This window comes from Pristiophorus japonicus, chromosome 4 (assembly GCF_044704955.1).
Source record: "Pristiophorus japonicus isolate sPriJap1 chromosome 4, sPriJap1.hap1, whole genome shotgun sequence".
NCBI lineage: Eukaryota > Metazoa > Chordata > Chondrichthyes > Pristiophoridae > Pristiophorus > Pristiophorus japonicus.
This window is the reverse complement of record NC_091980.1, coordinates 3,241,144-3,303,562: the sequence shown is the minus strand read 5'-3', so window position 1 is coordinate 3,303,562 and position 62,419 is coordinate 3,241,144. Positions and strand designations below refer to the sequence as shown.

Sequence of the window (62,419 nt, the reverse complement as noted above, 5' to 3'; positions counted from 1 at the left end):
CTCCTCCCCCATACCCCCCTCACTCCTCCCCCATTCCCCCTCACTCCCCCATACCCCCTCACTCCCCCCATACCCCCTCACTCCCCCATATCCCATTCCCCCCTCACTCCTCCCCCATTCCCCCCTCACTCCCCCATACCCCCCTCACTCCCCCCATACCCCATTCCCCCCTCACTCCTCCCCCCATATCCCATTCCCCCTCACTCCTCCCCCATTTCCCCCTCACTCCCCCATACCCCCCTCACTCCCCCATACCCCCCTCACTCCCCCATACCCCATTCCCCCTCACTCCCCAGACCCCATTCCTCCCCCATTCCCCCTCACTCCCCCATACCCCATTCCCCCCTCACCCACCGTAGTGGAAGTTGCCCACATCTGGGTCATAGAAGTACGAGACCTTCCTGGCCATGGCGCGCGGCCCGGCTCCCGGTCCCGGCTCCCCGCTCCCGCCCGCGCACTGCGTCCGCGTCACCACGCACACTCGCGGCGCGTTGACGTCACGGAGCGCCGCGGTCCCTGCCCCGCCCCCCGGGGGAGGGGCGGAGCTACGGATGACGCACCGTTTCCCTGGTTACGGCGACCGAGAGGCGGCTGGCTGTCACTCAGCAACAACAACAAGCTGTGTTTACATAGCGCCTGAAGCGGAGTGAGGCGCCCCACGGCGGGGTGACAGGCCCACAGTGATACATTGGTCACCGAGCCACACCACCACACAGCGGGCGGGGGGGGCGGGGGGGGTCCAGAGCTTGGGGCCCAGGCAGCTGATGGTGGAGCGATTATAATCAGGGATGGTCAGGGGGGCAGAATTAGAGGGGTGCAGACATCTCGGGGAGTTGTGGGGCTGGAGGAGGTTACAGAGATAGGGAGGGGCGAGGGCCATGGAGGGATTTGTAAACAAGGAGGAGAATTTTGAAATCGAGGAGTTGCTTAACCGGGAGCCAATGTAGGTCAGTGAGCACAGTGGGTGATGGGTGAGTGGGACTTGGTGTGAGTTAGGACACGGGGCAGTGAGCACAGGGGGTGATGGGTGAGTGGGACTGGGTGTGAGTTAGGACACGGGGCAGTGAGTACAGGGGCTGATGGGTGAGTGGGACTTGGTGCGAGTTAGGACACGGGGCAGTGAGCACAGGGGGTGATGGGTGAGTGGGACTGGGTGTGAGTTAGGACACGGGGCAGTGAGTACAGGGGCTGATGGGTGAGTGGGACTTGGTGCGAGTTAGGACACGGGGCAGTGAGCACAGGGGGTGATGGGTGAGTGGGACTGGGTGTGAGTTAGGACACGGGGCAGTGAGTACAGGGGCTGATGGGTGAGTGGGACTTGGTGCGAGTTAGGACACGGGGCACAGGGGGTGATGGGTGAGCGGGACTGGGTGTGAGTTAGGACACGGGCAGTGAGCACAGGGGGTGATGGGTGAGCGGGACTGGGTGTGAGTTAGGACACGGGGCAGTGAGTACAGGGGCTGATGGGTGAGCGGGACTTGATTCGAGTTAGGACACGGGGTCAGCGAGCACAGGGGGTGATGGGTGAGTGGGACTCGGTGCGAGTTAGGACACGGGTCAGTGAGCACAGGGGGTGATGGGTGAGCGGGACTTGGTGCGAGTTAGGACACGGGGCAGTGAGTACAGGGGGTGATGGGTGAGTGGGACTTGGTGCGAGTTAGGACACGGGGCACAGGGGGTGATGGGTGAGCGGGACTCGGTGCGAGTTAGGACACGGGTCAGTGAGCACAGGGGGTGATGGGTGAGCGGGACTCGGTGCGAGTTAGGACACGGGGCAGTGAGCACAGGGGGTGATGGGTGAGTGGGACTGGGTGTGAGTTAGGACACAGGGGCAGCCGAGTTTTGGATCACCTCTAGTTTACTTTGGGTAGATTGTGGTAGGCCAGTCAGGAGAGTGTTGGAATAGTTAAGTCTGGAGGTAACAAAGACATGGACGAGAGTTTCAGCAGCGGATGAGCTGAGGCGGGGGCGGAGACGGGCGATGTTACGGAGGTGGAAATAGGCGGTTTTAGTTATGCCGGGGATATGTGGCCAGTTAATATGGCTCATTTTAGGGTCAAATATGACACCTAGGTTGCGAACAGTCTGGTTCAGCCTCAGACAGATGCAAGGGAGATGTGATGGAGTCAGTGGCTCGGGAATGCAGTTTGTGGCGGGGACCGAAAACAAGAGGGGGGGGAAATTGCTGTCGGAGGTTTCCTTCATATGAACGCATCTAACCGAAAAAAATCAGCAAAAGTACCTGGTGGTCCCAGAGCAACCTACGATTCCAGTCGGAGGTCTAGAATCGCTATGCAGGGCATGGGAAGACATCTTTCAGGTATGTACGTACATGCTGGAGTCACATGGGCCTGGACCACCAATCACTATGTTGGATTCTCATTGATAAAAATGGGAACTCCGTTTATACGAGTTCCCATTGCGATCAATGAGAATAACCCCCTAAAACACCGAAACACAGCATAATCAATAAATAAAACACCTCACATATTTAAAATTAATTGAAATTGAATGTGATTAAATGTTTTAGAAAAGGAAAACATTTTTGGGATTGTATTTAATGTATTTTAATAGTGTTAAAAATAATCTTATCTTAATGGACAGGGTTTTTAACATAAAAATGAATGTTTAAATTTATTTTTTATATGTATTAAAACTCTTACACTGGTAAAAGTAAGCTATGAAGGAGATTCTCTGGGCAAGTGTTGGGCAAATAGCCCAATCTCTGCCGCGCGAATGTCCTGGCTGCGGGAATGCAGAGGATCTGTCCCGAGAAATCTTGACAGATCGGAAAAGGCAGTTTTCGGTTGCGCTCTGAAAACCGGCTTTTGCGAGGCCTCGCTGGGTCCGTGCACACTTCATACACACCCGGCAAGGCCAGAATTTTTGGCCCAATGGCTTCGGTTTTCCCAATAATTAATTGGAGAACATTTCTGCTCATCCAGAACTGGATGTCAGACAAGCAGTCTGACAATTTAGAGACCGAGGAGGGGTCGAGAGAAGCGGTTGTGAGGTAGAGCTGGGTGTCGTCAGCGTACATGTGGAAACTGACGCTGTGTTTCCAGATGATGTCGCCGAGGGGCAGCATATAGATGAGAAATAGGAGGGGGCCAAGGATAGATCCTTGGGGGTCACCAGAGGTAACGATGCGGGCTCAGGTGAGGGGAAATTGAAAAAGTCAAAGAGAAAGGAGAAGGCAATAGAGCAGGGTAGTGATAGAGATAATGATAACCCCTAGAGTGTGACAGGAAGGGACAAAGCGTATAAACATAAGAGTGCACCAGAAAGTAGAGTCAGAGTAAGGAAAATTGGTAAAAAGACAAAATTAAAAGCTCTTTATCTGAATGCACGCAGCATTCGTAACAAGATAGATGAGTTGGCAGTAGAAATAGAAGTAAATGAGTCTGATCTGATAGCCATTACAGAGACGTGGTTGCAAGGTGAGCAAGGCTGGGAACTGAATATTCAGGGGTGTTTGACATTTTGGAAGGATAGGCAGAAAGGAAAAGGAGGTGGAGTAGCTCTGTTAATAAAGGATGGGATCACTGTAATAGTGAGAAATGATATTGGCTCAGAAGATCAAGATATAGAATCAGTTTGGGTGGAGATAAGGAATAATAAGGGGAAGAAGTCACTAGTGGACGTAGTCTCATCATCATCATAGGCAATCCATCGGAATCGAGGAAGACTTGCTTCCACTCTCAAAGTGAGTTCTCAGGTGACTGAACAGTCTAATACGGGAATTACAGTCTCTGTCACTGGTGGGACAGACAGTGGTTGAAGGAAAGGGTGGGTGGGGAGTCTGGTTTGCCGCACGCTCCTTCTGCTGCCTGCGCTTGGTTTCTGCATGCTCTCGGCGACGAGACTCGAGGTGCTCAGCGCCCTCCCAGATGCTCTTCCTCCACTTAGGGCGGTCTTTGGCCAGGGACTCCCAGGTGTCGGTGGGGATGTTGCATTTTATCAGGGAGGCTTTGAGGGTGTCCTTGTAATGTTTCCTCTGCCCACCTGGGGCTCGCTTGCCATGTGGGAGGTCCGAGTAGAGCGCTTGCTTTGGGAGTCTCATGTCTGGCCTGTGAACAATGTGGCCCGCCCAACGGAGCTGGTCGTGTGTGATCAGTGCTTTAATGCTGAGGGTGTTGGCCTGATCGAGGACGCTAACGTTGGTGCGTCTGTCCTCCCAGGGGATTTGCAGGATCTTGTGGAGACATCGTTGGTGTCTCCTAGGCCCCCTAACAGTAGCTACACTATAGGACAGAGTATAAATCATGAAATAATGGAGGCTTGTGAGAAAGGTACGGTAATGATCATGGGTGATTTTAATCTTCATATAGATCAGACAAATCAAATTGGCAAAGGTAGCCTTGAGGACGATCTCATAGAATGTATTCGGGATAGTTTCTTCGAATAATATGTTGTGAAAGTAAACGAGCAATAAATAGAAAAACAGACAGTAAGAGCTTCTACAGGTATATAAAAAGGAAGTGTGCAGCTAAAGTAAACGTTGGTCCCTTAGAGGATGAGACTGGGGAATTAATAATGGGGAACAGGGAAATGGCAGAGACTGTGAACAAATATTTTGTATCAGTCTTCACTGTAGAAGACACTAAAAGCATCCCAATAACAATCGATAATCAAGGGGCCATAGGCAGGGGGGAATTTAAAACAATCACTATCACTAGAGAAAAAATACTAGGCAAACTAATGGGACTAAGAGCCAGACTTTCCATAAAGACCCTCAACGCCCGATTGCCCGCTGAGAAGGATGCTAACGCTCGGCGAAAAAAGCTGGTGAGAATTTCCATTTTGAAGGTATAGGTAAGTAGAACTGATCGCCCGGTGAGAAAATGGGCATTGCACACTCATTCCCAGCAGTTTTCTCGGCGGGTAAGTGCAAAGTTAGCCAAATGGGCGGTCGTTACCTGAGTGGACGATAAGTAGAAAAATTTAGGCTGGGCTTATGGAGGTGAGAAAACCTAAAGAAAAAACTATCATTAAAAAAAAACACATACAATGCATTCCCAAGTCAGTTTTAACCCTAATCGCCGTGGTAACATTAAAAAAAAATAATTAAAGAACCTTTCACTTCCCTCTCTTTGCAGGGCATCCCCTTACCGCCCTGTTTAAGCAGCTTTTACTGGGCGGGTCTCTCGGTGATCTGGCCGCAGGCGGTTGAGGCCAAACTTATGTCCTGGCGGTTGTTCTCGCCATTGCACGTGAGCGGTCTGGTCCCGGCGGGCGAATTCAGATGTGGGCGATAACGTTCAAAAACTTACCAGCTGAAACGCCGAGAAAATCGCCGACAATGAAGACTAACGTCTAGCCCAAATGTGGACAAGTCCCCTGGACCTGATGGCCTGCATCCTTGGGTCTTAAAGGAAGTGGCTGCAGAGATAGTGGATGCATTGTTGTGGATCAGTTTTGGTCTCCGTATTTACGGAAGGATATACCTGCATTGGAGGCAGTTCAGAGAAGGTTCACTCGGTTGATTCCTGAGATGATGGGGTTGTCTTATGAAGAAAGGTTGAGTAGGTTGGGCCTATACTCATTGAAGTTTAGAAGAATGAGAGGTGATCTTATTGAAACATATAAGATTCTGAGGGAGCTCAACAAGGTTGATGCAGAGAAGATGTTTCCCCTTGTGGGGAATCTAGAACTAGGGGGCATAGTTTAAGAATAAAGACGTCGCCCTTTTAAAACTGAGATGAGGAGGAATTTCTTCTCTCAGAGGGTCATGAATCTGTGGAATTCTCTGCAACACAGAGCTGTGGAGGCTGGGTCATTGAATATATTTAAGGCAGAGATAGACAGATTTTTGAGCGATAAGGAAGTGAAGGGTTATGGGGAGTTGGCAGGGAAGTGGAGCTGAGTCCATGATCAGATCAGCCATGATCTTATTAAATGGTGGAGCAGGCTCGAGGGGCCAAATGGCCTACTCCTGCTCCTATGTCTTGTGTTAATATACCAAAATTCCCTGGATTCTGGAGAGGTCCCAGCGGATTGGAAAACTGCAAATATAACGCCCCTATTCAAGAAAGGATGCAAACAGAAAGCAGGAAACTATAGACCAGTTAGCCTAACATCTGTCATTGAGAAAATGCTGGAGTCCATTATTAAGGAAGTAATAGCAGGACATTTAGAAAATCATCATACAATCAAGCAGAGTCAGCATGGTTTTATGAAAGGGAAATCATGTTTGACAAATTTGCTGGAGTTCTTTGAGGATGTAACGAGCAGGGTGGATAAGGGGGAACCAGTAGATGTGGTGTATTTGGATTTCCAGAAAGCATTTGATAAGGTGCCATTAAAATATTACTAAACCCTACCCTTCATGATCCAGGACCGACGTGTGTGCTTGGGCCAAATGCACCCAGGTACACAGTTATACTGCAGCAGGTGAGTGAGTGACAGATCCCAGCTATACTGCAGCAGCTGAGTGAGTGACAGATCCCAGCTATACTTCAGCAGATCAGTGAGTGACATAGAAACATAGAAAATAGGTGCACGAGTAGGTCATTCGACCCTTCGAGCCTGCACCACCATTCAATAAGATCCTGGCTGATCATTCAACCTCAGTAACCCTTTCCTGCTTTCTCTCCATACCCCTTGACCCCTTTAGCCGTAAGGGCCATATCTAACTCCCTCTTGAATATATCCAATGAACTGGCATCAACAACTCTCTGCGGCAGGGAATTCCACAGGTTAACCACTCTCTGAGTGAAGAAGTTTCTCCTCATCTCAGTCCGAAATGGCTTACCTCTTATCTTTAGACTGTGTCCCCTGGTTCTGGACTTCCCCAACATCGGGAACATTCTTCCTGCATCTAACCTGTCCAGTCCTGTCAGAATTTTATATGTTTCTATGAGATCCCCTCTCATCCTTCTAAACTCCAATGAATACAGGCCAGTTGATCCAGTCTCTCCTCGCGTGTCAGTCTTGCCATCCCGGGAATCAGTCTGGTGAACCTTCGCTGCACTCCCTCAATAGCAAGAATGTCCTTCCTCAGATTAGGAGACCAAAACTGAACACAATATTCCAGGTGAGGCCTCACCAAGGCCCTGTACAACTGCAGTAAGACCTCCCTGCTCCTATACTCAAATCCCCTAACTATGAAGGCCAACATACCATTTGCCTTCTTCACTGCCTGCTGTATCTGTGTGCCAACTTTTAATGACTGATGTACCATGACACCCAGGTCTCGTTGCACCTCCCCTTTTCCTAATCTGCCGCCATTCAGATAATATTCTGCCTTCACATTTTTGCCTCCAAAATGGATAACCTCACATTTATCTACATTATACTGCATTTGCCCACTTACCTAACCTGTCCAAGTTACCCTGCAGCCTCTTAGCATTCTCCTCACAGCTCACACCGCCACCCAGCTTAGTGTCATCTCAAACTTGGAGATATTACACTCGATTCCTTCATCTAAATCATTGATGTATATTGTAAATAGCTGGGGTCCCAGCACTGAGCCCTGTGGCACCCCACTAGTCACTGCCTGCCATTCTGAAAAGGACCCGTTTATCCCGACTCTCTGCTTCCTGTCTGCCAATCAGTTCTCTATCCACGTCAGTACATTACCCCCAATACCATGTGCTTTAATTTTGCACAACAATCTCTTGTGTGGGACCTTGTCAAAAGCTTTTTGAAAGTCCAAATACACCTCATCCACTGGTTCTCACTTGTCCACTCTACTAGTTACATCCTCAAAAGATTCCAGAAGATTTGTCAAGCATGATTTCCCTTTCATAAATCCATGCTGACTTGGACCGATCCTGTCACTGCTTTCCAAATGCGCTGCTTTTTCATCGTTAATAATTGATTCCAACATTTTCCCTACTACTGATGTCAGACTAACCAGTCTATAATTCCCCGTTTTCTCTCTCCCTCCTTTTTTAAAAAGTAGTTTTACATTAGCTACCCTCCAGTCCATGGGAACTGATCCAGAGTCGATAGACTGTTGGAAAATGATCACCAATGCATCCACTATTTCTAGGGCCACTTCCTTAAGTACTCTGGGATGCAGACTATCAGGCCCTGGGGATTTATCGGCCTTCAATCCCATCAGTTCCCAGTTATACTGCAGCAGGTGAGTGAGAGGCGCATCCCAGCTATACTGCAGCAAGTGAGTGAGTGAGTGACAGGTCCCAACTATACTGCAGCAGGTGAGTGAGTGAGTGACAGGTCCCAGCTATACTGCAGCAGGTGAATGAGTGAAGGATCCCAGCTATACTGCAGCAGGTGAGTGAGTGAAGGATCCCTGCTATACTGTTGCAGGTGAGTGAGAGGTGGGTCCCAGCTATACTGCAGCAGGTGAGTGAGTGAAGGATCCCAGCTATACTGCAGCAGGTGAGTGAGTGAGTGACAGGTCCCAGCTATACTGCAGCAGGTGAGTGAGTGAAGGATCCCAGCTATACTGCAGCAGGTGAGTGAGTGAAGGATCCCAGCTATACTGCAGCAGGTGAGTGAGAGGTGGGTCCCAGCTATACTGCAGCAGGTGAGTGAGTGAAGGATCCCAGCTATACTGCAGCAGGTGAGTGAGTGAGTGACAGGTCCCAGCTATACTGCAGCAGGTGAGTGAGTGAAGGATCCCAGCTATACTGCAGCAGGTGAGTGAGTGAAGGATCCCAGCTATACTGCAGCAGGTGAGTGAGAGGTGGGTCCCAGCTATACTGCAGCAGGTGAGTGAGTGAGTGACAGATCCCAGCTATACTGCAGCAGGTGAGTGAGTGAAGGATCCCAGCTATACTGCAGCAGGTGAGTGAGAGGTGGGTCCCAGCTATACTGCAGCAGGTGAGTGAGAGGTGGGTCCCAGCTATACTGCAGCAGGTGAGTGAGAGGTGGGTCCCAGCTATAATGCATCGACAGCAGACCAGGCAAATAATGAGTGAACGATAAAAGCTGAGAGCTGGAATTGTGGAAGCGAATGCCGATGGAGGAAGAGGCAGTGAGTGTGAGGTGAATGGGCCGGATGGATGATCCAGAGGCTTGCAATGTCCCGCACTCTCTGTTTCATGCCCCTCTCTGCTACCTGACCCCTGCAGAGGACAGCCAGTGTCCTTCAGTGTGAGCTCGGGCAGTCTCTCAACAGCTGAGATGATGCAGACACAGCAAACACAGCGACTCACTGCAGTCTAGCCCACTGAGGGGCAAGCTTACCTCAGACGTGGTGAGTAGGGGGGACATCGAGTTTGGGATTTGGACACTTGGAGCTTGCAGGAGGGAGCAGGACCAGCAGAGTAAGGAGATTGTCATTTTTAGGATCCCAGGATGAATGAGATGCGGTGAGTTTTGACGTCCACACTGAGGGGAAACAGTAAATACGACAGGATTCAGTCCTCCAAAACCCAGTCAAGGTTGGTGTTATGTAAAGAGATATTTAGCGAGCTGAGATGCCGCAATAGATGCTGAATCTGATTTCTTTGCGTGTTGCAGTGAGCAGTCTGTGTGTGTGAGATATTTAAAATGCTGATGACTCACCGAGACCTCGAAGTGTCCAGCTTATCCCGGCAGGATTTTCCTGCTCTCAGATAAGTTGCAATCAAAATGTCACAGTCCCTCCTCGCCACACTTAAACAGACTGGCACACAACCTGCTCAGCCAGGTGAGGGATACCAGTGTTCGGAGAGGAACAGCATCACAGTCCAAAGGGTCGATAGCAAGCATTCCCAGGTCAGGCACAGCGCCCATTGCAACCCTTGCCCACAACGGAGGGCAGCCGGGGATCACTTTGTAAATGACCTTCGTGACCTTGCACAATTACCGCCGTCTTTTCACAAGCGACAGCACTATTCACGGCCTCGGGGCGACCCAAAGCACTTTACAGCCAATGAAGTACTTTTGTAGTCACTGTTGTAATGTAGGAAATGTGCCAAACAAATTTGCGCACAGCAAGCTCCCACAAACAGCAATGTGATAATGACCCAGATAACCTGCGATATTGCTGATGGCTGAGGGATAAATATTAGCCCAGGACACCAGGGAGAACTGCCCTGCTCTTCAAAATTGAGGCTGTGGGATTCTTTACGTCCACCTGAGAGAGCAGACGGGGCCTCGGTTTAGTGTCTCACTCTAAATCCTGCACCTCCGACAGTGCAGCACTCCCTCAGTACTGCCCCTCTGACAGTGCAGCACTCCCTCAGTACTGCCCCTCCGACAGAGCAGCGCTCCCTCAGTACTGCGCCTCCGACAGTGCGGCACTCCCTCAATACTGCCCCTCCGACAGTGCAACGCTCCCTCAGTACTGCCCCTCTGACAGTGCAGCACTCCCTCAGTACTGCCCCTCCGACAGTGCAACACTCCCTCAGTACTGCCCCTCCGACAGTGCAACACTCCCTCAGTACTGCCCCTCCGACAGTGCGGCACTCCCTCAGTACTGCCCCTCCGACAATTCAACACTCCCTCAATACTGCCCCTCCGACAGTGCGGCACTCCCTCAGTACTGCCCCTCCGACAATTCAACACTCCCTCAGTACTGCCCCTCCGACAATGCAGACTTCCTCAATACTGACCCTCGAGTGTTCTACAGAGCTACAGAGAAGTTTTTAATGGTGAGGAGTAAAAACAGAAAAAGTTAATAAATAACGAACTAACTCACATCTTTTCATCACTCTGCCTTCAGTTCTGGGCCCCGTCCCTCAGGGAGGGTATATCAGCCTCGGAGGGGGGGCAGTGCAGGTTCACCAGAATGATACGGGGGCTGAAAGGGTTAAATTATGAGGACAGGTGGCACAGACTGGGCTTGTATTCCCTCGCGTGTAGGAGGTTAGGGGGTGATCTAATTGAGGTGTTTAAGATGATTAAAGAAGTTTAGGGAGTCCAGAACTAGGGGCCATCGCCTTAAAATTAGAGCCCTGCCGTTCAGGGTGATGTCAGGAAGCACTTCTTCACACAAAGGGTGCTGGGAATCTGGAACTCTCTCCCCCAAAAACTGTGGATGCTGGGGGTCAACTGGAGCTTTGAAGATTCAGATCGCTAGATTTGTATTGGGTAAAAGTTCAAGGGATGCGGAGCAAAGGTGGGGAAATGGAGTCGAGGTAAAGATCAGCCATGATTGAATTGTATGGTGGGACAGGCGAGAGGGACTGAATGACCTCCTCCTGTTCAGAAAGCCCCATTAATATATTTTCACAGACTGTTTGCATCACATGATCTCGTGTGATCTTGCTTAAGTTTGGAATGAAAACTTCACTGGACTGTTCCTTAGGCTAGAACTGCTGCCAAACAGATTTAATACACAGTAAATGGCTATTTGAATAGAATCTGTGAGATACTGTAGATTTACAGGATTCACTAACCTCCCCTTGAATGATGTTCCGAGCGTAAGTGTGTGTGTGTAAGTGATTGTGTGGAAGTGCATTTATGTGTACGTGTGTAAGTGTACGTGTGTAAGTGTGTGTAAGTGTGAGTCTGTGTCTGTATGAGTGTCAGTGTGTGTCTGTGTAAATGTATGCAAATGTGTAAGTATCTGCCTGTGAGTGAGTGTGTCTGTGTGTAAGTGTGTGTGTATGTGTGTGTTTTTGTCTGTGTGTAAGTGAGTGTGTGTGTCGGAGTGAGTGTGTGTCTGTGTATGAGTGTATATGTGTAAATGTGTGTGAGTTTGTGTAAGTGTGTGTAAATGTGTAAGTATGTATCTGTATGTGAGTGTGTGTGTAAGTTTGCATGTGTGAATTTGTGTAAGTGTATGCAAATGTGTAAGTATATGTCTATGTGTATGTGTGAGTGTGTGTCTGTGTAACTGTACGTGTCAGTGAGTGTGTGTGAGTGTGTCAGTGAGTGTGTGTGTCAGTGAGTGTGTGTGTCAGTGAGTGTGTGTGTGAGTGTGTGTCTGCGAATGTGTGTGTGTCAGTGAGTGTCTGTCTGTGTGAGTGTGTTTGTGTCAGTGAGTGTGTGTCAGTGTAAGTATGTGTGTGTGTCCATGTGCATGTGTGTGTGTGTGTGTGTGTGTGAGAGCAGTGTGTATATGTGTGTGTGTGTGAGTGAGTGTGTGTGTCAGTGCAAGTATGTGTGTGTGTCTGTGTGTAAGTGTGTGTCTGTGTGAGTGAGTGTGAGTAGTGTGTATATGTGTGTGTGTGAGAGTAGTATGTATGTGTGTGAGTTGTGTGAGTAGTGTGTATGTGTGTGAACAGTGTTTATGTGTGTGTGTGAGCAGTATGTATGTGTGTGAGTAGTGTGTATGTGTGTTCGTGTGTGAGTAGTGTGTATGTGTGTGAGTGTGAGAGTAGTGTGAGTAGTGTGTATGTGTGTGAGTGTGTGTGAGTAGTGTGTATGTGTGTGAGTAGTGTATATGTGTGTGAGTGTGAGTAGTGTGAGTGTGTGTGAGTAGGAGTGTGTGTGTGTGTGTGAGTGTGAGTAGTGTGTGTGTGAATGTGTGTGAGTAGTGTGTATATGAGTGAGTAGTGTGCGTGTGTGTGTGAGTAGTGTGAGTGTGTGTGAGTAGTGTGTATATGAGTGAGTGTGTGAGTAGTGTGTATGTGTGAGTGTGTGAGTAGTGTGTATATGAGTGAGTGTGTGAATAGTGTGTATGTGTGTGAGTGTGTGAGTAGTGTGTATGTGTGAGTGTGTGAGTAGTGTGTGTGTGTGAATGTGTGTGAGCAGTGTGTATATGAGTGAGTGTGTGAGTAGTGTGTGTGTGTGTGAGTAGTGTGTGTGTGAGTAGTGTGTATGTGTGTGAGTGTGTGAGTAGTGTGTATATGAGTGAGTGTGTGAGTAGTGTGTATGTGTGAGTGTGTGAGTAGTGTGTATATGAGTGAGTGTGTGAATAGTGTGTATGTGTGTGAGTGTGTGAGTAGTGTGTATGTGTGTGAGTGTGTGTGAGTAGTGTGTGTGTGTGAATGTGTGTGAGCAGTGTGTATATGAGTGAGTGTGTGAGTAGTGTGTGTGTGTGTGAGTAGTGTGTGTGTGTGAGTAGTGTGTATATGAGGGAGTGTGTGAGTAGTGTGTATGTGTATGTGTGTGAGTGTGTGAGTAGTGTGTATATGAGTGAGTGTGTGTGTGTGAGTGTGTGTGAGTAGTGTGTGTGTGTGTGAGCAGTATGTATGTGTGTGAGTGTGTGTAGGCAGTGTGTATGTGTGTGAGTGTGTGAGTATTGTGTATGTGTGTGAGTGTGTGTAAGCAGTGTGTATGTGTGAGTGTGTGAGTATTGTGTATGTGTGTGAGTGTGTGAGTAGTGTGTATGTGTGTGAGTAGTGTGTATATGAGTGAGTGTGTGTGTGTGTCTGTGTGTGTGAAAAGAGTGTGAGCAGCCAATCCCAGTGCGTGTACTGCATGCATAGTGAGCAGTGTGTCTGTGTGAATGTTTGTGAGTAGTGTGTATATGTGTGTGTGTGTGTGAGCAATATGTATGTGTGTGAGTGTGTGTAAGCAGTGCCTCGTCAGGCTGGGAAACGGCCGTGATATAAAAATGCTGTGAGCTACAAATCAAACCAGGACTCTGAACTTATTCGCTGCACTTTAAAGAATCTCAATAAATTGTCATGAAAAGTGTATTTTCCTTTCTCGGGGCGAGTGTAGGAGATGGAGAATCACGGGGGAGTTGAAGAGGAGACACCTCGCCCTCAGAACCTCTACACCATCTTCCTGCTGGTTCTGGTATTCATTGTGACGGGGCTGATGGGCATCCTGCTCTGCCACATCTTGCAGGAGAAGGGCTATCGCTGCCGGACATCCAGGGAGCGGGAGAACAGGCTGGATGCTGCACCAGACGGTGAGTACAGAGTAGTCTAGTTAGTTTTCTCCCTCCCTTTCCTGAAGATGCTGATCCAGGGTGGGGTAGGAGTTGTATGTGTTATGTCTTGGATACTGCGAGCTCAAAGTAAGTGTGACCGTAGACCTTTATTGCAGATCTCAGAGTGCCTCTCCAGCCTGTGAGGCCTCCTTATATACAGGTGCTCCCAATGGATTGTGGGATCCCTTGGGACTCCAGGGGATAAGCCTTCTGGTGGTTAGACATGATAGTTGCAGGTTTACATACATAACAACACTTCCTCCCCCCCCCCCCCCCCCAAAGTCAATAGTGTAACTATTTACAATGTGAGTCGATCTGGGGCCTTCCTTTCCCTGGTTGATCGTCTCGGTGCAAATGCTGGTGTCGGTGAGTCGTTTGTTGGGCCCTCGCTGGGCTGCTGCACAGCTGGTCTTGCTGGGCTGTCTGGGTGTGGTGAGCCTTGCTGGGCTGCTGGGGGTGGTGAGCCTTGCTGGGCTGCTGTGGGTGATGGGTTCTGCTTCGTGGTCAACCGCTGTGTCGGTTGCCACTTGTGTGTGTGTTGGAGGGTCGATAAAGGTAGATTCTATTGTGGGTTGTTCGGGATAGTCCGTAAATTTAAGTTTGGTTTGTTCCAAGTGTTTCCTGCAGGTGAGTCCATTTGCGAGTTTGATCACAACACCCTACTCCCCTCTTTGGCCAAAACAATGCCAGCAATCCACATGGGACCTTGTCCATAGTTCAACACAAGTACAGGATCATTTACTTCAATTTCGCGTGACACATTTGCGCGAATATGATATGTATTCTGTTGAAGTCGTCTGCCCTCTAGCTGTTCGTGTAGATCAGGGTGGACTAATGAGAACCTTGTCTTAAGTGCCCTTTTCATGAGCAGTTCAGCGGGAGAGACCCCAGTGAGTGAGTGGGGTCTTGTGCGGTTTCGGGATAAGCGAGTCTGCAGTGAGCCTTCAGTTACCCTTTTCAAGCTCTGCTTGATTGTTTGAACTGCTCGTTCTGCCTGACCGTTGGATGTGACATGTTTGACCCCATTGCGGGTCATGAATTCCTTGAATTAGGCACTGGTAAAGCACGGCCCATTGTCACTTACAAGGACATCTGGCAGGCCGTGCGTGGCAATGGTGGCAGCGGACATTATCACACATTCAATCCATTTGGAGTACGCATCTACAACCACGAAAATTTTTTTTCCCAAGAATGGGCCTGCATAGTCGACATGAACCCTCGACCACGGTTTGCAGGGCCAAGACCATAAAATTAGTGACACCTCCCTGGGTGCATTGCTTAACTGGGAACATTTGTGCACACAGGACTCTAAGTTTGCATCGATACCAGGCCACCACACGTGGGATCTGGCTATCGTTTTCATCATTACAATGCCTGGGTGGGTACTGTGGAGATCACTAATGAAAGTATCCCTGCCCTTTTTTGGCACAACTACCCGATTACCCCATAGGAGGCAGTCTGCCTGTATAGACATTTCATCTTTGCGCCGCTGGTACGGCTTTATTTCTTCCTGCATCTCTAACGGGACACTAGACCAACTCCCGTGGAGCACACAGTTTTTTAAGGACAGTAAGGGGTCCTGGCTAATCTGTCGGGCGGTAACAGATGATTGCTCACTCTCGAATGCTTCCATTACCATAACTAAGTCTGCAGGCTGTGCCATCTCCACCCCGGTATTGGGCAACGGTAGCCTACTGAGAGCATCGGCACAGTTTTCTGTGGCGGATGTCGTAGTTGTATGCGGACAACGTGAGCGCCCATCTCTGGATGCGGCCGATGCATTCGTATTTCTCCCCTTATTTTCAGAAAAGAGGGATATAAGCAGCTTATGGTCAGTTTCCAATTCAAATTTGAGCCCGAACAGATATTGATGCATTTTCTTTCCCCTGTAAACACACGCTAATGCTTCTTTTTTGATTATACTGTAGGCCCTCTCAGCCGTGGACAGATTTCTGGATACATAAGCAACCGGTTGCAATTTCCCAAATTCATTAACTTGTTGCAATACACACCCGATCCCGTATGACGACGCATCACATGCCAGTGCCAAACGTTTACATGGATCGTACAACACAAGCAATTTATTTGAGCATAACAGCTTCCTAGCTTTCTCAAAGGCATTTTCTTGGCTTTTACCCCATACCCATTCATCTCCCTTTATGCAGTAAAGAGTGCAGGGGTTCTAACAATGTGCTAAGACCCGGTAAGAAGTTACCAAAATAGTTCAGGAGTCCTAGAAATGACCGCAGCTCCGTCACGATCTGTGGTCTCCGTGCGTTCTTGATTGCCTCCATCTTCAAATCGGTGGGCCTGATGCCATCCGCCGCGATTCTTCTCACCAGGAACTCCACTTCAGGCGCCAGGAAAATGCACTTCGAGCATTTTAGCCTGAGCCCCACACGATTAAGCTGACTAAGAACCTCCTCCAGGTTCTGCAGGTGCTTGACGGTGTCCCGACCTGTAACCAAGCTGTCGTCCTGGAAGATCACGGTGCGCGAGACCGACTTCAGCAAGCTTTCCATCTGGAATATCGCCACGGCTGATCAAATCCCAAACGGGCATCTGTTGTAAATGAAAAGACCTTTGTGCGTGTTGATGCAGGTGAGGCCCTTCGATGATTCCTCCAGCTCCTGCGTCATGTAGGCCGAGGTCAAGTCCAGCTTTGTGAACGTCTTTCCTCCCGTCAGCGTCGCAAATAGGTCGTCTGCCTTTGGTAGCGGGTATTGATCCTGCAGCGAGAAATGATTGATTGTTACTTTGTAATCACCACAGGTTCTAACGGTGCTGGTTCCCTTGAGGACTAGAACGATCGGACTGGCCCACTCATTGAATTCGATCGGCGAAATGATGCCCTCTCGTTGCAGCCTGTCCAGCTCGATCTCCACCCTCTCTCTCATCATGTAAGGTACCGCTCTCGCCTTGTGATGGATGGGTCGCGCCCCCAGAATCAAATGGATCTGCACTTTTGCTCGTAGGAACTTCCCGATGCCTAGTTCGAACAGCGAAGAGGAACTTGCTTAGGACCTGGGCACATGAGGTGTCTTCGACGGCTGAAAGCGCTCGGACGTTGTCCCAGTTCCAGCGTATCTTTCCCAGTCAGCTCCTGCCGAACAGCATAGGGCCATCACCCGGTACCACCCAGAGTGGTAAATCATGCACCGCTCCATCGTAGGATACCTTTACGGTAGCACTGCCAATTACTGGAATCAGTTCCTTTGTGTACGTTCTGAATTTGGTACGAATGGGAGTCAGGACTGGCCTTGAAGCCTTGTTGCACCACAACTTATCGAAAGTCTTTTTATTCATTATGGACTGGCGTGCGCCCGTGTCCAGCACCATGGACACCAGGAGTCCATTTAATCAACCTTCAGCATTATCGGGGGACACTTTGTGGTAATTGTGTGCACCCCATATACCTCTGCCTCCTTGGTCTGAGGCTCTGGTTCATCATGATCCACCGTGGATCTATCCTCCTCTACAACATGGTGGTTTGCAGGATTAGCAGGGTTTGCAGCTCGCCTGTACATGCGTTGGAGATGTCCCATTGCTCCACAGCCCTTGCAAACGGTGTCCTTTGAAGCAGCATGAATGGAATCGATGATCACACCCGCAGCACCAACAAGGTTAATTATGGCCTTGTATTCACCATCCCTGATGGTGAACTCTGAGTCATCCGTGGATGTGCAGCTACAGGCGTGTAAGTCCTGCCATGTACATTTCGATTCGAAAACAACGTTACTTTGTTCACAGTACTTGCAGCAGCACTAGTATGCTGGGAAATTTGTTTGGTATTGTCACTGGTGGAGATAAACGCCTGGGCTATCGCTATGGCTTTACTCAAGGTTGGGGTCTCTACAGTCAAAAGTTTGCGAAGTATTACTTCATGGCCAATGCCAAGTACAAAGAAGTCCCTGAGCATGTGCTCCAAGTGTCCTTCAAATTTGCAATGTCCTGCAAGGCGCCTTAGCTCGGCGACGTAGCTCGCCACTTCCTGGCCTTCAGACCTCTTAGAAACATAGAACCATAGAAAATAGGTGCAGGCCCTTCGAGCCTGCACCACCATTCAATAAGATCATGGCTGATCATTCACCTCAGTATCCCTTTCCTCCTTTCTCTCCATACCCTTTGATCCCTTTAGCCGTAAGGGCCATAGCTAACTCCCTCTTGAATATATCCAATGAACTGGCCTCAACAACTCTCTGCGGTAGGGAATTCCACAGGTTAACAACTCTCTGAGTGAAGAAGTTTCTCCTCATCTCAGTCCTAAATGGCTTACCCCTTATCCTAAGACTATATCCCCTGGTTCTGGACTTCCTCAACATCGGGAACATTCTACCCACATCTAACCTGTCCAGTCCCGTCAGAATCTTACATGTTTCTACGAGATCCCCTCTCATCCGTCTAAACTCCAGTGTAGAAAGGCCCAGTTGATCCAGTCTCTCCTCATATGTCAGTCCAGCCATCCCGGGAATCAGTCTGGTGAACCTTCGCTGCACTCCCTCAATAGCAAGAATGTCCTTCCTCAGATTAGGAGACCAAAACTGAACACAATATTCCAGGTGAGGTCTCACCAAGGCCCTGTAGAACTGCAGTAAGACCTTCCTGCTCCTATACTCAAATCCCCTAGCTATGAAGGCCAACATACCATTTGCCTTCTTCACCGCCTGCTGTACCTGCATGCCAACTTTTATGACTGATGTACCATGACACCCAGGTCTCGTTGCACCTCCCCTTTTCCTAATCTGCCGCCATTCAGATAATATTCTGTCTTCGCGTTTTTGCCCCCAAAATGGATAACCTCACATTTATCCACATTATACTGCATCTGTCATGCATTTGCCCACTCACCTAACCTGTCCAAGTCACCCTGCAGCCTCTTAGCGTCCCCCTCATAGCTCACACCGCCACCCAGTTTAGTGTCATCTGCAAACTTGGAGATATTACACTCAATTCCTTCATCTAAATCATTAATGTATATTGTACGTGTAGAACCGATACCTCGCCATCAGAACGCTTTCCCGGATTAGTGTGCACAACTCATCGAACGACTTGTTTGTGGGTTTTGCTGGAGCAAGCAGGTTTTTCATGAAGCCACACGTTGATGCCCCGCAAGCGGTGAGGAGGATCGCCTTTCGTTTGGCAGTGTTCGCTTGTCCTTCCAGCTCGTTGGCCACGAAGTATTGGTCAAGTCGCTCCACGAAGGTTTCCCAATCATCTTCCTCCGAAAATTTCGACAGCATGCCCACAGTTCTCTGCATTGTTGCATTGGAGTTCGTTATCTGTATCTCGTCGCCAGTTGTTATGTCTTGGATAAAGTGTCAGACTAGATACTGCACGCTCAAAGTAAGTGTGACCGTAGACAGTAGATTGTGGGATCCCTTGGGACTCCAGGGGATAAGCCCTCTGGTGCTTAGACTTGGTAATTACAGGTTTACATGCATAACAGTATGGGTGCTAGGGTAGGAGATGTATGGGTGTTGGTGTAGGGGATATATGGGTCCTGGGTAGGGGTTGTATGGGTGCTGGGGTAGGGATTGTATGGGTGTTGGGGAAGGTGTCATATGTGACCCCGAGATGAGCTTCCAACCACATATTTCCGCCATAACGAAAACCGCCTATTTCCACGTGCGTAACATCACCCGTCTCCGCCCCTTCCTCAGCTCATCCGCTGCTGAAACCCTCACCGAGGCCTTTGTTACCTCTGGACGTGACTATTCCAACGCACTCCTGGCCGACCTCACATTTTCCAGCCTCCGTAAACTTCAGCTTATCCAAAACTTGGCTATCTGTGTCCTAACTTGCACCGAGTCCCGCTCACCCATTACCCCCTGTGCTCGCTGCCTCGTGTCCTAACTCGCACCGAGACCCGCTCACCCATCACCCCCTGTGCTCGCTGCCCCGTGTCCTAACTCGCACCGAGTCCCGCTCACCCATCACCCCCTGTGCTCGCTGCCTCGTGTCCTAACTCGCACCAAGTCCCGCTCACCCATCACCCCCTGTGCTCGCTGCCCCGTGTCCTAACTCGCACCGAGTCCCGCTCACCCATCACCCCCTGTGCTCACTACCCCGTGTCCTAACTTGCACCCAGTCCCGCTCACCCATCACCCCCTGTGCTCACTGTCCCGTGTCCTAACTCACACCAAGTCCCGCTCACTCATCACCCCCTGTGCTCACTGCCTCGTGTCCTAACTCGCACCAAGTCCCGCTCACCCATCACCCACTGTGCTCGCTGACCGACATTGGCTCCCAGTCCAGCAATGTCTCAATTTAAAAATTCTCATCCTTGTTTTCAAATCCCTCCATGGCCCTCGCCCCTCCCTATCTCTGTAATCTCCTCCAGCCCCACAACCCCCCCGAGATGTCTGCACCCCTCTAATTCTGCCCTCTTGAGCATCCCTGATTATAATCACTCCACCATCGGTGGCCGTGCCTTCTGTTGCCTGGGCCCCAAGCTCTGGAACTCCCTCCCTAAACCTCTCCGCCTCTCTACCTCTCCTCCTTTAAGACGCTCCCTAAAACCTACCTCTTGGACCAAGCGTTTGGTCACCTGCGCGAATATCTCCTTCTGTGGTTTGGTGTCAAATTTTGTTTTTTCTGTGTAACGCTCCCGTGAAATGCCTGGGGATGGTTTACTACGTTGATGGCACTATACAATTGCAAGTTGTTGTTGTTAATGTGTCCTATGGGTGCTGGGGTAGAGGTCCCATGGGTGCCGGATTGGGGTCCCATGGGTGCTAGGGTTAGAGTCCCATGGGTGCTGGGATTGGGTCCCATGGATGCTGGGATTGGGTCCCATGGGTGCCGGGATTGGGGTCCCATGGGTGCTGGGATTGTGGGCCCATGGTGCTGGGGTAGAGATCCCATGGGTGCTGGTGTTGGTGTCCCATGGGTGCTGGGATTGTGGGCCCATGGATGCTGGGATTGTGGTCCCATGGGTGCTGGTGTTGGGGTCTCACGGGTGCTGGGATTGTGGGCACATGGGTGTTGGTGTTGGGCTCTCACGGGTGCTGGGATTGTGGGCACATGGGTGTTGGTGTTGGGCTCTCACGGGTGCTAGGATTGTGGGCACATGGGTGTTGGTGTTGGAGTCTCACGGGTGCTGGGATTGTGGGCACATGGGTGCTGGTGTTGGGGTCTCACGGGTGCTGGGATTGTGGGCACATGGGTGCTGGTGTCAGAGTCCCATGGGTGCTGGGATTGTGGGCACATGGGTGCTGGTGTTGGAGTCTCACAGGTGCTGGGATTGTGGGCACATGGGTGCTGGTGTTGGAGTCTCACGGATGCTGGGATTGTGGTCCCATGGGTGCTGGTGTTAGAGTCCCATGAGTGCTGGGGACGGGGTCACATGGGTGCTGTAAGTGGTAAATGTATAAATGGTTACAGCAGAATCTCAGAATCATGAAAAGCGGTTCCCCAATCACATCTTGCAATGGTGAAAGGTTATTGAGCTGAAACATTAACCGACCTTCCTCTCCCATAGACGCTGTCTGACCTGCTGAGTCTTTCCATCTTTTTCACTTTTTGTTTCAGATTACCAGCGTACACTGTATTTTGCTTTTTGTTCTATTTGTTAAATAAAGCCAGAGTCACAAGATGCACAAAGTTCTCTCCAGGTGTTGCAAGCTCAGAGACCGTCCTCTCCATCATCGTTCCCTCTTTTACTGACCGACTGGTGCGAACATTCGCAGACTTTAAGGTCCTGATAAAATCCCTGGAGTGGGGCTCGGGCCGGTGTCACTGCGGATTGCTGTACGCACTGGCAGCAGATTAACCGTGGCTCAGTGGGGCGTATGCTCTCTCGTCTCTGTCAGAAGTCATGGGTTCGAGTGACTCTCCACAGACTTCAGTACAAAATCTAGGCTCACACAGAGTACTGAGTGAGCGCTGCACTGTCGGAGGCGCAGTACTGAGGGAGTGCTGCACTGTCGGAGGGACAGTACTGAGTGAGCGCTGCACTGTCGGAGGGTCAGTACTGAGGGAGCGCTGCACTGTTGGAGGGTCAGTACTGAGGGAGTGCCGCACTGTTGGAGGGGCAGTACTGAGGGAGCGCTGCACTGTCGGAGGGGCAGTACTGAGGGAGTGCCGCACTGTTGGAGGATCAGTACTGAGTGAGCGCTGCACTGTCGGAGGGGCAGTACTGAGGGAGTGCCGCACTGTCGGAGGGGCAGTACTGAGGGAGTGCCGCACTGTTGGAGGGTCAGTACTGAGGTAGTGCCGCACTGTCGGAGGGGCAGTACTGAGTGAGCGCTGCACTGTCGGAGGGTCAGTACTGAGGGAGTGGCGCACTGTTGGAGGGTCAGTACTGAGTGAGCGCTGCACTGTCGGAGGGGCAGTACTGAGGGAGCGCTGCAATGTCAGAGGGGCAGTACTGAGGGAGTGCTACACTGTTGGAGGGGCAGTACTGAGGGAGTGCTGCACTGTTGGAGGGGCAGTACTGAGGGAGTGCTGCACAGTCGGAGAGACAGTACTGAGGGAGTGCTGCACTGTTGGAGGGACAGTACTGTGGGAGTGCTGCACTGTTGGAGGGGCAGTACTGAGGGAGTGCTGCACTGTTGGAGGGGCAGTACTGAGGGAGTACTGCACTGTCGGAGGGGCAGTACTGAGAAAGTGCTGCACTGTTGGAGGGGCAGTACTGAGGGAGTGCTGCACTGTTGGAGGGCAGTACTGAGGGAGTGCTGCACTGTTGGGAGGGCAGTACTGAGGGAGTGCTGCACTGTCAAAGGGGCAGTACTGAGGGAGCACTCCCTAAATCAACATCACTAAAAAGCAGATTATCTGGTCATTCTCACATTTCTGTTTGTGGGAGCTTGCTGTGTGCAAATTGGCTGCCGCGTTTCTCACATTACAACAGTGACTTTAGAAGTTACGTATTTGGCTGTGAAGCGCTTGGCTGGTTCTCAGTTGGTGAATCGTGGTGTAGAAATGCGAGTCTTTCTTTTATTAAACACTTCCTTCTGCGGTCGCTTGTGTTCACAGATGTTCAGGAAACGCATGAATCAAACCAGGACACCGTGGGGCAAATTGTGCAGTGCATCATAGGAAATGAAGGTGAGCTCATTCGAGGGAGTGCAGGCTGTGCTCTGAAATAAGTCCTTGTCTCAGCTTCCCGTTAGAACTTAGCCTCCACTCAATGTATTATGTCTGTGATGTACTTATGAATGACTTCATGAGGCAATGTGTTGTACTCAAACTGTAGTGACCTTGGTCCTTAATCGCAACTCCAGAGTGAGGCAGTGGCATGGTGGGCAGCCTTTCATACTGGGCCCTGCCACCAGGGCAGGAAACCCCGGTCTCCACCAGTTGCACCCTCTAGTGGTGCCAGCATAGTATATACACAGTGTAAACCTTATTGATAGTACATCAGGTAACAAGTCTCCATCTTATGCAACTATACAGTGACTACACAGAGAGTATATCCATAGAGTGTATATATAACATCACTCTCCCCCAAGTCCTTTGTGCCAATTACCTTTGCACTATGTGCTCTGCCTTAGCTCCCCTCAGACTTAAGTGCCAATAGCCCTTGCACCTTGGCTGTACTTTGGCTTGGCTCTCTCCCTGTTAACCCCCAAGTCCTTTTGCCACAACGTTGGGTAGTGGTTACTGTTATGTTTCAAATAAAATAAAGTAACTGAGTACTGTAGACGTGAGTAAGTGTGACCTTAGTTCCTTTATTCTGACTCCAGAGCGCTGGTACAGCATGGGAGGCCTGCTTATATACAGTGCTCCCAAGGGATGCTGGGATACCTTGGGACTCCAACAGGTACGCCCTCTGGTGGCGGTATAATACTGGTTACATAGGGTTACATACATAACATCACTCCCTCCCAAAGTCAATGGTACACTTATTTAAAGGGTGAGACGATCTGGGGCCTTTCGTCCCCTAGTCGATCGTCTCGGTACAAATGCAGGTGTAGGTGAGTTGGTTGGGCCTTCGCTGGGCTGCTGCGCAGCTGGCCTTCGCTGGGCTGCTTGGGATGGTGAGTTCAGGTTCGTGGGCAACTGTGATGTCGGTTGCCACTTGTGTGTGTGTCGGAGGGTCGAAGTTGGTGGTGTCCTCGTCGGGTTGCTCGTGGCTGTCTGTGAATCGCAGTTTGGTTTGGTTCAAAATGCTTTCTGCAAGTTAGTCCATTTGCGAGTTTGACCTGAAACACCCTACTTCCTTCTGACAATGCCAGCAAACCATTTGGGACCATGTCCATGTCCCTAACCCTAACCCATACCCTATACAGGGTCATTGACTCCAATATCGCGTGACAAATTTGCGCGATCACGGTGCATGCTTTGTTGATACCGCCTGTCCTCGCGTGATCATGGAGATCAGGGTGGACAAGAGAGAGCATTGTTTTGAGTGCCCTTTTCATGAGCAGCTCGGCTGGGGGAACCCCGGTGAGCGAGTGGGGTGTTGTGCGGTAGCTGAGCAGGACTCGGGACAAGCGGGTCTGCAGGGAGCCTTCAAACACACGTTTCAAGCTTTGCTTGATGGTTTGGACTGCTCGTTCTGCCTGGCCGTTGGATGCGGGCTTGAACAGAGCAGATGTGACGTGCTTCTTCCCATTGCGTGTCATGAATTCCTTGAATTCAGCGCTGGTGAAGCACGGCCCGTTGTCGCTGACAAGGACATCAGGCAGGCCGTGCGTGGCATACATGGCTCGTAGGCTTTCGATGGTGGCAGTGGACGTGCTTACAGACATTATTGCACACTCAATCCATTTTGAATAAGCATCCACAACAACCAAAAACATTTTGCTTAGAGATGGGCCGGCAAAGTCAACATGGATCCTAGACCACGGTTTGGAGGGCCACGACCACAAACTTAGTTGAGAGCAAGTGTTGCATTGGCACACGCATGACTCCAAATCTGAGTCGATGCCAGGCCACTACACATGGGATCTGGCTATAGCTTTCATCATTACTATGCCTGGGTGGGTACTGTGTAGGTCGCATATGAACGTTTCCCTGCCTTTCTTAGGCAAAACCATGTGACTACCCCACAAAAGACAGGCCGCCTGTATGGACATTTCGTCTTTGCGCCACTGGAACGGTTTGATCTCTTCATGCATCTCCGCAGGGACACTGGACCAGCTCCCATGGAGGATACAGTTTTTTTTTACAAGGGACAGTAAAGGATCCTGGCTGGTCTGGGACCTGATCTGGCGGGCCGTAACGGGTGACTTTTCATTTTCAAATGCATCCATCATCAGGAGCAAGTCTGCAGGCTGTGCCAGACTGAGAGCATCAGCGCAGTTCTCTATGCCTGGTCTGTGGCGGATTATATAGGTATTTCCAGACAGCGTTGAGCGCCCAACTTTGGATGCGAGCAGAGGCATTGATATTAATATCTTTCTCTCTGAAATAGCGATATGAGCGGCTCATGGTCAGTTTCTAACTCGAAATTAAGCCCAAACAGAAAATGGTGCATTTTTTTTACCCCGTAAACGCATGCCAGAGCTTCTTTTTTAATCAGAGCTGTAGGCCCTTTCGACCTTGGACAAACTCCTGGAAGCATAGGCGATCGGTTGCAATGTTCCCGATTCATTTGCTTGTTGTAACACACACCTGACCCCGCACGAAGACGCATCGCAAGCTAGCACTAAATGTTTACATGGGTCATACAGAACAAGCAGTTGTTGGAACGTAACAAATTTCTGGCTTTCTCAAAAACAGCCTCTTGTGATTTCCCCCATACCCAGTAATCTCTCTTGCGTAAACCTAGAAACATAGAAACATAGAAAATAGGTGCAGGAGTCGGCCATTCGGCCCTTCGAGCCTGCACCACCATTCAAAAGATCATGGCTGATCATTCCCTCAGTACCCCTTTCCTGCTTTCTCTCCATACCCCTTGATCCCTTTAGCCGTAAGGGCCACATCTAACTCCCTCTTGAATATATCGAATGAACTGGCCTCAACAACTTTCTGCGGCAGAGAATTCCACAGGTTAACAACTCTCTGAGTGAAGAAGTTTCTCCTCATCTCGGACCTAAATGGCTTACCCCTTATCCTTAGACTGTGACCCCTGGTTCTGGACTTCCCCAACATCGGGAACATTCTTCCCGCATCTAACCTGTCCAATCCCGTCAGAATCTTATACGTTTCTATGAGATCCCCTCTCATTCTTCTAAACTCCAATGGATACAAGCCCAGTTGATCCAGTCTCTCCTCATGTGTCAGTCCTGCCATCCTGGGAATCAATCTGGTGAACCTTCGCTGTACTCCCTCAATAGCAAGAACGTCCTTCCTCAGATTAGGAGACCAAAACTGAACACAATATTCCAGATGAGGCCTCACCAAGGCCCTGTACAACTGCAGTAAGACCTCCCTGCTCCTATACTCAAATCCTCTCGCAATGAAGATCAACATACCATTCTTTACCGTCTGCTGTACCTGCATGCCAACTTTCAATGACTGATGTACCATGACACCCAGGTCTCGTTGCACCTCCCCTTTTCCTAATCTGTCACCATTCAGATAATATTCTGTCTTCCTGTTTTTGCCACCAAAGTGGATAACCTCACATTTATCCACATTATACTTCATCTGCCATGCATTTGCCCACTCACCTAACCTGTCCAAGTCACCCTGCAGCCTCTTAGCATCCTCCTCACAGCTCACACCGCCACCCAGCTTAGTATCATCTGCAAACTTGGAGATATTACATTCAATTCCTTCATCTAAATCATTGATGTATATTGTAAATAGCTGGGGTCCCATCACTGAACCCTGTGGCACCCCACTAGTCACTGCCTGCCATTCTGAAAAGAACCTGTTTATCCCGACTCTCTGCTTCCTGTCTGCCAACCAGTTCTCTATCCACGTCAATACATTACCCCCAATACCACGTGCTTTAATTTTGCACATTAATCTCTTGTGTGGGACCTTGTCAAAAGTATTTTGAAAGTCCAAATATACCTCATCCACTGGTTTTCCCTTGTCCACTCTGCTAGTTACATCCTTAAAAAATTCTAGGAGATTTGACAAGCATGATTTCCCTTTCATAAATCCATGCTGACTTAGACCAATCCTGTCACTGCTTTCCAAATGCGCTGCTATTTCATCTTTAATAATTGATTCCAACATTTTCCTGATGTCAGGCTAACCGGTCTATAATTCCCTGTTTTCTCTCTCGCTCCATTTTTAAAAAGTGGTGTTACATTAGCTACCCTCCAGTCCATAGGAACTGATCCAGAGTCAATAGAATGTTGGAAAATGATCCCCAAGGCATCCACTATTTCTAGGGCCACTTCCTTAAGTACTCGGGATGCCAACAGTTCTCTGCATTTTCGCGTGGTGGTTCGTTATTTCGTCGCCAGTTGTTATGTCTCAAATAAAGTAAAGTAACTGAGTACTGTAGACGTGAGTAAGTGTGACCTTAGTTCCTTTATTCTAACTCCAGAGCGCTGGTACAGCATGGGAGGCCTGCTTATATACAGTGCTCCCAAGGGATGCTGGGATCCCTTGGAACTCCAACAGGTACGCCCTCTGGTGGCGGTATAATACTGGTTACATAGGGTTGCGTACATAACAGTTACCAGATTGGATGGTTCGATGATGCAGTGGAGGTTCCAGTGGGCTCTGGGTGTGATCCATGTGTGTGTCCATGGCTACGTACATCCATTCCGCCCCCCCCCCCCCCCCCCCCGACACAGTGAGATCATGCAACTGGCCCGTTACATTAACGTACAGGATCAGACACAATACAAGTACAAAGAAAGGAAGAAAACATTTTTTTTTACAGTTTGTATCGTGACAGCTTGGTTCAGTGACTTACATGCGTTACACTTTACAGTCGTGCACCAGGATTGGGTAGATTGCATTCATGGTTCAGTCACGGTCAGTACTGAGGTAGCAGTACAGGTTTGCGCGAGGACACTGGTTCCAGAGCAACCGGACAGGGTCCTAGTCGTCTGATGGCGGTGCTGTGCCCCCTGCCAGCGGGGGGGGGGCTTGGTTCGCTCACCTTGTCAGGACTCAGGGCCTTTGCCGTTGCCTAGTGGTGGGCAGAGCCACCAATGTGTGTGGTCTCCCTGTCCTCCTTTGAGGGCTGCAGAATCTTCTGCCTGCTCTCTAACGGTGCTGGGAACCTGGCTGTTCCAGGTCCCGTTTGGGGAACTCGGTTCTGACCTTTCGCTCCCGGACATGGCCGAGGTAGTGACTGGGTCTGGGGGCTGCTCCTTCTCCACCCAGGTGGTGGGCAACGGCGGCCGACTGCGCGTATTGGCACTGGGTCCGTGGCGAATAGTGCCATCGGGTGCCTGCAGCATGGGATAGACCTGGGGCAGGGTATCAGGATCAGTGCCTTCACCCTCCTGAGGTCACTGACCTATAACTTGTGGGGACACCTGGGGCAGGGCATCAGGATCAGCACCTTCATCCTTCTGAGATCACTCGCTTGCTACTTTTGGGGACACTCTATTCCCGACATCTCACAACAACATTTTGTTCACAATCTTAATCAGTTCGTTACATTGATTGCCATGCATACAATGTCCCTTGAAGTTTAGTTGGTTGCAGGTCTCCTTTAAGAGAACCCTGCTGACTTTACCCCAATCAGATCCTTTGTTGGACACCACGTGTTGGTCCCTCAGCGTTGCACCTCATGGTCTGGCCGCGGACATCTTTTTTTTCAGCCACACTGCCCCTTGCTGCAGCAGGGACGCCATCTTGCCTCTGTCCTCGAGGTCGACTGCCTTGATCCTTCTCTCCCGTGATTGTGCCACAAAAGTTGGAAGAGTGCCTGTGAATTCGATCTTCCTCCCCAGGAGTCCTGCCACTGGAGCCGGGAAGGCACTTTTAGGTCGTTCCGGTCGGATCATTGCCACGCAGTCGTGATGGACGGTCTGTGCCTCAGGTGCTGCGCTGGGCTGTTCTCTGGTGCCTGGCCCAAGCGAAGGTGAGGTTTTGCTCTGCCTCTGAGCACGGGGGACATCGATTGCTGGAGTGAGGAGGTCTTCCCATTTCCACTGGATCTTCCCCATCCACCTTCTTCCGAGTAGCATTGGACCATCACCTGCAACAATCCACAGAGGTAACTTGTGCACCACGCCATTATGGATTACACTTACATCCGCACTACCGAGGACTGGGATCAGCTCCTTGGTGTAGGTGCACAACTTTTCCTGTACTGGGACCAGCTCGGGTCGTTTTTCATTCCATAATCTCTCAAAGGCATCCTGGCTCATCACTGACTGGCTCACTCCCGTGTCCACTTCCATGAAGACTGGAACGCCGTTAATCTCGATTTCCATCTTCACTGGAGGACAATCGGTGGTGCAGGTATACACTCCATACACTTCTTCTTGGGGCTGAGCTGCCTCTCTGGCCAAATCATCATACTCCCCGCTGGATTCAAAGTCATCTACCGACTCCTCTACTAGACGGTGAGTCGTATTTCCTTTACACATACACTGGAGGTGGCCCTTCGTGTTACAGGCTTTGCATACGTACTCAGCAAACTGACACTGGTGAGCCCTATGGTTTCCTCCGCAACGCCAGCATGGTGCTACTCGATTAGCACCCCTCGGCAGACTCTGAGTTCTGGAACCCTGAGGCCTGTGCTCTCTGCCCTGGGCAGAACCACGTTCTACAGCCTTGCCTGTGAAAGGCACCATTCTGTGTACAGTACTTGCCGGGTTTGAGTCCACAGGATGAATGATTTGCTTGGTGCTGCAGGTCAAGGGTCATGAACGCCTGACTGATGCTGATGGGCTTCTGCAGGTTGACTGTGGTGTCGGCAGATAATAGCTTGTGAGGGAGGCCCTCGTGGTCAATTCCTATAACGAAAATGTCTCGCAATGCAAGGAGCATGCCGAAATCACACGGTGCCACAAGTCTCCTGAGGTCGGCAGCATATTTTACAATCTCCTGGCCCTCAGGTCTGCGGTGAGTGTAGAATCTGTGCCTGGCTGTGAGGATGCTCTCTTTTGCTTTTAGTTGGTCACGAATTAGTTCACTCAGCTCATTGTATGTCTTATCCTTGGCCTTCGTGGGTGCCAGCAAGTCCCTGACGAGGCGGTAGACCTCGGGCCCACAACTGGTCAGCAATATAGCCTTGCGCTTCTCCGCCAACATGTCCGTCTCCCCTGCCTGGTCGTTTGCCACAAAATATAGCTCGAGCCTTTCCATAAAGGCATCCCAGTCATCGCCCTCTGCGAAGTCTTTTAGTGTGCTAAAGGTAGCCATCATCGCGTGAAAGTCCTTATTCTCATCGCCAGTTATTAGGTCTGTAGTGTACTTATGAATGACTTCACGAGGCAATGTGTTGTGCTCAAACTGTAGTGACCTTGGTCCTTTATTCGTAACTCCAGAGTGAGCCTTGCCATCAGGGCAGGAAACCCCGGTCTCCACCAGTTGCACTCTCTAGTGGTGCCAGCATAGTATATACACTGTATAAACCTTATTGATAGTACATCAGGTAAACAAGTCTCCATCTTATGCAACCACACAGTGACTACACAGAGAGTATATCCATAGTCTAGATATACAACACAATGAACCCTCACTTCCTCTACACTGTCCCATCAAACATTCCCAGGGCAGGTACAGGGGGTTAGATACAGAGTAAAGCTCCCTCTACACTGTCCCATCAAACACTCCCAGGGCAGGTACAGCACGGGTTAGATACAGAGTAAAGCTCCCTCTACACTGTCCCATCAAACACTCCCAGGGCAAGTACAGCACGGGGTTAGATACAGAGTAAAGCTCCCTCTACACTGCCCCATCAAACACTCCCAGGGCAGGTACAGCATGGGGTTAGATACAGAGTAAAGCTCCCTCTACACTGCCCCATCAAACACTCCCAGGGCAGGTACAGGGGGTTAGATACAGAGTAAAGCTCCCTCTACACTGTCCCATCAAACACTCCCAGGGCAGGTACAGCAGGTGAGTAAGGCTTCTTCTGCACTGCTGTACCTCAGTAGAACACCATTTAACGTGTTTGTTTCTGGACTAATAATCCAGAGAATGTGAGTTCAAATCTCACCATGGTCAGTTTGAGAATTTAATTCAGTTTTAAAAAATCTGTAAATAAAAAGCTGGAACCAATAAAAGTGACGGTGAATCTTCCGGATTGCGGTAAAAACCCAACCGGGTCACTGATGTCCCTTTCGGGAAGGAAACCTGCCGTCCTTACCCGGTCTGGGCCTATAGGTGACTCCCGTTGCTGGTTGACCTTTAACCTCCCTCTGAAGTGTCCGAGCGAGATACTCAGTTTGTGTCAAACCCGCTCCCAGCGGTTCCAGAAGGCCCCACCCCCACCTTCTCAGGGCAACTCGGGGGCAATAAGTGCCGGCTTTGGAGCGAGAATCAATTTAAAAAACTCAAAGTGAAATCTGGGAACTATTTCTAAAAAGTTGTATTCTGTGAAGGGGACTCTGGTAGGCTGACCCGACATCCCCGAGTTCCGGGGCAGTCCCCAGGTGAGGTGGTTGCCCGAATTTTGTCGTCAGTATGGCGATGTACTCTCAGAGTGCGCTGTCATGCTCCTTTGCAATCCTCTGCAAGCTCGGGATTTCCCTGTGGCCATCCGTGCGGGCCACGAAAAACCATTCACTGGCGAAGAGTTGCGGCTATTTGCCCACCGACTGGCCAGCAAGTACGCATGAACTGTTTGCATCAGTGGAAGGGGGTAGATAAGCCATTAATTAAACATTTTCATATCGTAAATTACACACATACACCGTATCAAATGAGTTTCTGGAAATATTGTCCCGGATTACAGTTTTAATGATGTCTAAAATTATCAAAAATTTAAATTTTTGTTGAGGTTGCTGGAATGAAGGTAATCACGACTAAAATTCCAACTCTGTAAATTGTAATTGGACTCGATTTCAGGATACCATTTCTTCCTTTTACGGGATTCCCTTCATAAGTCGTTAAAATTGAATTCTGTTTTATGATTGGAACACCAGGACCACGTATTCCCAGGTACGTTTCTGTACTGTCTGCATCCCTGGGGCATAAGAACATAAGAAATAGCAGCAGGAGGAGGCCATTCGGCCCCTCGAGCCTGCTCCGCCATCCAATGAGATCATGGCTGATCTTCTACCCGTGACCAGTGGGCGATTAGTCAGACTGCAAGTTTCCGTAGCCCGCAGGTTGGCGCATAACTCTTTCGCGGTTCGGTGGCGACGATGGAGGAACGGCCGATATATTTCCAAGTCACGATGGTGTGTGACTGGGAGGGGAACGTGGAGGTGGTGGTGTTCCCATGTACCTGCTGCCCTTGTCCTTCTAGGTGATGGAGGTCACAGGTTTGGAAATTGGTCCCTCGCCAATCCAAGGGTACTGAGGCCAACAACTGTTGCATCCTACGATTCCTGCAGCTAAGATCAGCTACCTCAGCATCGATCTTATGGAACAGGCCGCACAGGAAAACTATGTCCAGTTTTGGTCTCCACAGATGGTGGGTGATATTGAGGCTTTGGAGAGGGTGCAAAGGAGGGCCAGCAGACTAATTCTCAGTCGAAAGCATCTTAGTTATCAAGATAGGCTAAAAGTGTTGGGACTCTACACTTTAGAGAAGCGTAGACTTGGAGGTGATCTGATTGAGGTTTATAAGTTGACTGTTTCAATGAAACAGATCAGGGAGGATCAGGTTCATCATTTTAAGTTGTATAAGGCTAGATCGAGGTTAGACGTCAGGAAATGGTTCTTTGCCCAGAGAATAGTCGACCTCTGGAACAGGCTGCTGCCTCTTGCGGTGGATGCTGATTCGCTGAATTCCTTCGAGTGAGAGCTGGACCTGTTTCTGGCTGGGGCGGAGATCACCTCTTACAGAAGGGTAGGGACTGCGAGGAATTCAGGGCCAGAGTGACGTGTAGGACTAGTTGAGGGGTCGGAGAGGAATTCTCCAGATTCTTTTCTCCCAAAGTGGCCTGGGTTTCTTATCTGTTTTTTGCCTCTGGCAGGAGATCACATGATTTCGGGAGTGTATATGTTGTGATGCACAATTGTGTGGGACAGGCTGGTTGGACCAGCTGGTCTTTATCTGTCCGTCATTGTCCGTATTGGTCCTGGTGATACCTTCTGTCTTTCTCTGTTGTCCAGCTAACATTGAGGCATTGAAGGAGCTGCTGCAAGACCATGAGCAAGTGAAAGTCCCGGCACTCAGGTGAGAAGGGCCAAGGAACCGAACGTCACTTATCTCCACCAACGCTTCATTGCTAATTATTGTGTATCCGTTCGGTGTACACATTATAGAAGTGTATTTTAAAATCTTCCATCTCCCCGGTGGTACAACTTGCATTTATATAGCACCTTTTACACAGTAAAACGTCCCAAGTCACTTCACAGCGGCGATCGTCAAACAAAGATTTGACGCTGAGCCACGTAAGGAGATATTAGGGCAGGGCTTGGTCAACGAGGGAGGTTTTAATCAGCGTCTTACAGAAGGAGGAAGGGGCGGAGAGGTTTAGGGAGGGAGTTCCAGAGCTTGGGGCCCAGGCAACAGAAGGCACGGCCACCGATGGTGGAGCGATTATAATCAGGGATGCTCAAGAGATCAGAATTGGAGCAGCGTAGAGATCTCGGGGGGGTTGTGGGACTGGAGGAGATTACAGAGATAGGGAGGGGCGAGGGCCACGGCTGAAAATTTTAAAATTGAGGTGTTGTCGGACCGGGAACCAATGTAGGTCAGCGAGCACAGGGGTGATGGGTGAGTGGGACTCGGGACAGCGAGCACAGGGGGTGATGGGTGAGTGGGACTGGGTGCGAGTTAGGACACGGGGCAGTGAGCACAGGGGGTGATGGGTGAGCAGGACTGGGTGCGAGTTAGGACACGGGTCAGCGAGCACAGGGGTGATGGGTGAGTGGGACTCGGGACAGCGAGCACAGGGGGTGATGGGTGAGTGGGACTGGGTGCGAGTTAGGACACGGGTCAGCGAGCACAGGGGGTGATGGGTGAGTGGGACACGGGTCAGTGAGCACAGGGGGTGATGGGTGAGTGGGACTGGGTGCGAGTTAGGACACGGGTCAGCGAGCACAGGGGGTGATGGGTGAGTGGGACACGGTGCGAGTTAGGACACGGGGCAGTGAGCACACGGGGTGATGGGTGAGTGGGACTCGGGTCAGTGAGAACAGGGGCTGATGGGTGAGTGGGACTCGGGTCAGTGAGCACAGGGGGTGATGGGTGAGCGGGACTAGGTGCGAGTTAGGACACGGGTCAGTGAGCACAGGGGGTGATGGGTGAGCAGGACTGGGTGCGAGTTAGGACACGGGGCAGTGAGCACAGGGGGTGATGGGTGAGCAGGACTGGGTGTGAGTTAGGACACGGGGCAGTGAGCACAGCGGGTGATGGGTGAGTGGGACACGGGTCAGTGAGCACAGGGGTGATGGGTGAGTGGGACTCGGTACGAGTTAGGACACGGGTCAGTGAGCACAGGGGGTGATGGGTGAGTGGGACTGTGTGTGAGTTAGGACAAGGGGCAGCGAGCACAGGGGATGATGGGTGAGTGGGACTCGGTGCGAGTTAGGATATAGACTGCTAAGCTTTAGAGTGTTTGACGAAACAGTGTAGAGGGAGCTTTACTCTGTATCTAACCCCCTGTACCTGCCCTGGGAGTGTTTGATGGGACAGTGTAGAGGGAGCTTTACTCTGTATCTAACCCCCTGTACCTGCCCTGGGAGTGTTTGATGGGACAGTGTAGAGGGAGCTTTACTCTGTATCTAACCCCGTGCTGTACCTGCCCTGGGAGTGTTTGATGGGACAGTGTAGAGGGAGCTTTACTCTGTATCTAACCCGTGCTGTACCTGCCCTGGGAGTGTTTGATGGGACAATGTAGAGGGAGCTTTACTCTGTATCTAACCCCGTGCTGTACCTGCCCTGGGAGTGTTTGATGGGACAGTGTAGAGGGAGCTTTACTCTGTATCTAACCCCCTGTACCTGCTCTGGGAGTGTTTGATGGGACAGTGTAGAGGGAGCTTTACTCTGTATCTAACCCCCTGTACCTGCCCTGGGAGTGTTTGATGGGACAGTGTAGAGGGAGCTTTACTCTGTATCTAACCCGTGCTGTACCTGCCCTGGGAGTGTTTGATGGGACAGTGTAGAGGGAGTTTTACTCTGTATCTAACCCCATGCTGTACCTGCCCTGGGAGTGTTTGATGGGACAGTGTAGAGGGAGCTTTACTCTGTATCTAACCCCGTGCTGTACCTGCCCTGGGAGTGTTTGATGGGACAGTGTAGCAGGAGCTTTACTCTATATCTAACCCATGCTGTACTTGCCCTGGGAGTGTTTGATGGGACACTGTAGAAGGAGCTTTACTCTGTATCTAACCCCCTGTACCTGCCCTGGGAGTGTTTGATGGGACAGTGTAGAGGGAGTTTTACTCTGTATCTAACCCCATGCTGTACCTGCCCTGGGAGTGTTTGATGGGACAGTGTAGAGGGAGCTTTACTCTGTATCTAACCCCGTGCTATACCTGCCCTGGGAGTGTTTGATGGGACAGTGTAGAGGGAGCTTTACTCTGTATCTAACCCGTGCTGTACCTGCCCTGGGAGTGTTTGATGGGACAGTGTAGAGGGAGCTTTACTCTGTATCTAACCCCCTGTACCTGCCCTGGGAGTGTTTGATGGGACAGTGTAGAGGGAGATTTACTCTGTATCTAACCCGTGTTGTACCTGCCTTGGGAGTGTTTAATGGGACAGTGTAGAGGGAGCTTTACTCTGTATCTAACCCCCTGTACCTGCCCTGGGAGTGTTTGATGGGACAGTGTAGAGGGAGATTTACTCTGTATCTAACCCGTGCTGTACCTGCCTTGGGAGTGTTTAATGGGACAGTGTAGAGGGAGCTTTACTCTGTATCTAACCTGTGCTGTACCTGCCCTGGGAGTGTTTGATGGGACAGTGTAGAGGGAGCTTTACTCTGTATCTAACCCGTGCTGTACCTGCCCTGGGAGTGTTTGATGGGACAGTGTAGAGGGAGCTTTACTCTGTATCTAACCCATGCTGTACCTGTTCTCTGTTTTCCATCCCGTTGTTCCCTGAATCGACTGTGACTAAGTCCCCTCCTCGGAACCCTCACCACCACACGGTGCACTGCGGGGCTGCGGGAGGGACCAGATCGGCCTGTCTGCACTGCAACCAGCGGAGGAAGAGAGCCACGTTCCACATACACGGTCAGGCCAAAGAGGTCAAGGGCAGGGGTCAGGGGGTGGAGATCACCGTCCTCTCCGTGGGCAGGTACAGTACACCAGGACCCAAACCCATCCAGCTCCAGTTTGGGCGCAGCATTCCGATTAACCTTGAAGGATCTCGAACATCTAGGTTCACTGACCGTAGTGACTCCGTAACATCTGACCTCACAGGAGGCCGTTGGGCCCATCGAGCCTGTGCCGGCTCTGTGACAGAGCGATCCAATCAGTCCCACTCCCCCCGCTCTTTCCCCACAGTCCTGCATATTTTTCCTTTCCAAGTATTTATCCAATTCCCGGTTTGAAAGTTACTATTGAATCTGCTCCCACCGCCCTTTCAGGCAGCGCGTTCCCGATCACAACTCGCTGCGTAAATACATTCTCCCCACCTCCCACCCCCCCCTGGATTTTTTGCTGAATTACCTTCAATATATGTCCTCTGGTTACCGATCCAGGAGCCTGGACTGTACACAGTACTCCAGATGTGGTCTAACCAGGGCTTATTTGATAATGTTGGTCATTAATTGCTCATGCTCCAGCGCTTATTGCTGACCTCTGAACCAATCGAGTTAATGGGATGGAACCCATTCTGGGTGCCAGCATTGAGCACTGCATGAGGAAAATTCTCCCCATCTTCCCCTCGGGTCCTTTTGCCGATCACCTTAAATCTGTGTCCCTCTGGTTACCGAGCCTCCTGCCCCCGGGAACAGTGTCTCCTTATTTACTCTCTCAAAACCCTTCATAACTTTCAGCAATCTCCCTTTAACCTTCTCTGCTCCAAGGAGAACAACCCCAGCTTCTGCAGCCTATCTACATAACTGAAGTCCCTCATCCCTGGAACCAATCTCGTAAATCTTCTCTGTACCCTCTCCCAGGCCTTCACATCCTTCCTGCAGTGCGGGGCCCAGAATTGGACGCAATACTCCAGCTGGGGCCGAACCAGTGTTTTATACAGGTTTGGCATAACTTCCTTGCTTTCCTGCTCTCTGCCTCTATTGAGAAAACCAAGGATTCTGTACTTGTTTTCAACAAGTTTCTCAACGGCCCTGCCACCTTCGGAGATTAGCAGCTCGCTCCAGGTAACTTTCCCCCAGCGAGAGTGGGGTCAGGATGGACGATTCTCCCCGGGCGCTCGCACCGCTAGCGCAGCCCAAGGCCGCTGAATGGGATTCCGGGCCGCTCTCTGATGTACTCCACACAGTCACAGGCAGATTATTCTTTCTGTCTCCAGGTTTCGGGTCACTCACGTTGGGAAGACTGGATGGGTGCAGGAGGCGAGCGAGTTAGCCGCGAGAGAACAGTGCTCACGGGGTCAGTCCGTCGTGACAGAGGCAGAGACGAAAGGCGAGAAATGCACAGATCGCGGTGAGATCGCAGCGAGTGAGGGACCAGTGCCGGTGGGGCCCACACAGGTGTGCTTGCTGGGTGTGTGTTTCGGTGTGTCGTGGGCTGAGGTCCCACTCATCCACCCATCCCGCTTCCCACTTCCACTCCATCACAACCCCTCGCTCCCCCTCGCTCCCCACTCCCTCCCATACCCTCTCCCTCACTCCCCTCGCTCCCCACTCCCTCCCATACCCCCTCCCTCACTCCCCTCGCTCCCCACTCCCTCCCATACCCCCTCCCTCGCTCCCCCTCGCTTCCCACCCCCTCCCATACCCCCTCCCTCACTCCCCTCGCTCCTCACTCCCTCCCATACCCCCTCCCTCACTCCCCTCGCTCCCCACTCCCTCCCATACCCCCTCCCTCGCTCCCCCTCGCTTCCCACCCCCTCCCATACCCCCTCCCTCACTCCCCTCGCTCCCCACTCCCTCCCATACCCCCTCCCTCACTCCCCTCGCTTCCCACTCCCTCCCATACCCCCTCCCTCACTCCCCTCGCTCCCCACTCCCTCCCACACTCCCCTCGCTTCCCACTCCCTCCCATACCCTCTCCCTCACTCCCCTCACTCCCCAGTCCCTCCCATACCCCCTCCCTCACTCTCCTCGCTCCCCACTCCCTCCCATACCCCCTCCCTCACTCCCCTCGCTCCCCACTCCCTCCCATACCCCCTCCCTCACTCCCCTCGCTTCCCACTCCCTCCCATACCCTCTCCCTCACTCCCCTCACTCCCCAGTCCCTCCCATACCCCCTCCCTCACCCCCCTCGCTTCCCACTCCCTCCCATACCCCCTCCCTCACTCCCCTCGCTCCCCACCCCCTCCCATACTTCCTCCCTCACCCCCCTCGCTTCCCACTCCCTCCCATACCCCCTCCCTCACACCCCTCACTCCCCAGTCCCTCCCATACCCCCTCCCTCACTCTCCTCGCTCCCCACTCCCTCCCATACCCCCTCCCTCACTCCCCTCGCTCCCCACTCCCTCCCATACCCCCTCCCTCACTCCCCTCGCTTCCCACTCCCTCCCATACCCTCTCCCTCACTCCCCTCACTCCCCAGTCCCTCCCATACCCCCTCCCTCACCCCCCTCGCTTCCCACTCCCTCCCATACCCCCTCCCTCACTCCCCTCGCTCCCCACCCCCTCCCATACTTCCTCCCTCACTCCCCTTGCTTCCCACTCCCTCCCATACCCCCTCCCTCACTCCCCTCACTCCCCACCCCCTCCCATACTCCCTCCCTCACTCCCCTCGCTCCCCACCCCCTCCCATACCCCCCTCCCTCACTCTCCCCCAGTCCACCACCTCCCTCTTCCACTCCCTCACTCCCCCTCACTCCCCACTCCCTCCCATACTCCCTCCCTCACTCTCCCCCAGTCCACCACCTCCCTCTTCCACTCCCTCACTCCCCACTCCCTCCCATACTCCCCTTCCTCACTCCCCCCTGCCCAGCCCACCAGCCCTCCCTCTTCCACTCCTTCACAATCCCTTGCTCTTTCTCGTTGCACACCACTCCCTCCCATGCCCATCACCTCCCTTACTCCTGCCCCCTCGCTGAAATCTCCACCCCCCCCCCCAGCTCCCACTCCCTCGCTTCCCACTCCCTCCCATACCCACTCCCTCACTTCCCCTCACTCCCCACTCCCTCCCATACTCCCTCCCTCACTCTCCCCCAGTCCACCATCCCTCCCTCTTCCACTCCCTCACTCCCCTTTGCTCCCCACTTCCTCCCATAGTCCCCTCCCTCACTCCCCCCCCCCCAGCGTATCACCCCTCCCTCTTCCACTCCATCACACCCCCTCACTCCACCTCGATCCCCCAATCCTCCTTGCTCCCCATTCCCTCCCCCATTCCTCCCTCCAACCCTCGTCAAGCTCCCCCCTACCCACCCCCAAACTCCCCCTCCCCTTGCTCCCCCCCCACCCCGTATACCTCCCCTTGCTCCCTCCAGCCACATTCCCCACACCCCCCCCCCCCCTGTCCGCCGGCGCGCTCCCTCTCGCTGGCTCTCCCACCTCCCTCGCTGGCACACCCTCGCTCTCCCGCCCCCCCCCCCCCACCTCGCTTCCTCCACCACCCTTCCCCCTCCCCGTATACCCCCTCGCTCCTTCACTCCCACCAGGGGATGGGCAGGGTGTGAGGATGTAAGTGAGGAATCGATGAGGGCTGGGGGGTAGATTTGTTTGTGTGAAACGGGCTGACACTCTGCATGATGCTGTTATTTAAAACCATGTTCTTTCCCCTTTTCCTATCCCCTGAAGCTTTGAGACCTGTGATCTCCACCCCCCCCCCTCCAATGCTGGATTTGCTATCTCAGCACGGACTGTGGGGGGGGGCAAGGGGTCGAGAGTGGTACTGAACCAGGCCACAGCTTGTCCGTGCGACACAGCCCCACCCCGGGCTGGGCTGCTCCGCAAGATCCCAGCCCATCGCTTCACGCTCAGTATCTGAGCAGATTCTGCCCCTCGACACAGGAGCTCGGGCAACAGGGAGAGATTCAATTCATAATGTCTCATTTTGTGTTATTCCAGGAGTCTGATCCAGCCCAACAATAACCCTGGAACCAGCATCGCAGAGGTAGGTTTTCAGTAATATAGTAATTCAGTGAAGAAACTCAAAATAATGAGTGATAAATTAGAATTACTGAAGCATAATATTCTCACACAGACACTGCACATTTCTCACTGTCTCAGCCCCTTGCTCAATCTTGCTCTCAACCTCGCCAGTTTGCCTCTCTTTATCTCTCTGTCCCTCTTCTCTTTTCCTCTCTCTTGTATTTTATAGTCTCTTGAACACTCTTAGTTCAATTTAACTCTATTTATTCTGGAGATTTCAATCAGCTCTCTGCAGTTAAAATGGCGTACCTCTGACAGCCAGTTTCTCAATACATATACCTCCTAACTAGAAGGCGCTATACATTTTATCATTACACCTTTCCTTGAAACAAAATGAATTAAAGTGAGCTTCATTATAAACATGTTGTAAACAACTACAAGGTTAACAAACAACAAAACCCTTGTCTTATTGACTCTTTATCCAAGTGACCAGTGTCCATGATTCCTTATTTCTGTACATAGTGCTCCAGGTATTTTGGTGTTGTGCTTCACCTCAAACTGGTTGTTTCAGTGGTGTTCTGTGCACCGATCACTTTCGTCCCTTTATCAGTGCTCTGGGGAATTATCAGGCAACATATCCCTGTTTTCTGAATGGCGACAGATTAGGAAAAGGGGAGGTGCAACGAGACCTGGGTATCCTGGTACATCAGTCATTGAAAGTTGGCATGCAGGTACAGCAGGCGATGAAGAAGGCAAATGGCATGTTGGCCTTCATAGCAAGGGGATTTGAGTATAGGAACAGGGAGGTCTTACTGCAGTTGTACAGAGCCTTAGTGAGGCCTCACCTGGAATATTGTGTTCAGTTTTGGTCTCCCAATCTGAGGAAGGACGTTCTTGCTATTGAGGGAGTGCAGCGAAGGTTCACCATATTGATTCCCGGGATGGCAGGACTGACATATGAGGAGAGACTGGATTGACTGGGCCTGTATTCACTGGAGTTTAGAAGTATGAGAGGGGATCTCATAGAAACATATAAAATTCTGACGGGACGGGACAGGTTAGACGCAGGAAGAGTGTTCCCGATGTTGGGGAAATCCAGAACCAGGGGACACAGTCTAAGGATAAGGGGAAAGCCAGTTAGGACTGAGATGAGTAGAAACTTCTTCACTCAGAGAGTTGTTAACCTGTGGAATTCCCTACCGCAGAGAGTTGTTGATGCCAGTTCATTGGATATATTCAAGAGGGAGTTAGAGATGGTCCTTCCGGCTAAAGGGATCAAGGAGTATGGCGAGAAAGCAGGAAAGGGGTACTGAGGTGAATGATCAGCCATGATCATATTGAATGGTGGTGCAGGCTCGAAGGGCCCAATGGCCTACTCCTGCACCTATTTTCTATGTTTCTGTGTTTCATGTGTTGTTGTTGAAGTGCTGTTTGGCGTGTTAGTTGTCTGTGTTGGCAACGGATCGTCTGTGGGTGTCACTGAGATCTCTGGAGTTTCGATGAATGTCACAGCGCTCTTTCTCAGATGTTTCCTATTTCTGTGATACTCACGGCCATCTTCTGTAATGACCTGATATGAACGAATGCCAACGTTTCTGAACCTAACTGTTGCTTTCTCGCGTGTGTTTGAGTCTCACTGTTTCTCCTTCCTGCAGTGTATGACGTGCTGTAGCTCCTCTGTTGTAGTAGTGAGCTTGTTTGGCGTGGTTCCTTTCTTTGTTGCTGATGATGCTGTGTATGATCTTTGCGATTGGGATGTGTGTCTTTGTGCGGTGACCGAGTAAGCGTTGTGCTGGCGAACTGTCAAGGCCGTCAGTTGGTGTGTTTCGCCAGATGAGAAGATTCATGTAGAAGTCACCACAATCTTTTTTTTGTCTTCTTGATTAACCGCTTTGTGAGCTTAACCGGATTCTCAGTCTTTCCGTTGCTTTGTGGATATTCTGGTGAGCTTGTTGCGTGATCGAATCCATATTCTGTGGCAAATTTTGTGAACTGTTGAGAGTTGAAGGGAGGTCCATTGTCGGATTGAACCTTGTCTGGAATACCACGGTTGGAGAAATGTTTCTTGAGGTTCCTGTGGCATCTTTCTTTCCATGCAGATTGTCTATCTCGAAATATTCCGAGTAAGAGTCCACAGTTGTCACCATCGAGTGTGAATATATCACAACCAATCTTTTCCCATGGTCTCTGAGGGAGGTTGTGATTTATCAATGGTTCTTTTGGTTGGCTCGATTGATAGGTGTTACATGTTTGAAACATAGGGCTAGACTTTGCTGCGTGGTCTATATCAGCCAAAAATGGGCGTTATTTCCGGCGTTAGTGATAATATTTTTTTCGGGATCGCCGGAATAGCGCCCATTTTGAAACCCGCTAGTTTCCATTTTTTAATTTGGGCGTTAGCTGTTGCAATGTGAAATGGGCGATAGCGATTTATTTCATCGTGCAAGGCCAGCGTTCATAGCAACGGACGTTCTGCGCATGCGGGTTTTTTTTGTGGTCAACTTTTCCAATTTGATCCATTTTAATAACTAATCCAATAATTCAATAATCCAGCCACTCTGCAAACCAGTGTTCTGACAGCAACTCTTCTCTCTCTCTCTCTCTCTCTCTCTCTCTCGCTCTCTCTCTCTCACTCTTCTCCCTTCCTCTTTTGCACATGCGCAAGTGACGCCCGAATCGCGGGAAAGTTAAGAAAGAAAATTTGTACATGTGCAGAAGGGCCGTTGTTAGGGATGCCAGCCTTGCACCAGGAAAAAGACCACTACCGCCCATTCTCTACTGCTGCCGCCGGAATAAAAAAGCCAAAACTAGCAGCTTTGGATCTGGGCGGTATTCCGGTGGTTCTAAAAAGTTGAATAGCGATTATCGCCGGAATACCGCCCAGATGGCGGTAAAAATGGAAATTCTAGACCCTAGTCTTTTATGTCACTGTTCAGTCCTGGCCAGTGAACGGATTCTCTGGCACGTCGGAGGGTGCTCGCGACACCAGTGTGAGCAGCGTGCAGTCGCTGACCAATGTCGGATCGCAGGGATTTTGGGATGACACAGCGATAGCCTTTGAAGACTATGCCATCCTGTGTTGTGAGTCCGTCACGAACTTTGAAGTGTGCAGCGTTTCAGGTGGGTATTCATGTGTCGTTCCTGGCCATCCCGGTGTGATTTGTTGTCTGACCAGTTGTAGTGTGGAGTCGCTTGCAGTTGCGCGTTGCATGGTAGTCAGTCCTTGTTTGGGGAGTGGGAGAAAGTCCACCATGTGGATGCATTCCACTGCAATTTCTGTCGGTGGTCTCTCCATGTTTTCGAGGTATGCACGCGAGAGGGTGTCTGCTAGGTACATTTATTTTCCTGGTTGATACTTTATTGGTTGAGCCGAATGAGCAGATGTTGTAGTCGCTGGGATGCTGCAGATAACGGCTTGCGTCGTATAGCAACCAAAGGCTTATGGTCTGTCCATAGCGTGATCTTGCGACCATATACATATTGATGGTTTCGTACCATTCCGAAGATTGAGCAAGCAGTTCCTTTTCGATTTGAGAGTATTGCGTTTCTGCTGGAGTGAGCGCTGGGCTCGCGTATGCGATTGGTTGTCCCTGTTGCAGAAGGACGAACCCAAGACCCTTGCTCGAAGCATCTCCTTGACCTTCGGTTGCAAGTTTGTGGTCAAAGTACCTGAGCACTGGAGAATCTGTCACGCGCTGTTTGATAGCTTCAAAGCTTTGTCTTGTTCTTCAGTCCATTTCCAGAGCGTGTCTTTATGGTAAGCCGTCGCAGAGGCTCGCTGAGGTCTGAAAGATCTGGAAAGAATTTTGTGAGGTACTTTGTCATACCGACAAATCGTTGTACACCTGCGACATCCTACAGTTGATTGTGACCACTTTGCTTGGGTCGGCTTTGAGTCCATCACTAAACAGCATGTGTCCCAAGTATTTCACTTGAAACTCTTGTATTCGAACTTATCGAAGATCCGTTTGATGTTTCGCTCTCTGCATCTCTGCATGAATTTGTGTAAGTTTGTGTCATCATCGTGATTGGCCTCTTTAAATGTCTCACCGTGTCCAGTGATTAAGATATTATCTGTAGTCTTGTAGACTCCATCTAAACCCTCGAGGTTCTGCTGCAAGATTTCCAGGCAGGACTGATGCCAAATGGCATTCTATTATATCAATATCGTCCCCATGGAGTCTGGAAGGTTGTGAGGTAGGAGGTCTCTGTGTCTGGTTCACATTGCAAGAAACCCTCCTTGCAGTTTGCTTTAGTGAAGACCTTTATATTTGATATCTGTGGCAAAACGCCATCGGTCACAGGAAGTGGATAGTTTCCACGTTTCAGGGCACTGTTCAGATGTTGAGGGGCGATACATACTCTTATCTTTCCATTTGGTTTTTGTACAGTCACTAGACTGGATACGCAGTCCGTCGGTTCAACAACTTTCGTGATTTGTCGTTTTTCCAAACGATCGAGTTCCTCTTTCAGCGTTTGTTTGATCGTTATTGGCACCCGTCTGGGTGGCATTACAGCTGGTGCCGCTGATTCATTATGTTCAGGGTGAACTGTCCCTGGCACGTGTCCCAGTCCCTTAAACACATCTGGACACGCATTGTTGACATCAGTTTTTGACCCTAGCGAGACGTTTGCCTTGTTCATAGTTTGCGATTTGCGTGGTTCAGTTATCACCGCGATATTCTGATGCTGCACGTTTATCAGCTGTAGCTGTTGAGCAGTGTGTGAGCCAATCAGTGGGGCGCTTTGGCTCTCAGTGATGACAAAGGGCACAACATACTTTTGCTTGTTCTTTGTATTTTCGAGTGGCACATTACACGTCCCTACCATTGGAATGGTCACATGGTTGTCATATAGTGACAGTGTTGTCTTAGATTCTTTTACTTTTAAGCCTTTTTCTAAGTATCTAAGAGGTAGCACATTGCATGTGGCACCACAGTCTATTTGCATTTTTACCATTTGACCTTTAATGGAGAAGGTAGCCATAATCTTGTTAGGATACTTTCTGTCAGCTTTGTCCTCAATTGTGCGATCAACTTTACCAAAATCAGAATCATCACTGCCTTCATATAGTGCATGAACTTTTGATTTGCCGTTATATTTAGGGTTATGTGTAGACTTCTGTCTCGATCCACTCTGCCTGCACTTTTGAGAAAAGTGATCTAGTTTGCCACAACTTGTGCAGGTCTTCCCATACGCTGGGCATTTAGTTTCTGACAGCTCATGTCTTTTGCCACATTATCTACAATTGTTTGTGATCTCTTTGTGAATTCTTACTTTGTGGGTCAGAGTTTCTGTCTGACAGCTTTGACATCTTCAGAGTCTGTTTTAGTGAGCTTCATGGATTCCATTTGTGCAACTGTGACCTCTGTAGCTTTACAGAGCATCACACATTTATCGAGTGTTAGGTTTGATTCTTGCAACAGCCTCTTGCGCAGAGTGTTATCAGATATTCTGCAGACGGTGCGGTCTCTGATGAAATCACTCCTCAAATTGCCGAAATCACATGACGATGCTAGCTCTCACTTTCACGAGATATCTGTCAAACCGCTCGTCCCCTTGTACACGGTTGTTAAACTGGTACCGTTCATAGATGATGTTGGTGTTATCTTTACAGTGCTCTTCCCAGAGCTTCAAAATAATCTCAATTTCCTGCTTATCTTCCTCTGATTTGTAGGGAAGATTATTGTGGATATCTCGGGCATCGCTGCCAATGGCAGTGATAAACATTGCAACCCCAGCTCTGGTTTTTCCACAATATTCCTGATAATTTCACAGCTGTCCCACAGCTGTTTAAATGTTTTCCAGTTGGCTTTCAAATCGCCGATCACCTGCAATGGAGGTGGGAGAGGAATGTGCGCGGGAGTTGGCACCGTGATGGTCATGATAGCTCGCTACAGTTTGGGACTTTGAGTATGTCACAAACTTGTATACAGTTCAAATACCCAGAGGACTAGACCAAGTCGAATAGTAAAATATCGTGGCCATGTAACTGTAGAAATACTTTTACAATCAAGGCTCTATAATAGCTTAAGCTACCTCAAGTTAACATTACTAGATTATTTCACAAGCTTATGACTATTTATCGCCCTTCACGGATCCACGCGCGATGTGTAGGAAGCACGTTCTGCACTGCACTGCTTAACACGATTTCGATCGGCTCGAAAAAGTCTCAGTTCCAATAATCCGATCGTAGATGCGTTCGACGACAGATCGGAAGTGTCCGCTTCTGACACCATGTATTTTATAGTCTCTTGAACACTCTTAGTTCAACTTAACTCTATTTATTCTTCAGATCTCAATCAGCCATGTACAGTTAAAATGGTGTTCCTCATACAGCCAGTTTCTTTCAATACAGATCCGGGGTTATACCTCCTAGCTGGAGGGCGCTATACATTTTATCATTATACCTCTAACTTTCTTTTTGTTCCTAGAAACATAGAAACATAGAAAATAGGTGCAGGAGTAGGCCATTCGGCCCTTCGAGCCTGCACCGCCATTCAACAAGATCATGGCTGATCACCCACCCCAGCACCCCACGCCCCCTCCACACCCCCCGACCCCCGACCCCCCAGCCGCAAGGACCACATCCAACTCCCTCCCGAACACATCCAATGAACTGGCATCAACAACTCTCCGCGGCAGGGAACCCCACAGGCCAACAATTCCCCGAGTGAAGAAATCTCTCCCAATCCCAGCCCGAAACAGCCCCCACCCCCCCGGCTCCGGACCCACCCAACACCGAGAACACTCCCCCCGCACCTCCTCTTCACTTTGGCTTTCTATCTCACACTCTGACTGCCACTCTCCCCTTCTCATAATCCCACAAGTTGAGCTCTTACAGACATGTATGCTGCTAACTGTAATTGTGTAAGTGTGAAAGTGTGCATGTGTGCAAGTGTGTATGTGGGTAAGTGTGTGCAAGTGTTACGTGTGCAAGTATGTACGTGCACGTGTGCACATGTGCAAGTGTGTGCATGTGCAAGTGTGTGCGTGTGCAAGTGTGTACGTGTGCAAGTGTGTACGTGTGCCATGTGCAAGTATGTACGTGTGTCGTGTGTACGTGTGTCGTGTGTACGTGTGTCGTGTGTACGTGTGTACGTGTGTCGTGTTTACGTGTGTACGTGTGTACGTGTGCACGTGTATTGGCCAGGCTGTACTGCAGCATCTATTCACAGGTATGACCCAACTACTGACCAGCATGGGGGCTTTGACCTGCTCCGTTCCGACCTGGGCCGGTTCACCCCTCTTCAGCGGACCTGGTGATCCCAGGTTAACCGAGGAGCACCATGTGGATCCTGGTCTTAGTGCGGACACCCGATCGGCACAGGCAGCAGCAGCCCAGAACTCCGAACCTCAAGCAATCCTGCAGCCTCAGCCTTCCAGCAGCAGGATCACAGTCCCGCGCCACTGCACCCGGAAAAGAGAAGTGGAGAATGTGATCACAGTAGTGGGGAAAATGTTGGAATCAATTATTAAGGATGAAATAGCAGCGCATTTGGAAAGCGGTGACAGGATCGGACCAAGTCAGCATGGATTTATGAAAGGGAAATCATGCTTGACAAATCTTCTGGAATTTTTTGAGGATGTAACTAGTAGAGTGGACAAGGGAGAACCAGTGGATGTGGTGTATTTGGACTTTCAAAAGGCTTTTAACAAGATCCCACACAAGAGATTGGTGTGCAAAATCAAAGCGCATGGTATTGGGGGTAATGTACTGACGGGGATAGAGAACTGGTTGGCAGACAGGAAGCAGAGAGTCGGGATAAACGGGTCCTTTTCAGAATGGCAAGCAGTGACTAGTGGAGTGCCGCAGGGCTCAGTGCTGGGACCCCAGCTCTTTACAATATACATTAATGATTCAGATGAAGGAATTGAATGTAATATCTCCAAGTTTGAGGATGACACTAATCTGGGTGGCGGTGTGAGCTGTGAGGGGGACGCTAAGAGGCTGCAGGGTGACTTGGACAGGTTAGGTGAGTGGGCAAAAACACGAAGGCAGAATATTATCTGAATGGCGGCAGATTAGGAAAAGGGGAGGTGCAACGAGACCTGGGTGTCATGGTTCATCAGTCATTGAAAGTTGGCATGCAGGTACAGCAGGCGGTGAAGGCGGCAAATGTTATGTTGGCCTTCATAGCGAGAGAATTTGAGTATAGGAGCAGGGAGGTCTGACTGCAGTTGTACAGGGCTTTGGTGAGGCCTCACCTGGAATATTGTGTTCAGTTTTGGTCTCCTAATCTGAGGCAGGACATTCTTGCTATTGAGGGAGTGCAGCGAAGGTTCACCAGACTGATTCCCGGGATGGCAGGACTGACATATGAGGAGAGACTGGATCAACTGGGCGTTTATTCATTGGAGTTTAGAAGGATGAGAGGGGATCTCATAGAAACGTATAAGATTCTGATGGAACTGGACAGGTTAGATGCGGGAAGAATGTTGGGGAAGTCCAGAACCAGAGGACACAGTCTTAGGATAAGGGGTAGGCCATTTAGGACTGAGATGAGGAGAAACTTCTTCACTCAGAGAGTTGTGAACCTGTGGAATTCCCTGCCGCAGAGAGTTGTTGATGTCAGTTCATTGGATATATTCAAGAGGGAGTTAGATGTGGCCCTTACGGCTAAAGGGATCAAGTGGTATGGAGAGAAAGCAGGAAAGGGGTACTGAGGTGAATGATCAGCCATGATCATATTGAATGGTGGTGCAGGCTCGAAGGGCCGAATGGCCTACTCCTGGACCTATTTTCTATGTAAGTTTAAGTCCCGGGGGTGGCGGGAACAGGTTTCTGCCACGCCCCGACTTTCTGCCTCGGCTGGCGCTCTGACCCCTTCCCGCCCGGCGGCGAGCCCTTTTCTACCCCTCGGGGGAAATTGCCCCGTGGGAGCGCGGCGGGAAGCTGCCAGTGGCTGGGCGGTGTGGCTGCCCTTAAAGGGGAGGGCGCACTGCCGCGAGCACCATTTTGTTTTAGTTGTCGGCCAGCTCCCAAGTCCCAAAGAGCAAGAAGCTGATCCTCCTTGGTGACTTCAACGGCAGAGTTGGAAAGGACACAGACCGCTGGGGAGGTGTGGTCGGCAGTGAGTGGGTAGGGAAAGCCTCCTGCTGACAAAATGCTTAGAACACAGCGTCGTCATAACCAACACCTTGTTCCATCAGAGAGACAAGTACAAGGCCTCATGGCAACACCTCGCTCCAAGCACTGGCATCTGCTCGACTACCTCATCATCTGAGCGAGGGATCGCAAGGACGTGCGCATCACCCACACCATGACCGGAGCTGACGACTGCTGGATGGACCACGGCCTAATCCGCTCGGTGATGTCCATCAATGTAGCCCCAATACAGCAGCGGCAACAGAAACAATGCCGCAGGAAAATCAATGCTAGGGCACTCAAAGATCCCACAAAGAAAGCTCTATCCACCCAGCGCCTCGCTGCCAACCTGACGACTCCCAGTGACCCCGAGACACAGAGTGCCCACAGTACCTGGTCAGCCCTCAAGCTCTCCACAATCAGCACCTGCGAAGAGCCGCTCGGTCACTCGACCAGGAAACACCAAGACTGGTTCGACGAGAACGACCAGGAGATCCAGGAGCTAATATGCCGCAAGCACAAGGCATTCTTGGACTGGAAACAGCAACACAACTCGAGGGCAAGAAAGCAGCTCGACAGACGTCTGAAGGCCGAGGTCCAACAGAAACCCCGTGACCTAAAGAACAGATGGTGGGTGGAGAAAGCGCAGGAGATCCAGCAGCTGGCCGACAACCACAATGTGTGAGGATTCTTCAGCGCTGTCAAGGCGACCTACGGTCCAAGCACCCAAGGCCCTACCCCACTGCTGGCCAAGAACGGAGAGATGCTCATCCAGGACAGAGAGACAGTCAGTGCCTGCTGGAAGGAGCACTTTGAGGATCTCCCTAACCGAGACTCTGTCTTCGACACGAGTATCCTCGACTCCATCCCACAGCATGCTACCCGCCACCCCCTCAGCACAACCCCAGCCCGGCACGAGGTTGAAAAGGCCATCCGACAACTGAAGAACAACAAGGCCTCAGGAGCAGATGGAATCCCTGCTGAAGCACTAAAACATGGGGAGAAGCACTACTGGCGCGGATTCATGACCTCATCTCTCTTATCTGGAAGGAGGAGAGCATGCCAGGGGATCTCAGAGACGCTGTAATCGTGACCATCTTCAAGAAAGGTGACCAGTCCGACTGCGGTAATTACAGGAGTTTCCCTCCTGTCTGCCACAGAGAAAGTCATCGCAAGAATCCCCCTCAATCGCCTTCTCCCTGTGGCTGAAGATCTCCTCCCAGAGTCGCAACGCGGATTCCGCCCACTAAGGGGCACAACGGACATAATCTTCACCGCGCGGCAGATACAAGAGGAATGCAAGGAGCAGCACCAACCCCTGTACATGGCCTTCTTTGACCTCACAAAAACCTTCGACACTGTCAACCGTGAGGGACTATGGAGCGTCCTCCTCAGATTCAGCTGTCCTCAAACGTCTGTCACCATCCTCCGCCTGCTCCACGATGTCATGCAGGCCGTGATCCTGACCAACGGATCCACCACAGACCCAATCCACGTCTGGACCGGGGTCAAGCAAGGCTGTGTCATTGCACTAACCCTCACCTCGATCTTCCTCGCTGTCATGCTCCATCTCACCCTCAGCAAGCTCCCCGCTGGAGTGGAGCTAAATTACAGGACAAATGGGAATCTGTTCAACCTCCACCACCTCCAGGTCAGATTCAAGGCCGTCCCATCCTCCGCCAGTGAACTACAGTAAGCAGATGACACCTGCGTCTGCACACACTCGGAGGCCGAACTCCAAACCAGCGTCATCACCTTCACCGAGGCGTACGGGAGCATGGGCCTTACACTAAACATCCATAAGACCAAGGTCCTCCACCAACCTGCCCCCACCACACAGCACTGACCCCCACCACACAGCACTGACCCCCACCACACAGCACTGACCCCCACCACACAGCACTGACCCCCACCACACAGCACTGCCCCCGCCACACAGCACTGACCCCACCACACAGCACTGACCCCACCACACAGCACTGACCCCCACCACACAGCACTGACCCCCACCACACAGCACTGACCCCCACCACACAGCACTGCCCCCGCCACACAGCACTGACCCCACCACACAGCACTGACCCCACCACACAGCACTGACCCCCACCACACAGCACTGACCCCCACCACACAGCACTGACCCCCACCACACAGCACTGCCCCCGCCACACAGCACTGACCCCACCACACAGCACTGACCCCACCACACAACACTGACCCCCACCACACAACACTGACCCCACCACACAGCACTGACCCCCACCACACAGCACTGACCCCACCACACAACACTGACCCCACCACACAACACTGACCCCCACCACACAACACTGACCCCACCACACAGCACTGACCCCCACCACACAGCACTGACCCCCACCACACAGCACTGCCCCCACCACACAACACTGACCCCCACCACACAGCACTGACCCCCACCACACAGCACTGACCCCCACCACACAGCACTGACCCCCACCACACAGCACTGACCCCCACCACACAGCACTGACCCCCACCACACAGCACTGACCCCACCACACAGCACTGACCCCCGCCACACAGCACTGACCCCCACCACTGACCCCCACCACACAGCACTGCCCCCCACCACACAGCACTGCCCCCCACCACACAGCACTGACCCCCGCCACACAGCACTGACCCCACCACACAGCACTGCCCCCCACCACACAGCACTGACCCCCACCACACAGCACTGACCCCACCACACAGCACTGACCCCACCACACAGCACTGACCCCCACCACACAGCACTGACCCCACCACACAGCACTTCCCCCACCACACAGCACTGACCCCCACCACACAGCACTGACCCCCACCACACAGCACTGACCCCACCACACAGCACTGACCCCCACCACACAGCACTGACCCCACCACACAGCACTGACCCCCGCCACACAGCACTGACCCCCACCACTGACCCCCACCACACAGCACTGACCCCACCACACAGCACTGACCCTCACCACACAGCACTGACCCCCACCACACAGCACTGCCCCCACCACACAGCACTGCCCCCCACCACACAGCACTGACCCCCACCACACAGCACTGACCCCCACCACACAGCACTGACCCCCGCCACACAGCACTGCCCCCACCACACAGCACTGACCCCACCACACAGCACTGCCCCCGCCACACAGCACTGACCCCACCACACAGCACTGCCCCCTGGTTATCAAACCCCACGGTGAGTCCTTGGACAACGTGGACCATTTTCCATACCTCGAGAGCCTACTGTCAACAAGGGTGATGACGATGTATGACTGTCACTGTCACTGTCACTGTGTGTGTGTGTGTGTGTGTGTGTGTGTGTGTGACTGTGTGTGTGTGTGTCTGAGTGTGTGTGAGTGTGTGACTATGTGAGTGTGAGACTGTCACTGTGAGTGTGTGTGTGCGTGTAAGTGTGTGTGACTGTGTGTGTGTATGTGTGAGTGTGTGTGTGTATGTGTGTGAGTGTGTGTGTGACTGTGTGAGTGTGAGACTGTCACTGTGAGTGCGTGTAAGTGTGTGTGTGTGTGTGTGTGTGTATGTGTGTGAGTGTGTGTGTGACTGTGTGTGTGTGAGACTGTGTGTGTGTTTGAGTGTGTGTGTGTGACTGTGTGTGAATGTGAGAGTGTGTGTGTGTGTCTGAGTGTGTGTGAGTGTGTGACTGAGTGTGAGACTGTGTCACTGTGAGTGTGTGTACGTGTAATTGTGTGTGTGTCTCTGTGTGTGAGTGTGTGACTGTGTGAGTGTGAGACTGTGTCACTGTGAGTGTGTGTGTGCGTGTGTGTGTGTGTCTCTGTGTGTGAGTGTGTGTGCAAGCGTGTATGTGAGTGTGTGTGCGAGAGTGTGTGTGAGTGTGTGTGTGTGTGTGTGTGTGTGTCTCTGTGTGTGAGTGTGTGTGCAAGCGTGTATGTGAGTGTGTGTGCGAGTGTGTGTGCGAGAGTGTGTGTGAGTGTGTGTGTGAGTGTATATGTGTGTGTTTGTCACTGTGTGTGTGTATGTGTGTGTGTGAATGTGTCACTGTGTGTGTGTGTGTGTATGTATATGTGTGTGTGTATGTGTGACTATCGCTGTGATATTACAATGCGGGCCGTTCTCTGTCATTGTGTGTGTGTGTGTGTGTGACTGTGTCACAGTGTGTGTGAATGTCTCTGTCACTATGTGTGTGTGAGTGTGTGACTATCGCTGTGATATTACAGTGAGGCTGGTCTCTGTTCCTTTCCAGGACCGAGTCTCCTATTGCAGGCAGGATCGGACAGAGACAGACCCCAGCGTGACGGGGAGAAGATTATAATCTACCCGAGGGCCTGATCGATCTCGAGCACAATCTCAGCAAACTCTCCAACCCTGGGCCAGGGCGCCTGGCTGCACACACAGCCTTGGGAGCTAGAACCTCCTCTCCTCCCAGCCCAGCGACAGCGGCAAATTTTAATGGCCTCCACAACCAGATGCACAGAGATGATGTACAGCTGGGGAAACAATTCTCTGCCTAGCCCAGAACTCTGGAAATCATAGAAACATAGAGATTTACAGCACGGAAGGAGGCCATTCGGCCCATCGTGTCCGCGCCGGCCGACCAAGAGCTACCCGGCCTAATCCCACTTTCCAGCTCTCGGTCCGTAGCCCTGTAGGTTACGGCGCTTCAGGTGCACATCCAAATACTGTTTAAATGTGGTGAGGGTTTCTGCCTCTACCACCCTTTCAGGCCGTGAGTTCCAGACCCCCACCACCCTCTGGGTGAAGACATTTCCCCTCAAATCCCCTCTAAACCTCTGAATGTCTCGGTAAATCTATGCCCCCTGGTTGTTGACCCCTCTGCTAAGGGAAATAGGTCCTTCCTATCCACTCTATCTAGACCCCTAGTAATTTTATACACATCAATCAGGTCTTCCCTCAGCCTCCTCTGTTCCAAAGAAAACAACCCCAGCCTATCCAATCTGCCCTCATAGCTAAAATTCTCCAGTCCGGGCAACATCCTCGTAAATCTCCTCTGCACCCTCTCTAATGCAATCATATTTTTCCTGTGATGCGGTGACCAGAACTGCACGCAGTACTCCAGCTGTGGTCACTTCTGTCTAGCCCAAACTCTGGAATCGATGCTGAGCCCCCGGTGTATTGGGGAGGGGGAGGAGGTGGGGATAAACGAGGGTTTATTCCCGAGCTGCTGGGATTGCTCATCCAGTTACCTGGCTGCCCCGTCCCGTGGGGGGTTCGGTTCTGTAATGTATGCTCACAGGTTTGTAGAGCTGTTGACCTGATCTTTGGGCACCCTGTGCGGAGGGGAGCGGGTAGGTCCGAGGGCCTCCTCGTAGGACTGCTCCTGGGCACGGCCAAGGCGGCCATCAGCCGGTCCAGGCAGCGGGCGGTCGAGGGGATCGTTCAGCCCGACTGCCTGCCTCTCTTCCGCGGTTACATCCGAGCCAGGGTGTCCCTGGAGATGGAGCACGCGGTGTCCACCGGTACGCTCGCGGCCTTCCGCGAGAGGTGGGCGCCGGAGAGACTGGAGTGCACCATTTCAACAGGGAACAGAATTTTAATTTGATTTGATTTGACAAGATTCCCTTTCATGTTTATTAATTAATTTGTGGATTTTTGTGATTTAAAGTTATACCAAAATAGTTGTAGAGCTGTTGAGTTGGGCGTGGTTTAGGTTGACATGTGATGTTCACAAGACTCAATAAAACCCCATCCACGTTACGATTTTTTGTAATGTATTTGCTACATGGGTTCTTTGCTATTAAGAACTAGTTGGTTTATTAGCAAAAGGTTTAGCAATCACACTACACATTACCGGTTCATCCACGATGAGGCAGATGGGTGTGAGCCTGGTGGATGAAGCGGTTAATGTGTAGTGTGATTGTTAAACCGTGTGCTAATAAATCCTTCAGCCAAGGACCCAAGAGGCAAAGACAACACAGGTTCCAATCCGGATCGGCGATGTGATTGGTGCATGCGCAGGCCTCTGGCACCCTCTGCTGGCGACCGGCGGCACTGCAGTGCTCCCTCACACCCAGCTCTCTGCCTCACTCTGCTGTGGGAGCCGAGGGTTCGGGCTGGACCGCGTGTCAACCTCGCAGCCCGCGTCCGATGTCACGGACGGGTTTCCCCACGGACCCCGAGGGGGAGGGTGGGGTGTACGGGCCATGGCGGAGGGGGGGGGGGGGTTTGGGAGGAAGGACTCACGCCCCACCCAGCCGGTAACGATTGATCTGCCAGCCTCATTAACATATTTAAAACGCTGCCCCGCCCCCTTCTCCCGCCTCTGAAAACCCCGGGAATTCGGCGGGTTGGAACCGGCTCCCCCACACCCTTCCATTCTCTTTTGGCCATTTCACCACCGACCCCCAAACAATCCCGGCCGCTCCCCCATGTTAAAATTCATCGCACGGTGTTTTTATAAAGCCCCTACGACTTTTTTCCCCGGGGTTCTGGTCTCCGTATTTAAGGAGGGAGATACTTGCTGTGGAGGCAGTTCAGAGAAGGTTCACTCGGTTAATTCCGGAGATGAGGGGGTTGACTTATGAAGAAAGGTTGAGTAGGTTGGGCCTCTACTCATTGGAGTTTAGAAGAATGAGAGGTGATCTTATCGAAACGTATAAGATTAAGAGGGGGCTGGACAAGGTGGATGCAGAGAGGAAGTTTCCCCATGTGGGGGAGACTAGAACTAGAGGGCACAGTTTCAGAATAAGGGGCCGCCCATTTTAAACTGAGATGAGGAGGAATTTCTTCTCTCAGGGGGTTGTAAATCTGTGGAATTCTCTGCCCCAGAGAGCTGTGGAGGCTGGGTCATTGAATATATTGAAGGTGGAGATAGACAGATTTTTGAGCGATAAAGGAGTAAAGGGTTATGGGGAGCGGGCAGGGAAGTGGAGCTGAGTCCATGATCAGATCAGCCATGATCTTATTGAATGGCGAGGGGCCAAATGACCAACTCCTGCTCCGATTTGCCTTAGTTCTTATGTTTTTGCCCGCTGCAGTTCCCCTGGAGTGCTCATCAAACCCTGGAGACTCCAGGCCAATCGTGGAGGGTTGGTAACCCCTCGTCCCGATGGATGGAACAGCGTGGGGGGGGCGCAGGGGGGGGTAAAAAGCAGAAACAGAACAAATGTCTCGCTAAAAAGGAAAGAACTTGCATTTCTATAGCGCTTTTCACAACCTCAGGATGTCTCCGAGCGCTTTACAGCCAATGAAGTACTTTTGGAGTGCAGTCACTGTTGTAATGTGGGAAACGCAGCAACCAATTTGCACACAGCAAGCTCCCAAACACAGCAATATAATAATGATCAGATAATCTGTTTTACTGATGTTGATTGAGGGATAAATATTGGCCCCAGGACACCGGGGAGAACTCCCCTGCTCTTCTTCGAAATAGTGGCCGTGGGATCTTTTACATCCACCTGAGAGGGCAGACGGGGCCTCGGTTTAATGTCTCATCCATAAGATGGCACCTCTGACAGTGCAGCACTCCCACAGTCCTGCCCCTCCAACAGTGCGGCACTCCCTCAGCACTGCCCCTCCGACAGTGCAGCACTCCCTCAGTACTGCCTCTCTGACAGTGCGGCACTCCCTCAGTACTGCCCCTCCGACAGTGCGGCACTCCCTCAGTACTGCCCCTCCGACAGTGCGGCACTCCCTCAGTACTGCCCCTCCGACAGTGCGGCACTCCCTCAGTACTGCCCCTCCGACAGTGCGGCGCTCCCTCAGTACTGCCCCTCCGACAGTGCGGCGCTCCCTCAGCACTGGTCCTCCGACAGTACAGCACTCCCTCAGTACTGCCTCTCCGACAGTGCAGCGCTCCCTCAGTACTGCCCCTCTGACAGTGTGGCACTCCCTCAGCACTGGTCCTCCGACAGTACAGCACTCCCTCAGTACTGCCCCACCGACAGTGCGGCGCTCCCTCAGTACTGCCCCTCCGACAGTGCGGCACTCCCTCAGTACTGCCCCTCCGACAGTGCAGCACTCCCTCAGTACTGCCCCTCTGACAGTGCGGCGCTCCCTCAGTACTGCCCCTCCGACAGTGCGGCACTCCCTCAGTACTGCCCCTCCGACAGTGCGGCGCTCCCTCAGTACTGCCCCTCCGACAGTGCGGATCTCGCTCAGTACTGCCCCTCCGACAGTGCGGCGCTCCCTCAGTACTGCCCCTCCGACAGTGCGGCGCTCCCTCAGTACTGCCCCTCCGACAGTGCGGCGCTCCCTCAGTACTGCCCCTCCGACAGTGCGGCGCTCCCTCAGTACTGCCCCTCCGACAGTGCGGCGCTCCCTCAGTACTGCACTGGAGTGTCAGGGCTTGAATCCAGGACCTTCTGATTCAGAGACGAGAATGTAAGCGACTGAACCAAGGCTGCTGCTCTGCGCTTGTTGGCAATTTCAGTTATAGACTTTACCCCACGCTCGTGATGGAAACCAATTTTTTAAAATTCACTCTCAGGATGTGGGCGTCGCTGGCAAGGCCGGCATTTATTGCCCATCCCTAATTGCCCCTTGAGAAGGTGGTGGTGAGCCGCCTTCTTGAACCGCTGCAGTCCGTGTGGTGAAGGTGCTCCCACAGTGCTGTTAGGGAGGGAGTTCCAGGATTGTGACCCAGCGACGATGAAGGAACGGCCGATATATTTCCCAGTCAGGACGGTGTGTGACTGGGAGGGGAACGTGGAGGTGGTGGTGTTCCCATGCGCCTGCTGCCCTTGTCCTTCTAGGTGGTAGAGGTCGCGGGTTTGAGAGGTGCTGCCGAAGAAGCCTTGGCGAGTTGCTGCAGTGCATCTTGTAGATGGTCCACACTGCAGCCAGGGGGCGCCGGTGGTGGAGGGAGTGAGTGTTGAAGGTGGTGGATGGGGGGGCCAATCAAGCGGCTGCTTTGTCCTGGATGGTGTCGAGCTTCTCGAGTGTTGTTGGAGCTGCCCCCACTTCCCACGTCACGCCCTACCCCAACGCCACCTTCCCCACCTCCCCCTGCATCGCCTCCACCTCCCCCATCACCCCAACCTCCCCCTCCCCAACCTCCCCCTCGCCCCCACCTCCCCCTAACCACCCCCCTCCCCAACCCCACCTCCAACTCCTCCCCACCCATGATCCACCTCCCCCACTGTCTCCCCCTACCCCACCTCTCCTCCCCCACCTCGCCCTCGCCTCCACCCCTCCCCCACCTCCCGCGGCCCTCATGTCTCGGTGCATCGCGCAGTGGGGTACATGAGCCTAGTGGTGTAACTACACCAATGCAGCGGCATTGGGGCCCTGGCCTGAAGGGGACCCACCACCCGCTTCCCCACTAACCCATTGGCGGTGTGGCTCCGCTGGAAAACTGGGTGTGTCTGGGCACCAGGCCGCACCAGAGGTAGCTCTTGGTGCCCTTGAACTTGGTGTGCTTGGCGGGCTGGTCAATGGAGCAAGCAAAGGGGTAAGGGTTCTCCCGCCCCTCGGGGCTGGCCGTCTCACCAGGACGAGAGCCTCGGCCCCCGACTTGAAGAAGGTGGAGAAGCGGTCGAGGTTCCAGCTGACCATGGCCGTGCTGTTGGAGAAGGAGGACACTGACGCCCCCCCCCCCCCCCGACACTTCCGCCGGCCCCGTGCTCACTCGATAACGGCCCGTCCTGTCGAACCCCGAGAACCCGCTGCCCCCCCCACTCCCGCCGCCCACGGACAGCGGCTTGTCCCCTTCGCCCTGTCACCGCTGCACGATTACCCCCCCCTCCCCCCGAGGCCACCAACACCCGTTTGGGCGCGAGGCGGGGGGCAGAAGGTGTTGGCGGTGGGCCAGGCCGGCAGGGGGAAGCCGCTGGGGGGGGGAGGGGGGATGAGGTGGCTCCGGGCTGTCGTGGTCACCGCTCGGCACGTTAGCATAGCGGGAGGCGGGGGCCCAATGGCACTGACACCGGGCACAGCATCGCCCCCCCAGTCCCGGCCCGCAAGATTGGCACGTACCAGGCCGGGGAGCGACCCCCCCCTGGACTCGGCTGTTGGCCCCCTCCAGCCAGCCCTCGATGTCCTGCTCGCTGCACAGGGTCAGCACCTCGTCCTCCCGCACCCAGATCTCGCTCTGGGGAATCGATCAGAGCCCGAGCCTGGAGCACCATCGTCCCGCCCTCTGCACCCGGCTCAGCTCCGCTCCCGGACCCCGCGGTAACCACCCTGTAAACCCTCCCTCACACCGCTCCCAGCTCCCCCTCACCCTGGCACGCCCAGACCGCCAACTCCCTCTGCGGCCCCCCGCAAATCCTCACTCGAGGGGCGGCTGTGGGGGGTCTTCCCTGTCGTTCTGTGATTTTTTAAATCTATGTTTGCATTGGGGCCCACATCGTCTAGTTCCGGCACTGCGTGAGCTGGGTCTCAGGAATCACAGATTGTCCCCGAGTGCCCGGTACAGGAACAGCCCATTGGGGCCCACATTATCTAGTTATGGCACTGCGTGAGCTGGGACTCAGGAATCACAGATTGTCCCCGAGTGTCCGGCACAGGAACAGCCCATTGGGCCCACCGCTCCGTACCGGGGTTTATGCTCCACACCAGGCCCCTCCCACCCCTCTCCATCCCCCCCATCACCATATCCTTCTATTCCTTTCTCCCCCCATGTGTTTATCCAGCTTCCCCTTAAATACATCGATACTATTCACCTCAACCCCTCCCTGTGGCAGCAAGTTCCACATTCTCACCACTCTCTGGGTAAAGAAGTTTCTCCTGAATTCCCCATTGGGTTTATTACTGACTCTCTGATATTGATGGCCCCTAGTTCTGGTCTCCCCCACAGGGGGAAACATCTTCTCTACGTCTACCCGACATTTCATAATCTGAAAGGCGATTGCAATAAGGCACATTGGGAACCAGTACATCAAACAAACACAGGATTTATGTACATGCTTTTATTTACATCACCTAGTTACAGTTGGTGGGGCGACCTGTGACCTCATCAAAAAGATGGCACCTCTGACAGTGCAGCGCTCCCTCAGTACTACCCCTCCGAGAGTGCGGCACTCCCTCAGTACTGCCCCTCCGACAGTGCAGCACTCCCTCAGTACTGCCCCTCCGACAGTGCGGCACTCCCTCAGTACTGCCCCTCCGACAGTGTGGCGCTCCCTCAGTACTGCCCCTCTGACAGTGCGGCACTCCCTCAGTACTGCCCCTCCGACAGTGCGGCACTCCCTCAGTACTGCCCCTCCGACAGTGCGGCACTCCCTCAGTACTGCCCCTCCGACAGTGCGGCACTCCCTCAGTACTGCTCCTCCGACAGTGCGGCACTCCCTCAGTACTGCCCCTCCGACAGCGCAGCACTCCCTCAGTACTGCCCCTCCAACAGTGCGGCACTCCCTCAGTACTGCCCCTCCGACAGTGCGGCACTCCCTCAGTACTGCCCCTCCGACAGTGTGGCGCTCCCTCAGTACTGCCCCTCCGACAGTGCAGCACTCTCTCAGTACTGCCCCTCTGACAGTGCAGCACTCCCTCAGTACTGCCCCTCCGACAGTGCGGCACTCCCTCAGTACTGCCCCTCCGACAGTGCAGCACTCCCTCAGTACTGACCCTCCGACATGCAGCACTCCCTCAGTACTGCCCCTCCGACAGTGCGGCACTCCTTCAGTACTGCCCCTCCGACAGTGCGGCACTCCCTCAGTACTGCCCCTCCGACAGTGCAGCACTCTCTCAGTACTGACCCTCCGACATGCAGCACTCCCTCAGTACTGCCCCTCCGACAGTGCGGCACTCCCTCAGTACTGCCCCTCCGACAGTGCAGCACTCCCTCAGTACTGACCCTCCGACATGCAGCACTCCCTCAGTACTGCCCCTCCGACAGTGCAGCACTCCCTCAGTACTGACCCTCCGACATGCAGCACTCCCTCAGTACTGCCCCTCCGACAGTGCGGCGCTCCCTCAGTACTGCCGCTCCGACAGTGCAGCACTCCCTCAGTACTGACCCTCCGACATGCAGCACTCCCTCAGTACTGACACTCCGACAGTGCAGCACTCCCTCAGTACTGACCCTCCGACATACAGCACTCCCTCAGTACTGCACTGGGAGTGACGGCCTGGATCGTGTGCTCAAGTCTCTGGAGTGAGCCTTGACCCACAATGTTCTACCCCACTGTGCCACAACAGACACCTAAAGCAGTTAAGAGTCCTCAGTCCTGAACCCTGGCCTTCACCAGTTTGAGCTTTGCTCCCAAGCTACATGCTCAGGTTAGTTTGAAGTGTTGTTGAGTAACGGTTCCTGTACAGGTATACCTGGATTAGAGATACTCAGCTCCCCATTGTGCAGCTGAGATATAAAGAACTTACATTTCTACAGCACCGATCATGGCCGCCGGATGCCCCAAAGCACTTTACGTAGGAAACGCGCCAGCCACTTTGTGCACACACACGGCAATGTGATAAATGACCAGATAATCGGGTTTTAGGTGTTGGTTGAGGGACAAGTGTTGTCCCCAGAACAGCGGGGGAGAATTCCCCTCTCCCGCACGCTGTGCGATATGAACAGTGCGATTGTGCTCTCGGATACACTGGCTCGAAGTGGAGAGCCCGTGGGAAAAGAGGTTCCTCACAACAGTCTCACTCTTGGGCCGCTGGCCGGATGGCAGACCCTGGACAGAGTCTCGCCCACCGCTGAGCAACGTTTCATTTTCGCCTCTCCAGACCTCCGCACTCCCGCTGTAGTCAGAGGAGCAACCAGCAGGAGACTGATTCTTTGCTCAGTCACCAGCAGGGATATTCATCGCCAAGTGCGTGCAGAAACCAAGCGCAGGCAGCGGAAGGAGCGTGCGGCAAACCAGTCCCACCCTCCCCTTCCCTCAACCACTGTCTGTCCCACCTGTGACAGAGACTGTAATTCCCGTATTGGACTGTTCAGTCACCTGAGAACTCACTTTTAGAGTGGAAGCAAGTCTTCCTCGACTCGAGGGACTGCCTATGATGATATTGAAACAAAACACACCCCGCTCCTAGAACTTTACCGCATAGAAGGGAGGCCATTCAGCCCTTCGAGCCTGTGCCAACTCTGTGACAGAGCGATCCAATCAGTCCCACTCTCCCCGCTCTTTCCCCACAGCCCAGCAAATTTTCCCCTTCCAGTATTTACCCAATTCCCTTTTGAAAGTTACTATTGAATCTGCTCCCACCGCCCTTTCAGGCAGCGCGTTCCCGATCACAACAACTCGCTGCGTAAACACATTCTCCCCATCTCCCCCTCGGGTCCTTTTGCCAATCACCTTAAATCTGTGTCCCTCTGGTTACCGAGCCTCCTGCCCCCAGGAACAGTCTCTCCTTATGTACTCTCTCAAAACCCCTCATGATTTTGAACACCTCTATCAAACTTCTTCTTAACCTTCTCTGCTCCAAGGAGAACAACCCCAGCTTCTCCGGTCTCTCCCCATCACTGTAATCCCTCATCCCTGGAACCATTCTGGTCAATCCCCTCTGCACCCTCTCCCAGGCCGTGACATCCTTCCTAGACTGTGATACACGTGATGTACATTGAGTTCCTGCCCCACACTCCACGGTCAGGGCAGGTCCTGACTACACTCCAGCTGACTGTAGCATCGATTGGCTTTA

At 52.0% G+C, this 62,419-nt stretch overlaps 2 protein-coding genes across 4 annotated transcripts in view; one reads left to right on the top strand and one right to left on the bottom strand.

The window, feature by feature from the left end:
- Positions 1-409, bottom strand: part of znhit2 (zinc finger, HIT-type containing 2) — a 14,919-nt gene extending 14,510 nt beyond the window's left edge. Inside the window, exon 1 of the mRNA XM_070877110.1 lies at positions 374-409. Within this exon, the coding sequence (XP_070733211.1) occupies positions 374-409 (36 nt within the window). The remainder of the gene's footprint in view (positions 1-373) is intronic.
- Positions 410-1,760: 1,351 nt separating this feature from the next.
- On the top strand, positions 1,761-54,589 carry LOC139261980 (RELT-like protein 2). 3 transcript variants are annotated; one of them, XM_070877141.1, is made up of 7 exons: positions 1,761-2,320; positions 13,513-13,705; positions 22,703-22,774; positions 32,771-32,834; positions 37,083-37,216; positions 39,757-39,802; positions 53,118-54,589. In XM_070877141.1, the coding sequence occupies exons 2-6, from the start codon at positions 13,516-13,518 to the stop codon at positions 39,762-39,764; spliced, it is 468 nt and encodes a 155-aa protein (XP_070733242.1). In that variant the 5' UTR covers positions 1,761-2,320; positions 13,513-13,515; the 3' UTR covers positions 39,765-39,802; positions 53,118-54,589. The 3 variants fall into 3 exon arrangements, with proteins under 3 accessions (XP_070733242.1, XP_070733240.1, XP_070733241.1); XM_070877139.1 differs by having other exon boundaries at positions 37,083-37,263; XM_070877140.1 differs by lacking the exon at positions 53,118-54,589 and having other exon boundaries at positions 37,083-37,276; positions 39,757-39,803.
- Positions 54,590-62,419: the final 7,830 nt, after the last annotated feature.

Excerpts from the sequence above, each read along its gene's own strand:
- LOC139261980 (XM_070877139.1), top strand. The coding sequence starts at position 13,516 with ATGGAGAATCACGGGGGAGTTGAAGAGGAGACACCTCGCCCTCAGAAC. Across the intron at positions 13,706-22,702 it reads GCTGGATGCTGCACCAGACG|ATGTTCAGGAAACGCATGAA; the intron begins GTGAGTACAGAG and ends TTGTGTTCACAG. Across the intron at positions 37,264-39,756 it reads TGCCGGTGGGGCCCACACAG|GAGTCTGATCCAGCCCAACA; the intron begins GTGTGCTTGCTG and ends GTGTTATTCCAG.